General features: G+C 40.8%; 2 protein-coding genes and 3 long non-coding RNA genes across 7 annotated transcripts; 1 reads left to right on the top strand and 4 right to left on the bottom strand.

The window, feature by feature from the left end:
• Nucleotides 1-3,387: 3,387 nt before the first annotated feature.
• Nucleotides 3,388-3,600, bottom strand: LOC122018472. The gene has a single exon (XM_042575796.1). It carries the CDS (start codon nucleotides 3,598-3,600, stop codon nucleotides 3,388-3,390), a length of 213 nt encoding a protein of 70 aa, XP_042431730.1.
• A 100-nt stretch (nucleotides 3,601-3,700) lies between these two features.
• LOC122018471 (PHD finger-like domain-containing protein 5A) lies at nucleotides 3,701-7,257 on the top strand. 2 transcript variants are annotated; one of them, XM_042575795.1, is made up of 3 exons: nucleotides 3,701-4,029; nucleotides 4,185-4,635; nucleotides 6,757-7,257. In XM_042575795.1, the coding sequence occupies exon 3, from the start codon at nucleotides 6,781-6,783 to the stop codon at nucleotides 7,111-7,113; it is 333 nt and encodes a 110-aa protein (XP_042431729.1). In that variant the 5' UTR covers nucleotides 3,701-4,029; nucleotides 4,185-4,635; nucleotides 6,757-6,780; the 3' UTR covers nucleotides 7,114-7,257. The 2 variants fall into 2 exon arrangements, with proteins under 2 accessions (XP_042431729.1, XP_042431728.1); XM_042575794.1 differs by lacking the exon at nucleotides 4,185-4,635.
• A 31,234-nt stretch (nucleotides 7,258-38,491) lies between these two features.
• LOC122018865 lies at nucleotides 38,492-40,555 on the bottom strand. The gene is made up of 3 exons (XR_006121934.1): nucleotides 40,518-40,555; nucleotides 40,327-40,448; nucleotides 38,492-38,549 (listed from the first exon to the last, which is right to left on the bottom strand). It is a non-coding gene; the product is annotated as an uncharacterized LOC122018865 (long non-coding RNA).
• Nucleotides 40,556-40,576: 21 nt separating this feature from the next.
• LOC122021845 lies at nucleotides 40,577-41,129 on the bottom strand. Its single transcript, XR_006122657.1, has 4 exons — nucleotides 41,092-41,129; nucleotides 40,872-41,026; nucleotides 40,677-40,745; nucleotides 40,577-40,607 (listed from the first exon to the last, which is right to left on the bottom strand). It is a non-coding gene; the product is annotated as an uncharacterized LOC122021845 (long non-coding RNA).
• A 6,687-nt stretch (nucleotides 41,130-47,816) lies between these two features.
• LOC122021733 lies at nucleotides 47,817-48,369 on the bottom strand. 2 transcript variants are annotated; one of them, XR_006122623.1, is made up of 4 exons: nucleotides 48,332-48,369; nucleotides 48,112-48,266; nucleotides 47,917-47,985; nucleotides 47,817-47,847 (listed from the first exon to the last, which is right to left on the bottom strand). It is a non-coding gene; the product is annotated as an uncharacterized LOC122021733 (long non-coding RNA). The 2 variants fall into 2 exon arrangements; XR_006122622.1 differs by having other exon boundaries at nucleotides 47,818-47,847; nucleotides 47,917-48,004.
• Nucleotides 48,370-72,089: the final 23,720 nt, after the last annotated feature.

Here is a 72,089-nt window from a genome sequence, read left to right as displayed (position 1 = left end):
ATTTATAAGTATTATTTTTCTTACATCACTTCCCATCATTTTTATCAACTCATTTTGAATTCTGTAACCAAGATATGTAGTATAAATCTCATGGTCTTTAATTCACTAGAGGTGATCTTTTATTACTGGATCAAGCTCTACAATCAATTCAATCATTTGTAGGAACAAACCATTGTTTTCAACTTAAAACTTTTCACAACTTCCTGGAAATGATAAGTTATTTTTCGTCAATCATGAACAACTGTTATTATCCTCTATAACACTTATTTCCAATGTTCTCTTTCTTTATTAAGTTGTACTTGTACGCTTACATCAATCACTTTATTTGTTCTAAATCTCCTTTCCAATTCAAGCCATTTCATCATACATTCCATATGCTCCTTACTCACATTATGATTTGTAAGACAACAACTCAAATTATGTCAATTATTGTATCCTTCAGTTAGCTAACTGACCATATCCAGCCTTGATTACTTGCTTCTTGAATAACTTATAGAAAAAATAAAAAATCTTGTGAGAAGAAATAGAATATAATGGTCATATTTTATCACTTTCCTCTCCATTTAGTAGAATTCTCTTATAATATGACACATTAAAATGTCTCTTAGCACTATCTTTAGGAAACACATCACGAACATATCTTTTTAATTTGGATCTCTTTCTACTAAAAAGTCTATAACTTTCTAATTAATATTGTCTCACTTTCCCGGATCATGAGAGCAAATCTCCTTATTCAAATTCTTATGTTGAGCATACTCATTATCTTTCTCATTATCATTGAATTCATCTACATTAACAAATTTAAAGACTTCATCCGTATTAATCTCATTTTCATCCAATTCATTATCTTGTTCTCCACTGATTGAATTATCAACAAAGTACTTATTATATCTCTAATTTGACTTTGAATTATTTCTTCCATCTTTAGTTTCCTTTTTCTGCATGGTTAACCTAAGAATTCAACAAACAATTCAAATAAATATTATATACATTTTTGCTTATGTTACAATTTTGTGAGACATTTATTCAAACATTTAGTAGGCATATGAATCCATACCTCAACTTAATGCAAATTTCTTATAATAAACTAATGTAATTCATAGTATTATCACAAAGTAACGAAAATAATAAAGACTCAAACTAAAAGCTCACCCTATCCTTTTGGTTGGGTTATGGTTTACCAAATTAATGATCACAAATATTTTTCATCTCAAAGATCATATACAAATCTTGTTTCATCTCTTAAATGAGTTGAGGAATCTACTTTTACTTTTAAAAGAAAAATGCTCTAAATTAATAATTAAAAAAAAAGTAAGAGGAAGAATAAATCAAACCTTCCGGTTAATAAAAAATATTCAACGAATAATTTTTTTTGTGGTTTTTTAAGAACTGAAAAGGGAAAGAAGAACAAAAAAGATTTTTCGATCAGTTTGCTAGAAGGATCAGAGTACTAGAAATTATATTGGACCAATCTGCACTTCTATATAATAGGATTTTTTTTCAAAATTATAATCTCTTCAAAAAAAAAAAAAAAAAGGGTCTGAGTGATATAGCTCTTAATAGAAACGACCCTCCAAGGGTATTGACTATACTTCTAGGAATGCTATTGATAGAACTCTATGTACCAGAGGCTTCAGATGGCTTTCATGTTCATCCGATAAGCATGACACTTTTAAGGTTAAAGAAATACAATTTAGTTGCAATATAAACTCCTCATTATAAACCCCACCCCCACTATATGAGTAGGATTTTAATTTTTTCTATAAATCAGCCTCAAAATTTTGGAACCGATTTATATTTTTTTTTTTTTTTTTTTTAACTACAAAGATCCGCTGCCCTATTTAATATATTTTTTTTAATTTTTTTTGTATATTTATATTTTTGTCAAATATTTATTTATTTTTATCGAATTATTATTTTTACATAAATAAATGTATAAAATTTAAAATACTAGTATAGTTATAAATATTAAATTAAAATATTAATTAATATTATATATAATAAATAAAATTATAAATAAAGATAAGTAAAAAATAAAAATAAAAATAAATAAATTAACAATGGAGTCATAAAAAATATTGTTGGAGAGTTTTATTACAATGGATAAATATTTTTTAAAAGAGTGACATTTTAACTTTTGATATGATAATACGGTGTATTTGGTACGCGTGTTTTTCATTTTATTTTATGAAAAATAAACATTTTCTAGAAAATAGAAAATAATTTTTTGTCATTCTCTGTTTTTCTAAAAAATATTATCTATTTTTTTTAGAAAACATGTACGAAAAACACAAACCAAATATCATTTTTCAACGTTTTTTTCATTTTCATTTTATGAAAAACAAACATTTTCTAAAAAATAGAAAATAATTTTTTATCATTCTCTGTTTTTCGAAAAAACATTATCTATTTTTTTTTAGAAAACATGTACGAAAAACACAAACCAAATATCATTTTTCAAAAAACGTGTTTTTCAGAAAATAAAAAACGCGCGTACCAAACACACCCTAAATTTCCTTAAGAGATTTAGGACTACGGATATTCTAAATACCAAATGAATACAAATTTTACCCATTGTAGCAAAAGACGAATATGTTCATCTCAGCGCCCCCGTCAGCCCGTCCTAAGATCAACACGGAGAAAATAAATCACGGACGACTATTAATCTTTGGAATAATAATAATTAGCACATAAGGAAGGTATCGTTATTAAGAATGTCCTTCAATCGTTCCTATAACGCTTGCAGTTTAAATGACACATCCATTATTTGGAATCTTATATGCAACTCATTTCCTTTTTTATTATGATAAAACTTTGAATATTACCGACGATGAAGAGACATTTCGCACCATCGAGATCAAAAGCGTTGATGGAACTGGGCGCCAAACTTCAACGACGTGTTGCTATTACTGCAGTCCAGTGACACACCGTCGTCGTGACACAACTTTAACGTAAAAGGTGGTCGGCGCTGGGTGGACCACGCACGATGGAGGTCACCCAATCACTTTTTTTTTTTTTTTTGTGTGTGTTGTTGCTCCAGTCATGAACAATGTTTGATGCCAGTCAGTCCTTATGCTAAACGGATCCAATTCATTCGAGCGATTGATCTGGCAGGCGAATTTAATAAAGAGGAATTTTGAGCTAGATCTTATTCTGTCTCTGAATCTCTGGTGTTCTGTATAAACCAGCTTAATCATGAAAGATAGGTGAAGATTATGATAGAAGAACTAAAATTGACAAAAAAAAAACGCTTTTTTTTTTTTCTAGTAAGATGAGCATTTCTTGTAGAAATTTCCAACTGAGAAGAAGAGTAGCAGGGCACTAGTAACAATCCAGCTGCTGACACACATAGATAGAGGTAGAAGAAGAGTGTATGGACGGAGCGGCCTAACCGGTGTAGACGTGGACTCCGATGGCGATGAGGAAGAGGGTAATGAGGGCGAAGTAGATGATGGCGTGCACGAGAATAGAGGCGCTGCTCGTGTGGAAGTTGCTGAACTCCACCACCCGCCCGCTCGTCCCTGGGATCTGAAACAGCAACCCCGGCGAGAGAAGTACGAACAATAACACCGCCACCAATACAGGTCCCCAGTCCGCCATCGCCACTCCGAAACACAAGCGAGATAGGGAAAGGTGCTTGCTTTGCAGTGGGGGTAGAGTGGGGTGGTCGGCTCTGGAACGCTCGCGTAGTCCCTTTCACTTTCTCGAAGGTTTCGATTCGAAATAGAAACCCTAGTTATGCCGACCCAAGCGGGAGGATGTGTTGCTCCGCGGAGAAGGTTTGGTGAGAGCGCTGGTCCATCCTTTAACGACTACGTGGATCGTGTTAATGAATCCACGTAGTTGGATTAGGTATAATTATGTCATGTGTTCCCGTCTCTTCCACGTTCGATTCATTTTTATCTCCAGCTGTCTAGTCTCTTCTCCGCAGCACTCTCTGAAGGTCTCTTCTAAGGCGGCGATTCACGGTTTGACAGGCAAGATCACTGCAAGATTCCCGGAAAGTCTTTTCTTCAGCGTCAAGCATCGGTTTGTCCTTGTTTCCTTTATGATTTTTTTTTTTTTAATGCTTCTGTTTGTGCAACGAAAACCCTTGATGTATGGAGCTTCTAGGATTAATATCTAGATCAAATGCTTGTTTGCTGTGTTGGTCTTTTCGTTGATAAAGAAAGTAATCGTAACAGGAAACATTGAGGAAATGTGGCAGGGAATGGCTAACGACTGTTGGAATAGTCGGAGAAGGATTTATCCTAGGACTGAATTCAATCAAGAGAAGACAAACAAAAAAAAGGGGAAAAAAATTGTTGCGCTTGCTTAGAAGGAGAGGTTTTTTAAAGTTCTGTTAATGTACTATCATGAAAAGTTTGGGACAGAGGAATAGGTGGGGATGTTGTATAAATCCTGATTTTGTTGAATGGCTATGCCTTAGGGGTGAGATGTCTTGTCACAGCAACCAAGTGGTGAAATAGATTTATCCAATTTATCTTGTCGGTTACTAAGTCCCATAAGAGTTTGGAGCTTCACCAAGTTGTACCCCCTGCTTCTACTACTTGGTACTGAGAACTTCTGAAGGTTTTCAAGTTAAGCAGGTGACATATTGGTACACAATGGAGCAAGGAAGCAAGCGGCCTCTTAGTAAGCCCTTTCTTCTGTGGTGACTAAATTATTCTCAGGCTAAGGGCCCTCTTAGATTAATCCCTTTTTCAGTGATAATACTCTTCGAGTTGATGGATTGTGCAAACACTGTTTCTTTAAATTGTTTGTGCATTTTTTTTTAAATGGATGATGATAGTAATTGTGAATTCTCAGATACTAATAAAAATGTGAACTTCTGGCAAGTCAACACAATTTAAAGGAGACATACAAGTTCCTCACAAGATAGTTCTATTTTGGGGCAGGAATTTAGGAGTTTTTCTCTATCCTTTTTATGATCGCAGTCCTGAACAATTACATATTCCTATTTGTCTGTGGCTTTGTGCTAGTCTTCATAAACCTTTCCACCAGGTAAATCCATAAATTACTATTTTGGTATTAAGATGGTGTCTAGTCTGTAACACCCAAATGTTAAAAATTAGTGAGGTAAAGCTCATGGTGACTAAACACCACTGGCAATTGGCAAGGAACTTGGATCTTCCTCTAAAAGTCGAATCATATCTTTCTCACCGCTACCTAGTAGGGATAATTTTCACTCTCTTGTCCCTTCTTCCCCATCCTCTGTCAAGTTTGTTCTTCAAGTTTCCTCTACTGCATGCTGTTTTCTTCTTCACCTGCAATAAACAACAGTAATAGTAGCAATTTGATCCTTCCACTATCTCCCATTCTTCCTTTATCTATCTTCATCTCCTTCAGTCCTAACTTTATGGTAGTACTTTTATTCTAATATCTTATCTTCTGTATCTCATTACAGCATTGACATCAGCCACTTTATTAATCTTGTTTGCTTGATTATTTGAATATAGTTGCAAGTTTTTAGATCAGCAGTGTTAGAAGATAGGTTAGATAAAGCTGACTTGATTAATTTCCCATCTGTTGATTGTTCCTTTGCAAAGGAACAATGCTAATTATTGCTAGAGTTAGGAACCGTATTATGTTTGGTTTTGTGCCATGGGTAAATAGTATGTATATCTGCTTTAGATTGTGAAGTATCACCTTTGAGTTGTATATAAAGACTAAGTCTTCATGTAGGCTTTAGATTTGATAATGGTGCTACATATACTTTGATGTTACCTCTGATACTGGTTTCATGTCTATCATATAAGCTATTTGTTATTGCTTAGCAGAGTTTGGTAGAACACTTGCATATTGGTCGTCAAGCGACCAATCCAAGTATCATTATAAATGTAAATTAACATAAATTACAAAATATTTGTAAGTGTCTAATAATAGATACTATACTGCTATCACTTTGGGCATTTTATCACTTGTAGATGTAAGAAGATGTGCTCTATAATAATTAATATGAATGCGGTAGAGATATGTTTAAGGGTTAGTTTTACTATTTCATAGAATCTTTTGATCCCGCCTTCTGATTTTATCAATGTTTCTTCGTTCCTCAATAGGGAGGAAAGTGATTCGTTCCAATAAATTAGGATAGACTGTTACAGCTATTATCTATATTTACTAGAATAATCTACCTAAATAAGGAAAGATTTACTCATTCAAAAAACGAGAGAAAACAACTAGAAATCAAAGTGTTTGTTAATGGATTCATCGAAACTTTGTCTGAATTCCAATGAAGCATTTGAGTATCAAATATATGACTAGGTGTTAGCATGAAAGGTGACAGGATTCCCATATTCTGCACTTGGCTTATGGCCTCCTTATTATTGAGCACTAATGTCGCTTCATCTTCCTATGACCTCTCAATCTTATCCCTGAGTTCCAACGAAAAAGTTTATATTCATCTTAATTAGAGCATATTATAGAAGAAAGGAAAAATATACATGCTTGCATCTATCATTTTTTAAAATCCAAAAAATATGTATGCATGTTATCAAGGAAATGAATATTTGTGCTTTGGTACACATTGACATTTTTAAAGTTAGGATAAACATGAATCCATCAATTTGATTAGAAGAGATGAAAGTTGATTAGTAATCCGCATAGCCAGATCAACAAACTAGTTTCATCAAGTTCTATCCCAAATCAAGAAAATTTACAACTTTCTGCCCTAAACATTAGCGTTTAGTGCAATTGAATCTTAGTTAGTACCTATAAATCGCTCTGATATAAATTATATCTTATGTTTTTGTTCAGGAAATTTTAGTGGGTTAGATCACCATGGCAAAGCACCATCCTGATCTTATCATGTGCCGGAAGAAGCCAGGGATCGCTATTGGTCGCTTGTGCGAGAAGTGTGATGGGAAGTGTGTCATCTGCGACTCGTATGTTCGCCCTTGCACCCTTGTCCGTGTCTGCGACGAATGTAACTATGGTTCCTTCCAAGGAAGGTGTGTAATTTGCGGCGGAGTTGGCATATCTGATGCCTACTATTGCAAGGAATGCACACAGCAGGAAAAGGATCGTGATGGCTGCTCCAAAATCGTCAACTTGGGAAGTGCCAAGACTGATCTGTTCTATGAACGCAAGAAATATGGATTTAAGAAAAGATAAATTGTATAGGTTGTCTTGATTTGAAATATGGTGATCATGTATTTTGATTGCTAATTAGCCAAAGTTGCTTGCAGACAGACTTCTCAATTTTGATAACATGTAGCAATCTTCTGAAAACTTTAGTTAGGGTTGGATATTTGATTAAAATTAAATCGGAATCGAGCCAATTAAACTTTTGTTTTTAAGTCTTTTAATTTTCTAATAAAAATTGAATAAACAGAATTAATAAAATATTAATTGTTATTTAGGTTATTTTCGGAGTTATGATATTGTATTTGATCCTTAATCAATTAGGTTAATTGGATTTATCAGTTTTTATAATAAATTTTTTAACAGTTTATTTTTTTTTATTTTAATTTATTTAATTTAATCAGTTTTTAAAATTAAACTGAATTAATCAATATAATTGTTTTTTAATAAAAATAAAATTTTAAAATAATCGATTTTTTTAAGTTTGGTCTTTTTTCTATTTATCTGAATAATCATTACAAGTTTAAACAATCTCGATTATTTGTTCATAATATGATGAAGAAAAATGGCTGCATTCTTCATTTTGTACGAAGGTAAGTGAGAGCTCACCCTCTAAAATTACTTCACTCTTGCGAAAATTACCTTACCAACCACCATATGTTTCCTTTGTATATAAATATTCTTTGGTTGAAAATTGAAATTAATCGTGTATAATTAGTAGATATCATAATATTTGCACTAATCCTTCAATTATTTCAGATGAATTCCTGAGAAAGGTATATATCATATTGTAAAAGGTTATTTGATTTGGGAAGTATTTTTTTTTGTTATTGGAATTATAAAGAAGTGCCCCTTTTTATCAAAAGGAGTCTCATCGCCCCTAGGATAATGCTGTAAGGATAAGGTATTTTCTCTATTTTCTAAATATTTAAGAATTACGTTTTAATTTTAATGAATTAATAAATGAATTTTTTTTAATAGACGGTTAACCTAAGAATGATGGGCTGATAAGTCATCCGTTGCAAGTGCTTCCTGATTTACTTTAGTAGTATTTTCTCTATTTCCTAAACATTTAAGGATCAAGTTCTAGTTTTGGTGAATTAATGAATGTGTTTTTTTAATGGACAATTGACTTAAGAACGATGGGTTAATAAGTCGTCCGTTGTGAGCGTTTCCTGGTTTACCTTAGTAGCAATAGAAAACTTTCGTGAGACATGATCGTTCTCCCTAAGATTGGTTGGCATAATTAGATACCTAGTACAAACTAAAATAAAAAAAAGATGTCCCATTCCACTAGACCCTTTAAAATGACAGAGCTACCCTTCAATATATTATTTGACATTATTATCTCTTGCAACTTGGTCCCATCAACTAGTTGTATTTGTTGGACATAAACAATCTAATGCTGGAGATTTATGGATATTAGTTGAATTTAAGTTACACTGAATTAAATTCAACTTACAGTCGAAATGACCTGAGCGGATAATCTCAGATTGCCAGCAGGGGCTGGTTTCTGTAAAGTGCAAAGCGGAAGACCAGGTCTGCAAAGCGGAAGACCAGCAGAGCGAAAGACCAGGTCAGCAGAGCAGAAGACCAGGTCAGCAGAGCAGAAGACTAGGGCAGGTCTGCAGAGCGGCAGACCAGAGCGGTAGACCAGAGCTGCAGTGCGGAAGACCAGAGCAGCAGGGCAGGTCTGCAAAGCGGTAGACCAGAGCAGCATATCAGAGAGGCAGCGTAGGTCTGCAGAGCGGAACTTGATCTGGTAAAAGACAGATCGGGTGAGGAGACTGGCCAACCGGGAAAACTAACCGAAGCCTGCGAGAGTCGCAGTTTTCTTGAAACAGATTCGCCCACCTCCGGCTGTGCTTTGAGGCTTACAAGGGTCGTCTGTTTCCCAGGATACAACGGTAGACCGTGAATCTGACCAAGCACTGGTGGTCACGGCGAACTGAGTGGCACCCGATTGCTATCACGAGCACTCCTCCGAGCAGGAGCTGCACGACAGAGGAGGAGGAAGAAAATGGAGAGCCTTTGCTATGCTGTGTGCGTAACCCTTTTGCCTGTAGTCACAACCTCCTTTTATAGGAGCTCAAATGAACGACAAACATTCGCTACATAAGCAGCAAAAAGGTTTACGTGGAAAAATGTTAGCTGTTCCACTTGGGAGAATTTTGCCCTGATCGGTCCAGCATTCGTGTGCGTAGGTCACGCTCGAGTCAACTTGGTTCAGTGCAAATTCGGGCCCTGGATTTGCACCCCCCATGTCTCATTCCACTAGACCCTTTAAAATGACAGAGCTACCCTTCAATATATTATTTGACATTATTATCTCTTGCAACTTGGTCCCATCAACTAGTTGTATTTGTTGGACATAAACAATCTAATGCTGGAGATTTATGGGTATTAGTTGAATTTAAGCTACACTGAATTAAATTCAACTTACAGTCGAAATGACCTGAGCGGATAATCTCAGACTGCCAGCAGGGGCTGGTTTCTGTAAAGTGCAAAGCGGAAGACCAGGTCTGCAAAGCGGAAGACCAGGTCTGCAAAGCGGAAGACCAGCAGAGCGGAAGACCAGGTCAGCAGAGCGGTAGACCAGAGCTGCAGTGCGGAAGACCAGAGCAGCAGGGCAGGTCTGCAAAGCGGTAGACCAGAGCAGCAGGGAGAGAGAGAGGTTCGGCCACCACAAGAGGAAGAGAGGGAGAGGATGGCCGGCCACACCAAGGAACAAAAGAGGGAGAGAAATAATAGATGTTGTATCTTGTGAAGGCACCCTCACCCCTTCTTTTATATTCCTTGGCCTAGGAAAATTAGGAAATTTAATTACAATAAAATTTCCTTAATTCCCTTGACATGATTTAATTGAGAAAAATAAAATAATATTTCCCCAATTAATCTCTAATGGCCGGCCACATCAAGAGGAAGCAAATTGGACAAGTTTCAATCAACAATTAAAACTTTCCTTATTTGTTTCCGGAAATTTTAAAATAAAATTTCTCTTCAAAAAATCTCTTCATGGTTAATAAAAAGAAATTTCCATAATTTTAATTTTACAACATGTGAATAATTTTTAAAGAGAAAATAAAATATCTCACCAATCTACAAATAAGGAAAGAGATCTAATCTCTTTCTTTAATCTTTTGTAAATTTTACAAGAGAGATAATTTAATTTAAATTCTCTTTAATAAATTATTTCTTCCACATAATAAAAATTAAAATTAAAATTCTTTTTAATTTATTTTGGCCGGCCCTACTAGCTTGGGTTCAAGCTAGGGCCGGCCACCCAATCTTATACCTAGGCCGGCCCTAGCTTGTTCCCAAGCTAGCTTGGCCGGCCCCTATTGAGTGGGTATATAAGGTGGGTATAGGTGGGTATAGAACTCTCTAAATAAAAGGCTACGATAGGGACCGAGAGGAGGAATTGGTTTTGGTCTCCCGATAAAATTAAGCATCCCGTGTTCGCCCCGAACACACAACTTAATTTTGTCAATAATAATTCATTCCACTATAGAACTATTATTGAACTACCGCACCAATCCCAAATTACATTTTGGGCTCCTTCTTATTATGAGTGTGTTAGTCTCCCTGTGTTTAAGATATCGAATGTCCACTAATTAAGTGAGTTACTGACAACTCATTTAATTAATATCTTAGTCCAAGAGTAGTACCACTCAACCTTATCGTCATGTCGGACTAAGTCCACCTGCAGGGTTTAACATGACAATCCTTATGAGCTCCTCTTGGGGACATTCTCAACCTAATATCTCTAGACACAGTTTCCTTCTATAATCAACAACACACACTATAAGTGATATCATTTCCCAACTTATCGGGCTTATTGATTCATCGAACTAAATCTCACCCATTGATAAATTAAAGAAATAAATATCAAATATATATGCTTGTTATTATATTAGGATTAAGAGCACACACTTCCATAATAACCGAGGTCTTTGTTTCTTTATAAAATCAGTATAAAAGAAACGACCTCAAATGGTCCTACTCAATACACTCTAAGCGTACTAGTGTAATTATACAGTCAAGATAAACTGATACCTAATTACACTACGACCTTCTAATGGTTTGTTCCTTTCCATTTTGGTCGTGAGCTACTGTTTATAATTTATAAGGTACTGATAACATTATCTTCTGCATATGACACCACATGCTATGTTATCTACAATATAAATTAATTGAACAACTACAAACAAATGTAGATAATTTGACCAAATGTGATTCTTTATTCAAGACAAATGTTTACAAAGCTTAGGCTTTCAGTATACACTCCAACAATCTCCCACTTATACTATAAGTAATATCTTTTCCCATACATCCGATTTTCATTCCTCACTAACCGCACCCTTTGATAAGAAGGGCCTTAGTGAAAGGATCTGCCAGGTTATCTGCTGATGCAATCTTGGCGATGACAACTTCTCCTCGCTTCACGATATCTCGTATCAGGTGGTACTTGCGCTCTATATGTTTACTTGCCTTATGAGCTCGTGGTTCCTTCGAGTTTGCAACTGCACCGCTATTATCACAATAAATTGTGATAATTTTGGGCAAACCAGGAATCACATCTAAGTCCATTAGAAAGTTCCTGAGCCATACTGCTTCTTTAGCTACCTCAGAGGCTGCTACATACTCTGCTTCCATGGTTGAGTCCGAAACGCATTTCTGCTTTAACACTTCTCCATGGAATGGCTCCACCTCCTAAAGTAAACACATAGCCTGATGTAGACTTACTATTGTCCCTATCTGATTGGAAATCTGAATCCGTGTAACCCACAGGGAGCAAATCGTCTGCTTGGTAAACTAGCATATAATTTCTAGTCCTTCTCAGGTACTTTAATATATGCTTTACCGTTATTCTGATATCTGCTGACCATGCCCACGGCAAAACAAATATCAGGTCTCGTACATAGCATTGCATACATAAGGCTTCCTACAGCCGAAGCATAAGGAACTGCTTTCATGTCTTCTATCTCCTTTGATGTCTTCGGAGACATCTCTTTAGATAGAGCTATTCCATGCCTAAAAGGTAAGAAACCTTTCTTGGAATCCTGCATACTAAAACGAGTAAGGATTGTATCTATATATGAAGCTTGGGACAGACACAACATTCTTTTCTTGCGATCCCTTATTACTTTGATCCCAAGAATGTGTGCACACTCTCCTAAGTCCTTCATATCAAATTGTTTGGACAACCATACCCTTACGTCTGATAATACCTTGACATTGTTGCCAATTAACAAAATATCATCTATGTATAGTACAAGAAATACCACCACGTTTCCGTTACACTTCTTGTATACACAAGACTCATCCGGACACTGAATAAATCCATACGACTGGATTACTTCATTAAACCGGATGTTCCAAGACCTTGAAACTTGCTTCAGTCCATAAATGGACCGATTGAGCTTGCACACTAGATGCTCTTTGCCTTTTTCAATGAACCCTTCTGGTTGCTTCATATGAATGTTCTCTTCAAGACTTCCATTAAGGAAAGCTGTCTTGACATCCATTTGCCAAATCTCATAATCCATATGAGCAGCAATGGATAAGAGTATCCGGATAGACTTAAGCATGGCTACTGGTGAAAAGGTCTCCTCATAATCGATTCCCTCTTTCTGAGTGTACCCTTTCGCAACAAGCCTAGCTTTGAAGGTCTCTACCTTCCCGTCTGTCCCTCTTTTCCTTTTGTAGATCCACTTGCATCCAACGGCTTTTACACCATCAGGTGGTTCTACAAGCTCCCAGACTTTATTAGAGTACATAGACTCTATTTCAGAATTCATTGCCTTTTGCCAAGATGCTGCATCTATATCTTGGAGTGCTTCGTCAGATGTTCGTGGATCGGGTTCATGTTTACCCGGATCAAGTCCAAGACTCTCCTAAAACATGAATCTTTCAGTGCCTTACAACCCTCCCACTACGACGAGGCATCGTGGTTGTGTATCATGTGTGACACGTGTTGCAGTCTCTTGTGGTACTTCATCTTGTCCTGAAGTAGTCATGTCCTCTCTAAGTTCTTCTAAAACAACTTTACATCGGGCTTGTGATCCATTATATAGTCTTCTTCTAAAAGCGGGCATTGGTGCTAACAATGACCTTCCGGTCTTTAGGACTATAAAATAAACCACCTTCGTTCATTTGGGATATCCTACAAACACGCGAACTTCATACGGATTCTAACTTATCAACATCTGGTTTCACACATGTGTGGACTACCCCAAACCGAATATGTTTTCCGCCCATTCCACAATTCTATGGGAGTAGAAGAAACCGATTTAGAAGGTACTAAGTTCGGAACGATACTTTCTAGAGCATATCCCAAAACGAATTTGGTAATTGAATAACTCATCATTGATCTAACCATCTCCATAAGAGTCCTATTCCTTCGCTCGCTACACCATTCTGTTGGGGTGTTCCAGGTGCAGACAATTGGGATTGAATCCCGGCCTCTGATAAGTAATTCCTAAACTCTCCTAAGAGGTATTCGCCATCACGATCTGACCGTAGTGTCTTGATACTTTTACCTAGTCGTTTCTCCACATCAGCCTTGTATTCTTTGAACTTATCAAAGCACTCGGACTTGCGGCGCATTAGGTAAATGTATCCATATCTTGAATAATCGTCTATGAAAGAGACAAAATATTCAAAACCTCCTCTTGCCTGGACAGACATAGGACCACACAAATCAGAGTGAACCAATTCTAACACTTCTTTGGCTCTATACCCCTTGGCCTTGAACGGCCTCTTGGTCATTTTACCTTCCAAGCAAGATTCACAAGTTGGAAAATTTTCCAACTCAAATGAACTCAAAAGTCCATCGGCTATAAGCCTCTGAATCCTACTTAAGTTAATATGACCAAGCCTTAGATGCCAAAGATATGCTTGGTTCATCTCCGAAGGTTCTTTTCTCTTATTAGAGTTAGAAGATGAGTTATAAATTTCCATGTTTTGCTTTGTGGAAGAAATTGGATTTAAAGTATACAAATTGCCAACTAATGCACCAGAACAGATAATCACTTTATTTCTTTTAATAACTACATCGTTACTGAAAGAAACTGAATATCCATCTAAAAACAGTTTAGAAATTAAAATTAAATTCTTTCTAAAACTGGGTACATAAAGACAATTTCTTAAAATCAAATTTCTATTTCTACTAAAAGATAAGTAGACGTCTCCCACTGCAACAGCTGCCACCTTAGTAGCATTGCCCATGTAGACGGTAATTTCTCCTTCAGATAGTCGTCGGGTTTCCTGGAACCCCTGCAAGGAATTGCAGACATGATCAGTGGCTCCCGTATCTACACACCAGGTGCTGGTAGATAACACCGCTAAACATGTTTCAACAACTAGAGTATGAGATATACCTTTGTTTTGGTTCCTACGAGGACAGTCCGCCTTCCAATGTCCTGCCTGCTTACAAATGAAGCACTTGCCCTTCGGCTTCTTCATTCCAGCTTTAAATCCCATACTCTGAGATTTATTCACTTTCTTTGCTGAACTAGCTTGTTTCTTCTTCTTCTTTCCTTTCGGTTTAGAAGTAGAACCATTTTCAGCATAGTGAATTTGAGCATTGTGACGAAATAATCCTTCTGCTGCTTGAAGTTCTGTCAGTAGTTCCGCTAATGAATAAACCCTCTTATTCATATTATAGTTCAGGCGAAACTGCTCAAAACTTCTAGGTAGCGTTTGGAGGATCATATCGATCTGGGTTTCCCCATCAATTTCTCCTCCAAGGATCTGTATCTCGTTCAGATAAGCCATCATCTTTAGGATATGATCCCTCACAGGAGTACCCTCTTGCATGGTGGTTGTCATTATCTTTCTCATGGCTTCTTGCCTAGAAGCCCTATCCTGATGACCAAAGAGTTCCTTGAGATTGTTCATAATATCATAAGCTGTTGGTAAATCTTGATGCTGATGTTGCAATACATTTGACATTGAAGCCAAAATGTAACACCGCGCCATCTCATCTGCTTTTACCCATTTCCTATGATATTCAATCTCCTCTTGGGTAGATTCATCAAGAGTGCATCAGGCATTGCTCGGTCAGTACAATTTATAGCTTTCAGCAGTAAGAACAATGTCCAGGTTTCTTTTCCAATCTATGTAGTTTGGTCCAGTAAGTCTATTCTGTTGAAGTATGATGGACAGTGGGTTGAAAGACATCCTAAGAATCACAAATAACTTTTGGTCAGAACTCTAAATTTAGAATAATATTGATTCCTCAAACAATACTATTTTAAATTAACCAACACCTCAAAACACCGTGAATTTTGTATGCCACGTTAGTGTGGACGTATACAAATTCAACATTTGTAAAAGGAGGGTTTTATCCCATTAATTTTATTATCTTGTCAACCTAACTTTTTGACAAATAAAATTAATAGTTGGTGTCTTTTGGTCACACAAATAATAGCAGTGACTCCGATGGGGAGGATACTATTAGATGTGTCTAAGTGTATACCATTACTTGACACTAAGTTCATTAATAAGATTATGCCCCTTCCGTTGGGGAAGATCACACGCTCTTAATTAACTTCCTATAGTCATCCAAAAATGGAAGTCTGTTCTAGTGATCCACAAACAAGCTCATCCGTTATGGAGGAAGGCACTCAGAGCCAACGCGCAAGCTTGTTTGCATCACTTACAAACCAGTAATGGAGACCATGAGATTTATTTAAAAATCCCTCTCCCACTTAGTTATTTATAAATGAGGAATTTTAACTATGCTAGCCTACTAAAACTTGTAAACTAACATGCACACACAACATAATATAAAAGCAATAAATAGAAAATTTAATTTTCAACTATTATGACTTTTATCACTTATTGTCCTCCATGTGTTGTCATCCCAAGCTGCTGCCATATTTGCCCACCGCCACCGGATCTAGCTGTCGCATCCATCTTGCTCCTAGTTCCGCTGCGCCTCTGGTCCTTAGAAGGTTCCACGCTTTTCAAGATTCGATCCGCGACATAAATAGAATTTTACATTTTGATCCTATATTCCATAAAAGGAATGTACATGTATCTAGATCAAAAATAAAATCCTAATAAAACTAAATACAACTCCTGCTGTATTTTAATACAATCATGCACACACAGATAAATGCCCTTGACATGTCCAAGGGTCCAATCACACACATAATAACTAAAAGCCATAATAGTTGGATCCTGCATCCACAAAGTTAGCACATCCTACTATTAACCTGCCTAAATTATGTATGACATGTGCATAATTAAACTAATACCAAATACACAGAGGCAAAACCCTAGCTCTGATACCAATTGTTGGTTGCTACTCGGAAAACCTATAGGTTCCACTGTACAAAAATTTTGTACAAAGGTCTGAACCTTTTCCTAGCTACCATGTGCTCTTTTAAATTAAATTTTGGATCGCTCGTGGAACTTAACACGTTTGATTCAAAACTTAATCTATTTGTTCTTTTAGGTTTTGACTTGGATCTCCTGCGGAACTTTACACGTTCGACCCAAGTCTCCTTAAGTTATTAATTCCATTAAATATTAATTTCCATAATTGGTTCCCAGTACTGACGTGGCGAGGCACATGGCCTTCTTGGATATGGGAGCAACCACCACCGACTAGACAAAACCTTTTATAGAAAGCTAATATTTAATTTCCTAAAATAACTTTAGGTTAACCAAAGAGAACAATCAAATCACAAGGAAAAGAAAAACAAAAGAACACAGCATCGAAAAAATATATTCGAAATTCTAGAACGTAAGCCTCTTGTATTTGGTATTATTTCCATAAATAACTAGCATGATGCGGAAATAAAAATTACTAGTTATACCTTGTAGAAAAACCTCTTGATCTTCTACCGTATTCCTCTTCTAACCTCGGACGTTGTGTGGGCAACGATCTACCGAGATGAGAAACCACCAACCACCTTCTTCTCCTCCAAGCAAGGTTCGGCCACAAAGGAAAACTTCACCAAGGAGAAAAACCAAAATACTAACCAAGCTCCAAGAGATGCTAGCTTCCTCTCCTTCTTCTTCTTCTTCTCCAAGTAGTATCCGGCCACCACAAGAGCTCCAAGGGAAGAGAAGGGTTCGGCCACCACAAGAGGAAGAGAGGGAAAGGATGGCCGACCACACTAAGGAACAAAAGAGGGAGAGAAATAATAGATGTTGTGTCTCATGAAGGTACCCTCACCCCTTCTTTTATATTCCTTGGCCTAGGCAAATTAGGAAATTTAATTACAATAAAATTTCCTTAATTCCCTTGACATGATTTAATTGAGAAAAATAAAATAATATTTCCCCAATTAATCTCTAATGGCCGGCCACATCAAGAGGAAGCAAATTGGACAAGTTTCAATCAACAATTAAAACTTTCCTTATTTGTTTCCGGAAATTTTAAAATAAAATTTCTCTTCAAAAAATCTCTTCATGGTTAATAAAAAGAAATTTCCATAATTTTAATTTTACAATATGTGAATAATTTTTAAAGAGAAAATAAAATATCTCACCAATCTACAAATAAGGAAAGAGATCTAATCTCTTTCTTTAATCTTTTGTAAATTTTACAAGAGAGATAATTTAATTTAAATTCTCTTTAATAAATTATTTCTTCCACATAATAAAAATTAAAATTCTTTTTAATTTATTTTGGCCGGCCCTACTAGCTTGGGTTCAAGCTAGGGCCGGCCACCCAATCTTATACCTAAGCCGGCCCTAGCTTGTTCCCAAGCTAGCTTGGCCGGCCCCTATTGGGTGGGTATATAAGGTGGGTATAGGTGGGTATAGAATTCTATAAATAAAAGGCTACGATAGGGACCGAGAGGAGGAATTGGTTTTGGTCTCCCGATAAAATTGAGCATCCCGTGTTCGCCCCGAACACACAACTTAATTTTGTCAATAATAATTCATTCCACTAGAGAACTATTATTGAACTACCGCACCAATCCCAAATTACATTTTGGGCTCCTTCTTATTATGAGTGTGTTAGTCTCCCTGTGTTTAAGATATCGAATGTCCACTAATTAAGTGAGTTACTGACAACTCATTTAATTAATATCTTAGTCCAAGAGTAGTACCACTCAACCTTATCGTCATGTCGGACTAAGTCCACCTGCAGGGTTTAACATGACAATCCTTAAGAGCTCCTCTTGGGGACATTCTCAACCTAGTATCTCTAGGACACAGTTTCCTTCTATAATCAACAACACACACTATAAGTGATATCATTTCTCAACTTATCGGGCTTATTGATTCATCGAACTAAATCTCACCCATTGATAAATTAAAGAAATAAATATCAAATATATGTGCTTGTTATTATATTAGGATTAAGAGCACACGCTTCCATAATAACCGAGGTCTTTGTTTCTTTATAAAATCAGTATAAAAGAAACGACCTCAAATGGTCCTACTCAATACACTCTAAGTGTACTAGTGTAATTATACAGTCAAGATAAACTGATACCTAATTACACTACGACCTCTAATGGTTTGTTCCTTTCCATTTTGGTCGTGAGCTACTGTTTATAATTTATAAGGTACTGATAACATTATCTTCTGCATATGACACCACATGCTATGTTATCTACAATATAAATTAATTGAACAACTACAAACAAATGTAGATAATTTGACCAAATGTGATTCTTTATTCAAGACAAATGTTTACAAAAGCTTAGACTTTCAGTATACACTCCAATAATCAGAGAGGCAGCGTAGGTCTGCAGAGCGGAACTTGATATGGTAAAAGACAGATCGGGCGAGGAGACTAGCCAACCGGGAAAACTGACCGAAGCCTGCGAGAGTCGCAGTTTCCTTGAAACAGATTCGCCCACCTCCGGCTGTACTTTGAGGCTTACAAGGGTCGTCTGTTTCCCAGGATACAATGGTAGACCGTGAATCCGACCAAGCACTGGTGGTCATGGCGAACTGAGTGACACCCGATTGCTATCACGAGCACTCCTCCAAGCAGGAGCTGCACGACAGAGGAGGAGGAAGAAAATGGAGAGCCTTTGCTATGCTGTGTGCGTAACCCTTTTGCCTGTAGTCACAACCTCCTTTTATAGGAGCTCAAATGAACGACAAACATCCGCTACATAAGCAGCAAAAAGGTTTTCGTGAAAAAATGTTAGCTGTTCCACTTGAGAGAATTTTGCCCTGATCGGTCCAGCATTCGTGTGCCCAGGTCACGCTCGAGTCAACTTGGTTCAGTGCAAATTCGGGCCCTGGATTTGCACCCCCCCCCCCCCCACACGTGAGAGAGTGCCTCTCCTCATGCATTTGTTCACAACCTCAATGTATGTGAATCAATATAAACCAACAAAAGTGCCTTGAAACTCCCAATGTGGGACTAAAGTCTCATTCACAATGGAGCCTCTTTCCTATTCCATTTCTTCTCCATTCACTTATTCAACAATCCTCTACATAAATGGAGATAGGGTAAGTGATAGCATTCAGCAGTTGAGTCAAGTATAGGATAGGTAGGTTTTACCCTTTGAACCTTTCCTTGTGAAGATTTGGTTGCTTACTGGCTGATAGTAGACACGGTGTCCTTGAACTATACTGTCGTCTGTGTAAGCAGTGACAAATCTCATCCAAGACTCTCCCTGATACAACTTAGTTCTCATGAGTGTGTTCGTTCTTGGCCATGAACACGCTTGGTTCTATGAGAAGCTCTAAGAATTGTGCCTCCAATTCTCTTCGAAGCGACCCTACTTCTTTCTCACATAGGTGATCAGAGTTGTCATCTTCTCTTCTTGATCATTAAAAGCCCATCAGCTTACCCTGGTCTAGTTACTATTTCATTGGGCTATCCCCCTACAGTGTATCTAGTCAGTGCAGATTAGTTGTCCCTTTGAACCTAGTTCTTGGGATCTCCAGTCAGCATAGGTTGGGTATCCGCTGCACTGATCACTGACAACGACATCAAGCCCATTCCTCTTGATGGACTTGCAACTAACTCTCGATTTAATCCCTTGGTTAGCGGATCTGCTAAGTTATCTTTTGACTTCACATAGTCAACAGTGATAACTCCCGTTGAGAGTAGTTGTCTAATGGTATTATGTCTACGACGTATATGTCTAGACTTACCATTATACAGATGACTTTGTGCCCGACCGATTGCTGATTGACCATCGCAATGTATGCAAATCGCCGACATTGGTTTCGGCCATCGTGGAATATCTTCTAAGAATTGTCGTAGCCATTCAGCCTCTTCACCACATTTGTCAAGAGCTACAAACTCAGATTTCATCGTGGATCTGGTTATTACGGTTTGCTTAGAAGATTTCCAGGAAATGACTGCACCTGCCAGAGTGAAGACATATCTACTCATAGACTTAGAGTCTCTTATATCAGATATCCAACTCGCATCGCTGTATCCTTCGATCACAACAGGATATCTTGTATAGTGCAGTCTATATTCACGAGTATACCTCAAGTACCTCAGTACTCTTGTTATCCCTTTCTTGTGTTCAACACCGGGATTACTCGTGTATCTACTCAGTTTGCTTACTGCGTAGGCCATGTCTGGTCGTGTACAACTCATCAAGTACATCAGACTTCCAATTACTCGAGAGTACTCTATCTAAGAGATACTTTCACCTCGATTTTTCGATAGATGTTGACTCGTATCTATCAGTGTGCGTGCCAACGCAGTATCACCCTTGGTGAATTTCTCAAGAATTTTGTCCATGTAATGAGACTAATTAAGAACAAGTCCTTCTGTTGTTCTAAGAATTTTGATTCCTAGAATCACATCAGCTAGGCCCATGTCTTTCATATCAAATCTTGAGCTCAACATACCTTTTGTGGACTTTATTATCTTATCATTACTTCCAATGATAAATATGTCGTCTACATAGAGGCATAATATGACATAGTTGATAGATCGATTGAGAGCGATAGAGGGGGGGGGGTGAATATCGCGTCTTTTTAAAACTTTTCTTTAGTCTTTTAAAAACAGAGTCGTGCACAGCGGAAAGTAAAAGAATAGACAAGTCTGTTTTACTTCGTTCGGAGTCTAGCTCGACTCCTACTCGAAGGCCCGCGATCCTTGATCGCACCGATGGGCAATCCACTATAACCCTTCTTTCTGAGATCCTCAGAAAGAAGCAGATCGTACAAATGAGCAGAGTAAGATAGTAACAGCCTACTATCTTACTTAAATTAAGTACAATGCAAGTTAAACAAATATACCGATTACTTAGATAGAAGATGTAGCTCGATCGACACTTCTTGGATGGTACAACAACTTGCTTGATGGATGTGTAGAAGAGTAGTAACACGAACATCTTTTTCACAGAGATGATATCAGAACCCGTTGCCCAACCACGGACCTGGAGCTTCACTTTTATAAGAATCGTCAACGTTCGGTTGATCGATCCTTGGGTTCGGTCGACCGAACCCGCTCCCTTCCTTCCTGGCTGGAGTCTGACGCTGGCTCGATCTTCTGCATTAATTGGTCATTAAGGGTTCGATCGACCGAACCTATTTTTCGGTCGACCGAACAATTTCCTTCCCTGTTCGTCGAAATCTGCTGAGATCTTCATTTAATGGTCCATTAATACTGATTGGATTGGTCGACCGATCCCTGGTTCGGTCGACCGATCAAGCTTCGATCGGACTGTGCTTCGCTTTGGTCTGGTCTGAGTCAAGCTGGTTCGGTCGACCGATTAGGCCAAATCTGCAAAACTGAGTTAAACAATATTCCTGCAAAACAAAGGTTAGCACAGTAATATAATGCATGAGTAATATAGATAGTAGAACTATCTTGATCTCAATTTGAAAACTTTCTCGGTTTCTTCAGTTGGATCAGCGACCTAAGGTTGTTCCCATTAGGAACCCGACCTCACTGTCGCTCCTCCAATTGCATACCTCAACTTACCTGCCAAACATTGGTCCTCCAGACTTGTTTGGACTTTTGCCAGCTCAGTGTCTGATCTCCCGATCCACTAAGACTTTTCCTACAATACTACATTAGCCAACAACAATAATAGTAATACAGAATACAATGGTAAACCTAAACCTAGATTTACCGAGTTCCGCTGGTCCGCGGTCGACCGGAAACCATCCGATCATCCTTGCTTAGAGTTTTCTCCTCTAAGACTTCTCATTACCTAAGGTTACCACCCCCTAGAATTTACTTAGTCTGGCTTCACTTTCCAGAACCTAAGGTTATCACCCCCTAGGATTTTCTCCACTTGGCTTCACTCACCAAGACTCAATATTCGGCTACCGAGGGATTAAGTCCTCCAGACCTATCCACCTAGCTTCCACGATATACCGAGATTTTCCTTACCTAGTATACAACTAGGACTCAGTATTCGGCTACCCAGGGATCAGGTCCTCCAGACCTATCCACCTGGCTTCCACGATCTACCGAGATTTCTCCCCTTGCCTAGCCTACAACTAGGACTTCCCTTGATCAAGCTCCATACTTAAACGTACTTAAACATATTTGTCTGACATTAAAACCTTGGAGGTCGATTGCACCAACAATAGTCACTCTCTGTGGCTCTCATGTAGACACATTTATCACATTCATCGATCTTGAATCCACATTCTTTCATGGCATTATCGAATTTCTCATGTCATTACTTTGGTTCTTGTTTCAAGTCATATAATGACTTCACCAATCTACAGACCTTGTTTTTCTATCCTGGTACAGAAAACCCCTCAGATTGGTCTATGTAGATTTCCTCTTCTAAATCCCCGTTTAAAAAGGCTATTTTTACATCCATTTGATGTATGTCGAGATTCCATAGAGCGGCAATAGCCAACAATACTCTAATGGAAGTTATTCTCGACACCGGAGAGTATGTATCGAAGTAATCAAGACCTTCTTGTTGTCGATATCCTTTGATTACCAATCTGGCATTGTATTTATCGATTGTGCCATCTGATTTCATTTTCTTCTTGAAGATCCACTCGCAACCTAGTGGTTTACTTCCCGGAGGAAGATCCACAAGTTCCCAAGTGTGATTTTGCAAGATAGATTCTATCTCAGATGCAATTTCCTCTTTCCAATAAGGTCCATCAGAAGAGCTTACAACTTCTGAGTAACTTCGGGGCTCACTCTCCAACATGAAAGTGATAAAATTTGATCCATAGGATTTTTCTACTTGAGCTCTTTTGCTCCGTCTAGGCTCAATCTCCACGGGTTCCTTGTCATCATCATCTTCTTCTTCGCCTTGTGTTTTGTTTACCCGTTTTGAGGAGCTAGCATCCTCTCGGGTCTTATACGGAAACACATGCTCGAAGAACGAGACATTTCTCGATTCGATTATCGAGTTCTTATGTATCTCTGGTATGTGTGACTCATACACACAAAATCTATACGCATTGCTGTTTTGTGCATATCCAATAAATATGCAATCAACAGTCTTTGATCCTATCTTAATTCTTTTCGGATCAGGCACCAACACTTTGGCAAGACACCCCCATATTCGTAAATATTTGTAGGACGGTTGTTTTCCATTCCACAACTCATAAGGGCTCTTATCTATTTTCTTCCGGGGCACCTTATTTAAAAGGTAATTAGATGTTAACACAACTTCCCCCCACATGGACTCTGATAATCCAGAGCTCAATAAAAGAGCATTCATCATCTCCTTTAGAGTTTGATTCTTTTGCTCAGCAACTCTGTTTTGTTGAGGAGTATAAGGAGCTGTTGTTTCGTGTCTGATCCCATGTTCAGCACATAACTCAGCGAACGGTGACACATATTCACCACCTCGGTCACTTCGAACCACCTTAATTTTCCTATTAAGTTGGTTTTCAACCTCATTCTTATAGAGAATAAATTTCTCTATAGCTTCATCCTTACTTTTGAGAAGATACACATAACAATATTTTGTGTTATCATCTACAAAAGTGATGAAGTATTTATTACTACCACGTGTTGGTGTACCTTTTAGGTCGCATACATCAGTGTGGATTAGGTCAAGTGGTTCATTACTTCTTTCAATATGTTGAAAGGATGACCTTGTCATTTTCGCTTCAACACAAATCTCACACTTGTATTTTGGGGCAAGGTGGAATGTAGGTATGCTTTACATATTAATTAATCTACGCAATACATCGTAGTTAACATGTCCTAGTTTACCATGTCACAAACACGAAGACTAAAGCATATAAGTGGAAGAGCTTTCAGTTTTATTTATCTTAGGCCTAATCGTCATTACATTGAGCTTAAACAACCCATCAGATACATAGCCCCTTCCTACAAGCACTCCATTCTTGGACAATACAACTCTGCCCGACTCAAAGATAATGCGAAAGCCATGCTTGCTTAACAGTGATCCGGACACTAGATTCTTTCGAATCTCCGGAACATATAGCACATTGTTCAGAGTGAGATCCTTGCCCGAGGTCATCTTCAGCACCACTTTTCCTTGGCCCATGATGTTCGAGGTTGCTGAGTTCCCCTTGAACAGTTTGTCTCCAGTGACTTCCTCGAAGTTGTAGAGCAACTCCTTGTTGCAGCACACATGTCTGGTGGCTCCAGTATCGATCCACCATTGTCGTGGGTTTGAACCGATCAGGTTCAACTCAGAGACCACAGCGCAGAGGTCGTCCATTTCTGGTCCCTCGTTCAGGTTGACCTCTTGCTTTTTCTTCAGCTTTTTGCACTTCGAAGATTTGTGACCCACTTTGTCACAGTTGAAGCACTTCCCAGAGAACTTCTTCTTGTTGATGCCTCCTCTGGGTCCCATATTGGAAGACTTGGGGTTCTTCCGTTTTGAGCTTTGACCGTGCTCGACCACGTTGGCTTTCACAGTAGCCTAAGAGAACAGTTTCCTCTCTGAACTCTTGTTGTCATCTTCGATGCGAAGTCAGACAATGAATTCCTCCACATTCATCTCCTTCAGCTAATGCTTCAGGTAGCTTGAAGTCCTTCCAGCCGGGAGGCAGCTTCTCAATGATAGCAGCCACCTGAAAGGTTTTACTCAGAACCATCCCTTCTGAGTGGATCTCGTGCAAGATCACCTGAAGCCCCTGGACTTGGCTGATCACTGTCTTGGAGTCAACCTTCTTATAGTCCAAGAATCGACCCACGATGAACTTCTTTGCTCCTGCATCCTCTGTCTTGTATTTCTTGTCCAGGGACTCCCACAGCTCCTTAGCCATTCTCTTCATTCTATACACATCGTACAGCGAGTCAGCAAGGCAGTTGAGGATGTAGTTTCGGCAAAGGAACTCAGAATGAGTCCATGCCTCCACTGTACTGATGGTCTGCGCATCAGCATCCTCAGTTCGCTTGGGAGGGTCCTCGGTCAAGAACCGAGCCAGGTAGAAGAGCATCTTCTGTTGCCACCTCTTAAAGTTCAGTCCACTGAACTTCTCTGGCTTTTCCCCGTGGTTGATTGGCACAGTTCCAATCGGGACGGAGGGGGCCTGCATGTGTTGAGTCTGTTGCACCTCAACATTCCGTTCCGTGACCATCTCAACAGAGTCGAGTCTGTTTCAAGATTGTTGGACACAAACAATCTAATGCCGGAGATTTATGGGTATTATTAGTTGAATTTAAGCTACACTGAATTAAATTCAACTTATAGTCGAAATGACCTGAGCGGATAATCTCAGGTTGATTTCTGTAAAGTGCAGAGCGAAAGACCAGGTCTGCAGAGCGGAAGACCAGGTCTGTAGAGCGGAAGACCAGGTCAGCAGAACGGAAGATTATGTCAGCACAACGGAAGACCAGGTCAGCAAAGCAGAAGACCAGGGCAGGTCTGCAGAGTGGCAAACCAGAGCGGCAGGGCAGGTCTGCAGAGCGGTAGACCAGTGCAGCAGACCAAAGCTGCAGTACGGAAGACTAGAGCAGCAGGGTAGGTCTATAGAGCAGCAGACCAGAGCAGCAGATCAGAGAGACAACGCAGGTCTATAGAGCGGAACTTGATCTGGTAAAAGACAGATCGGGCGAGGAGACTGGCCGACCGCGAAAACTGCCCGAGGCCTGTGAGAGTCGCAGTTTCCTTGAAACAGATTCAACCATCTCCGGTTGTGCTTCGAGGCTTACAAGAGTCGTCTGTTTCCCAGGATACAACGGTAGACCGTGAATCCGACCAAGCGCTGGTGGTCACGGCGAACTGAATGACACTTGATTTCTATCACGAGCACTCCGCCGAGCAGGAGCTGCACGACAGAGGAGGAGGAAGAAAATGGAGAGCCTTTGCTATGCTATGTGTGTAACCCTTTTGCCTGTAGTCACATCCTCCTTTTATAGGAGCTCAAATGAACGACAAAATTAATGATCGATTAATGATCATTACTCACCAAGCTATGAAACGTCCTGCATTAATCTTCCTTTAATGCATCCACTACACAAGCAGCAAAAAGGTTTATGTGGAAAAATGTTGGCTGTTCCACTTGGGTGAATTTTGCCCCCACCGGTCTGGCATTCGTGTGCGTAGCTCGCGCTCGCACACGAGTCAACTTGGTTCAGTGCAAATCCGGGCCCTAGGTTTGCACCCCCCCTGCGCACCCACGCGTGAGAGAGAACCTCTCCCCATGCATTTGTTCACAACCTCAATGTATGTGAATCAATATAAACCAACAAAAGTGCCTTGAAACTTCCAATGTGGGACTAAAGTCCCATTCACAATGGAGCCTCTTTCCTATTCTATTTCTTCTCTATTCACTTATTCAACAGTATTAACATGACAAGTCCATGTTGTAATAACTATGATATCATAGCTGCTAGAATAGTTATAGTAGCTACGGTTTCATAGTTCTTACTATAGGATCGAGAAGCACTAAAGAGAGGATGAATAGCGCTTGTGGCTTTCACGTTTGTTTTAAAACAATCGGAGAGAGTAAAGGCAGCGGAATAACAAAAGAGACAAAAGAACAATGCTAACTCGACCAAGATTTACTTGATTCAGAGTCTGTAGCGACTCCTACTCCAAAGTCCGTACATGAAAATACTTTTATTGGGTAAATACTAATCAATTGGAAAGTTACAATAGATGATTACGATTTGAACACAAGTAGCTTGAATAAAAACAATACTGACGACTTGGATAATTAAATCTTCAGCGTAGTCATCGTCGGAGAAGCTTTCGGGCATCGAGGAGGCATTTTCTAAGCCGCACGAAGAAGAGAAAGTTGTTCGGAATGTTGTTGTGAAGCCACTGGTCGAAGGTTTCTTTTATAGCTTGTTCCAAGCACTTGGATCCCCTCCCGGGCACATGGACCGTATTGACGTGACATGCTTTCATCGAAACTTGATCCAGTAAAGGTTATCCACGTCTGGGCGCCTGGACCGTGAAGTAGACCCGTCCAATCAGCAGGCTCCATCTTGGAGAATAGATCAAACTTTGGCGGTCCGGGCGCTTGGAGCACTTCTAGGCACCCGGACCACCAGGGTGCCTGCCCATGCATCCTGCTCCAGGCGAGGCCTTCCCAGGCGCCCGAATTGTCTTTTTCCATCACTTCATTTTCTGCAAAAAAAAAAAAAAATTAGTCCAGGCAATAAATAATATATATAAAATATGAATTTAACAACATCTGACTATCTGGTCCTGATTTTAAGTTTCGCCAAAACTTTAAGTCAGGCCAACACCTACTATTTTCTCTTCGGGGAGTGCGTCCTTACTAACTCCTCTTAAGAGAAATTACCTTTTACCAGTTCGGTCATTCAGACCGTCTGAACTTCTGCTCAGCATCCGAGGCTTCAAGACTTTTCCGCTAGATGTCTGATCCCCGACCCGTCCAGTCTTCCACCTAGTGTCTGCGACCTCAGGAATTCCATCTAGAATCCGCAATCCTAGGATTTCGCCTGACGTCCTCGACCTGGTAAGACTTCGTCCAGTCCCCCGGACCAGGACTTCATTGCATAACCGCAGCTAGGATTTTTTTTTTCCTAAGATCACTTAGGACTTTCCTGCACACTTAGTTCAACTTGTTAGATAATAAGACAACTTAACTTTGAACCTTTTGCCATAATTAAAACTTAGGTTTGATCATCTGGTGCTTTCTGCACCAACACTTACAATACATACTTAACATATTAAAAAGCATTCATATTGTAGCAGCTATAGTTTCATAGTTATAGTTGGTACAACAAGGATTTAACATGTTCATCTAACATTTAGATTGTATTAGCTACGAAACCATAGTTATCTACAACTCAAATTTGTTCACCTAATATTCATATTGTAATAACTATGATTTCATAGTTACTATAACTTATATGTGTTCACCTAATATTCATATTGTAGCAGCTATAGTTTTATAGTTACTACAACTCAGACTTGTTCGATTTAATAACATTCACATTATATCAATCACAAATTCTAACTATTACAATTCAAACTTATCTTGTTCAATAATATTTATATGGTAACAATTACGAAATAATTATTATAATAATAATATAAACTTATTTATTTTATACAACTAGTTGGTGAGACCAGCAGATAATATTAAATAGTATACTAAAGGATATCCCTGTAATTTTAAGGGGACTGATGGATAGGAGTGGGCTTTTGATTAAAAATAAAAAGGGGCATCTTTGATCATTCCGAAAAAATACGGTCCCTTTTGATTTTGCCCCATTTAAATTGAACATAAATGATTTAATCAACTCATTGGAATTGAATTGATCTGGTAAAAAAATATTAATCTGGTATTTTATATATTTTTTATTTGAATTTAATAATAAACACTTTCATAATAGTTTTATAATTTTTATTTTTATTTTTATTTATGATAAACATCATGTTTCTTATTTTTATTATTTCTTGTTTAAATATAATTTGATTAACTTGTTCTCTTGTAATTTTCACTTTATTTAACCAGCCTTTTATAATCTCTAATAAGAATAAATGTCCAACATGTATAATTATATGACGAAGAGAAAATTATATTTATGTGGACTGAAAGTATTAAATCAAATTTACATTAGGTCCCAAAAGATAATGGGGAGTCAATAGTATGTAGAGTCAATAGTTAAGCTGATATGATAAGTTAAAGTTAAGATAAGATGGTAATTAAAATTAAGATATGTATAGTTAAACAAACCATCTCTAATGTGTTTATGTGGCTCATCTCCTCATTTTTCATGGATAAGGCTCCTTGTATAAACTCGGATGGTCTTAGAGTTAGCTAGACATATGAAGTTCAGCTCCCCACTTCTCATGGATAATGCTCTCAGTATAAATCCAGGTGAACCTAGAGCCGGTTGGATATTCGGGGTTCAATTCTCCACTTCTCACGGGCAAAGCTCCCAGCATAAATTCGGACAGCGCCAGAACTGACAAGATATACGGGGCTCAACTCCCTACTTCTCATGGGTAAGACTCCTAGCATAAACCTGGACAACTCTAGAGTCGGCCAGACATATGGAGCTCAACTTCTCACTTCTTATGACTAAGACTCCTGGCATAAATCCGGACGACCCTAGAACTGGCTGGATATACGGGTCCCAGCTCCCTACTTTTCATAGACAAAGCTCCCAATATAAACCTGGACGATGCTAGAGCCAACCAGATATACAGGGCTCAGCTTCCCATTTCTCATGGGCAAGACTTCCATCATAAACCCAAGCGACTCTAGAACTAGCTGGATATACAGGGCTCAACTCTCCTCTCTCATGGGCAAGGCTCCCAGCATAAATCCGAACGACCGTAGAGTTGACGGGACATATGAGGCTTAGCTCTCCACTTTTCAAGGGCAAGAATCCCAGTATAAACTTGGACGACCCTAGAATCGGCTTGATATACAGAGCTCAGCTTCCCACTTCTCATGGGCAAGGCTTCCAACATAAACCCGGAAGGCACTAGAGCCGGCCGGATATACGAGGCTCAGCTCCCCTCTCTCTTGTGTAAGTTTCTAAGCATACATTCGTCCAACCCCAAATTCGGTTGAACCTCAAGACTCATTTCCTCATCTTTCTTGGGTACGACTCCTAGCCTATATCCGCCCGACTTCAGAGCCGGTCGGACCTCTAGACTTAGTTCTGTTGGTGCAGTTGGCACCAATGATCAAACCTAAGTTTTGATGAATGACAAATGAATTAAAGTTAGATGTTATATTTGTCTGATCTGTCTACCAAGTGTGTAGGATATGAACTTGATGAGTCTAGAAGACTGAAACACCAGACTGAAGTCCAGCTAAACTGATAGCTAGCACGAAGTACAGTTTGGTTGAGATATGACAAAAGGAAGTCCAGTTGGGTTGACAATTGGCTGAAGTCCAGATTGGTTGAAATCTGGCAGGAAGACCTGGTGGGTCAAGACGCAAATCAAGTGACTGTAAATAGTAAGTAAGGTAAGCACTGGAGGAGAGTGATCCAGTGAGGACTAATCTTATTTAGGATATTAGGCATATGTCCACTTTAAATCCATTTCGAAAACCTAAATTGAGACTGTGACTAGATCCTGGTCTTGGGGAGACAGGATCTAATTATTACTGCTACCTTATTATTGAGCTAAATTTGTTTTATAGATTAGATATTTTGTGTTGGACTAACACATTTTACAGATCAAAAGGAGTACAAAATGCCTCGGGTGAATAATATTAGAGCAATTTAGGTGCCCTAGGTTTTGATGTTTGGGCAAAGGTTTAAGTTAGGATTATTGTTGTATTTGATATGCATTGTGAGTGTGCAGGATACAGGTACAACAAGAAAAGTCCAAGTGTGATCTTGGCAAAGGAGGAAAATCCAAGGGTGAGTCTTAGCGGTGTAAGTCCAAGTATGTAGTCTTGACAACGTAAGTCCAAGTGTGACTTGACAAAGGATAAAGTCCTAGAGCTTGACTCTTAGCAGTGAAGATCCAACAATGATGACAAGGATGATGGAGGCTCTAGAAGGCAAGGCGTGAAGGATGAGGAGACATTCGAGGGACACAAGGTTGATGGAAGAGGCTAGAAGGCTAGGTCTAGATTGTGTGGGCAAGGGTGAGTGTATGAGAGATTATACTTAGAGTAAAATCCTATGTTTTAGGATTTACTGTAGTAATTACTGTAGTAGTCGGCTGGTTACTGTAGAAGTTGACTGATACACTGTAGCAATCGACTGGTACATTGTAGCAATCAACTGGTAGTCGACCGTTGGGTAACAGTCAGCTTCACCTAAAGGACCAATCGACTAGTGGCGGGAAAATAACTTGGCATTTTCCTCTCAAGCTCTATTTAATAGAGCTCGGGGTGCTTGGGCATAGTGACAAAATAGAGGTGGTTAACTCCTATTAGTAGTCTCCCAAAGCCTTCAAGCTCTTCTTGTGATCTAAGAGTGTTTGGATCAAGGTTATGGTGATGTTTCTCTACCGAGAAGGAGGTTTGAGCTAGCCGGAGTTTTCGAGGAATCATCCACCGACAGATCAGGATCATCCACCTTACGCATAGCCGTGGAGTAGGAGCTTTATCTCCGAACCACGTTAAATCAATGTATATTGGTTTGTTTTCTTATTTATTATCTTTTAGAGTTAGATTTCCTTTTGTTTGTTAGTACTTTTGTTTTCGCTGCGTACTAACTATTGTAAGAAGTGATGATTTGGGTAACGAGCTATTCACCCCCTTCTAGTGGACGTCAAGGTCCCAACAAACAGTACCCGAGATGTCTTCCATGCGAAGGAAGGTGCCTTGAGCTGGGCAATGGAAGGCGCCTTTGAGAGCTTGGAAGGTGCCTTCGGTCGGATAACACGGAAGACCTTAGCAACGATAAGGCATTGGATTTTCAGGATAAAGCTTTATGCATTGAAGACGCCTTCAGTGCTATGGAAAGCGCCTTCAATGCTCAATAAAAGAGTGTTTCAACCGACCTTAAAACACAACTCTTCTACAAGCTTCTATGCGTTCATTTGACGTTCCAACTGCTCTGACTTCGTGTTGCTGCTCTGCTATGACACTATCACACCCGACTACAACAGACAAACCATCGCCAACACAAGAGCGATCCCACTTCTACTTCAGTAGTTGCTGGTAACATTTAAATTAAGTTAATTATTTATATTATTAAAGGAAGTATAGGTTGTTACACTATCCTTTGTTTGTTTGTATTCGATTTCCTCTTCTGAGGAATTTAGAAGAGGCTTTTAATGGATTGCCCATTGATAGGTTCGAAAGACCTGGGTCTTGGAGTAGGAGTCGAAGGCTCCGAACCAAGTAAAATCGCTTGAGTTCTTATGCTTTCTCGTTTCTATTTTTTGTTCCAGTGCGCGCTATTTGTTTTAAAAAATTAGATTAAAAAGAAGAGTTTTTAAAATCACGTGATTTACCTCCCCCCACGTGCGATACGATCCAACAAATTCCTCATTTCTCATGAGCACGGCTCCCAGTTATATCTGCTCGGTCCCAAAGTCGGTCGGATCTCCTTTAGAAGACAACATTGTCAAGGAATCGTGATAACTTGTCAGTGAATAACAACTGCTCACGAGAGAATATTCTCTTATTCTGGTATATACACGTAATTGAACCTTCCTCTAAGTAACCTTCCTCTACTTAGAGGAAGACTGCTCTACATGCTCCATCACCCATATATTCTAACACCAGACATTCTTTGACGTCTCATTATTGTAGATGTTATGAGAATCAGTATAAAAAGGAGATCCTCTCTGTTGGCCAGGTACACATACGCATCCATATTTCTGTTCTATTATTCTACTGTTGATCTTTTTTCTATATTTTCAGTCGGCTACTATTTTGACTTGAGGGTCACATGTTAGAGATTCCCTTCCTAATTTTTACTTTAATATTCCTATTGGCTCTATACGTGGTGTGCATAGATTCACAAATTCTAGCTCCAAATATGTAACTCCCGGCTTAAACTCTTTCTTTCCTCAAGCTTCCTACCACTTCATCGGATCTCTCCGTCTACGCAACTTTCGGACGACCAAATATCATTTTCCAAAATTTAAATTAAAGTTTCTTCATGAGTACCTTCTACCAACCATAACCAGTTTGTTAAGAAAAAAGTTTCTTAATGGAAAAAATAGATAGCAAAACTAAAATACTAGTAATAATATTACAACAATAGTTGTTTATTAGAGCGAAAATAAGAATTATGATGATATATTTGACCAAATGTGAAGAAGACACACCTAAACATAATGGAAAAATCCTCAATAAGCATCAGCTCTACGAAGCTCCGATTCTCAAAAAGATCTATTGTATGTCGTTTTACTATATTGTAAAAAAGTTGTTTTCATGATTCGAAATAGTAATCCAATGGAAAATCCTCCGTGGGAAAGAAAATTCCAAAGGGCATGTCTAACAGTGAGAACTCTTTATAATTTTTTTTATAACACAAAAAGCTATCTGATCCTGTCCGAAAGCTGAGTCGGACAGAAGCTGACTACGCTATCGCTGGTGTCGACAGAAAGTCGCTGAGATGCCTGGTTGATCAAGCACCTATTGGAAGGGTTCTCACGAGTGGATGACGGGGGTGATGACGGGGATGACGATGCGAGGGCTTTGCGCGCACTCAGACAAGCCGCCTCTACATTAGAGACCAAGAACCAGGGAAAAGGTCCCCGGGTCAAGCCCTCCGACGCTTAAGTCAGGTACTTTTTCCCCAGAAGCACAGTGAAAGGATGAAAAGTAAAAGATGAGTATGAAAAGACGAGTGAGCGTACCTGCGTAGAGACAAAGCCCCACTTTTTATATGGCTGGGGGTACTTCTGGAGTCTGACAGGTGTCAGGGAATGTCGGGTGTCAGGATTTGTCTGGCGGTGAATGACACATAACATCTTCCTATAGGTTTAAGGAGGAATCGGTAGGCAGTGAGCCCTAAACCGTTAGCATATTCCCTGACATGCAGTGATTATTCTCTGACGGGTTGTTACTGTTGGTGCAATATCCCTCAGGTCAAGGTTGACCTGGTTGACCAAGCTTAAGTCTTGGTTTGAGTTTCAATGTTTGACAATACAAGACTTCGATGATATGGGCAAGTGCAGGTGCAGTTGTCATTTGGGGAGATTATTTGGTGCAATTCCCCTCTGATCAGGATCTGATCAGGTTGATTGAAGAAGAGTCAAGTAGGTTAAGGTTGACTGGATACTTGACTGGGAAAGTCCTAACTGGGATGTTAGGCAGAAGGAAATCCTGGTGAGTGAAGCCAGGTGAAAGACCTAGTGAGTGAAGCTAGGCAGTGAGAAAATCCTAGTGAGTGAAGCTAGGTGAAAGTCCTGGTGAGTGAAGCCAGGCAGAAGAGAAGTCCTAGTGAGTGAAGCTAGGCAGAATGGAAGTCTTGGTGAGTGAAGCCAGGCAGAAGAGAAATCTTAGTGAGTGAAGCTAGGTGAAAGTTCTGGTGAGTAAAGCCAGGCAGAAGATAAGTCGTAGTGAGTGAAGCTAGGCAGAATGGAAGTCTTGGTGAGTGAAGCCAGGCATGGGGAAAATCCAGATGGGTCGAGGTTGACCAGACATCTGGTGAAAGTCCAAGTAGGTCAAAGGATTGACTGGATACTTGGTACGGAGAAATCCAGATGGGTCAAGGTTGACCAGACATCTGGTGAAAGTCCAAGTAGGTCAAGGGAGTGACCGGATACTTGGCATGATGAAGAAAAGTCCAAGTGGGTCAAAGGGATTGACCGGACACTTGGTGAGGGAGTCCTAGCAGGTCAAGGGTGACCGGATGCTAGGCATGATGAACCAACAGGTCATGGATTGACCGGATATTGGTTTGGGGGCTTTGGGACTTGGTTTTGGGCAAAAACCAACAGCTGGATCGATCAGCCGATCGATTGGCTGGAGCCTAATCAATCGGCCGATCGATTGGGGTGTCCCTGCGAGAAGCCTTCGTCCCAATCGATCAGTGGATCGATTGGGAGGAAGTCGCGAGCGCACAGAAGCTTGCTGGATCGATCAATGGATCGATTGGGAAGCTGCGACTTCACGCGATAAGCCCTGGATCGATCAGCCGATCGATCCAGGCTATTCCAGAGAGCACAGAGACGCTCTGGATCGATCCATTGATCGATCCAAAGCCTCCCCGATCGATTGGGAGCAATCCAATCGATCGGGATCCGACCGTTGGCGTCGTATTTAGCTGCAGGCGCTCGATTCCTTCGGTAGAGACCACGCAGTGCTTACACGATTCATCTCCGATCTTCACCAGCGACTCCACAGCTCTCTCTCAAGTTCAGATCGCCAGTTATTGAAGATTCTTCCAAGTCAAGAGGCGGATCAAAAGCAAGAAGAGAAGTTAGGGTTAGTGTTTATTGTAAGCTTTTGCTTATATTTCATATCCTTTCCTTTCTTGTTGTATTGAGAGTTTGTAAAGGCTTCTCCGCCTTCGGTAGTTACCATAGAGGAGTGTGTTTCATAGTGGAGGGTGCGTGAGTGTGTGGATCCTTGGATTAGTCACCTCTTGTGAGGTGGATACCAAGTAAAATCCATTTGTTAGCGTTGTATTTTGTTTCTTGTATATTTCCGCTGCACATCTTTGAAGAAACAAGCAACGCCAACCACGAAGCACGCGACGAGCTATTCACCTCCCCCCTCTAGCTACTTTTCGGTCCCAACAAGTGGTATCAGAGCGAGGTCGCTCTTCACCGGAATCATCGCCGGAAGGGGCAAACAAAACAAGCAAAGCTAGAGGGTGAAAAAGTTGAAGAAAATTCTACAAGTCGAAGACTTCACCAAAAGGCTCAACTTCAAGATGCAATTCCAAGATGGACTTGGATTTGACACAAGGGTGGCTCCACCATTCACAATGACACGCTTCGATTCTTGGAGATCAAGAATAAAAAATTTCTTGATGATGGAGATAGAGCAATGGTTTCCTCTTATGGAAGGCTTCGAGGCTCCAAGAAATTCAAAGGGAAAAATTCTCAAAAAGAGCAAATGGAGCCAAGAACAAATCCAAAGATGTGAGGCCAATGAAAAAGTGACCAAGCTTTTGGTCAATCTATTGCCTAGTCACATTTTGAAGCAAAATGGAGAGTTTGAAGATGCCAAGGAGCTATGGAGCAAATTGGCAAAGACTCATGAGATCTCCTCCACTGTACCAAGCCAAGAAAAATCTAAAGAGGGCGACTCATTGGAGCAAGACCGAGAGGAGGACTCCGAAGTTGAGAGATGTTCAACTTCCGAAGAAGAAGTCTAAGAAGAAGTTTCATCCTCAAAGGAGAGCAATCAAAAGAGCAAGGAAGGAGTATATTCCTTGTTTCATGTACAAGAGGATGAAGATGAAAGTGAAGCCTCCACCTCTAGGATTGAGGGGGAGCAATCTTCATTGATACCGGATCAAGAGCAAGAAGAATCCTCCACATCCGGGTCAAGAGAAGAAGAGGATGAAGAAGCTTCCACCTCCACGAATCAAGTCAAATCTATTGGAGGAGTATCATCTTCGGATCAAGAGGAAGCTTCTACCTCCGGATCAAAAGGAGAAGATGCCACCCCTACAAGCAAAGGTATAACAATTTCAATTAATAATAAAAATTATATCATATGCTTTGAATGTAGGGAACAAAGGCATTACAAAAGTAAATGCCTTAAATTGGCAAAGAAGAAGGGCCAAGTGACACAAAAGGGCAAAGAGAAGCCCAAGGAGACCATCCCCAATACAAAGAAGAGCAAGGAGCACATTGTATGTTTCTCTTGCAATCAAAAGGGGCATTACCGAAGTCAATTCCCTAAGGGGAAGAAGAAGGTGGTCAAGGCTCTTGGAGGAAGCTTAACTCAAGGGGGAGCCTTCAAGGTAAAAAAGAAGGTATCTTTTATTGAGCCTACTCCTTTAAATTATGGTAAAAAGCATGATAGTTCTAACTTATATCATTTTAATGCTATTTACCATGAAAATAGGAGGCATGATAAAATTAAAGAAAATCATGTAGGGTATCATGCTAAAACCACTACACCTAGGGCTAGGAATGTAGGTAAAAGTCTAGGCAAGAACTCTAAGGATTTTAGCTACAAGCCTAGAAACAAAAATGCTCATGGATTTAATGGAAAACCAAAAACTAAGGACTTAGTGATGGAAAATCAAGTCTTGAGGTCAAGATTTGACAAACTAGAAAAGACCCTAAAAAGGATGAAAAATATCCTTAAAGGGCAAAATGAGCAAAATCTAGGTTTAGGACAACAAGGGTCATCCAAGGGCCATAGAGGTTTGGGATACAAACCTAAAATCAAAAAGGATGTACCTACTTACCATAGGGTTCCATATGGCTATGGAACCCACCCTAAGTCTAGAAGTCAAGTCAAGGATACAAGGGAAGTCATCCCTAGAAGTATCTTTGCAACAACAAATGTGACTAAGACTTCTAAGAAGTCTAAGAAAGTCACTAACAAGGTCACAAGGGAGGCTATCCCTAGGATTGACCTAGAAAAAGTGACCAAGGATTCTAAGAAGCCAAACAAGGTCACTAGGAAGGTATCTAGGGAAGTTATCTCTAGTGAATACCTAGAGCATCCAAGGAGCACCAATAGGTGTTGGGTTCCTAGGAGCATTTTCTCTAACCCATAGATGGGTTAGAGAGTGTCAACTCTAAGAAGAAGGGTAGTTAACCCAACTTTGAAGAAATTGACACTCAAGGAGCATTTTCAAGGTTATTATTAACCTTTGAAAATGAAATGGATTTATGTTTACTCTTGGGAAGAGTAAAATGTGTCACAATTTTATAAATTGGACGATATTTTAAGTGACACAAATTGGGAAAATCATAAGAACTACCAAGTTGGGATTTTGGTATGTTCTTAGGAAATTTAAGGCCAATCTAAGCCTTAATTTAAAGTGCTACTCTTGTGGAAGAACGAAATATGCCAACATTTGAGGAATAAGCTTAATTTCAATTGGCATAAGTTAATCAATAGAACTAGAAATGCCAATTTAGGCTTTGACATTTTCTTGGAGCATTTAGAGGGCAATCTAGGGTTAAGTTTTAACTTAGCTAAGGTTTAAGGACACTTAGATAGATAATCTAGGTATTTTATTTATGCTAAACCTTGCCATGATTGTTTGCTCACTATATGCCATGACATCATATTTAGTTTTGTATTTTGCATTCATGACTTACTATGAAAAATATAAAAATACCATGTCATGTCATGCATACATCATGTCACGCCCCCAAAGGAGTTCCTGTCAGACCAAAAATCCGGCAGAACCTCCCCTGTACCGGTGACAATCTGAAGTATCACTACAAGCAAAATACATCAGTCACATGCGGCTGGAATATTTATATACACAACCACGCAGTTATAATAACAGCCCACACGGCTGGAATGAAACAATCACAACCACGCAGTTATATATAAAACAGCCCACACGGCTGTACTAAAAACCAACACAGCGGAAAAACGAAAACGGAAAGCCCAATACAACACAATCAACACACTGCTAGCCGGCTAGGCTTATACAACAAATACAACACCAAAACCATAAGATAGCCACACGGCTATACACAAATACAATGCCAAAAATAAGAAAAGAATATACAAAAGAAAACAATCACGATCTTCGGATGTGACGTAGGACCCGGCAGACAGGATACTCCGAGCGACACCAACCATCTACAGGCTACCTGAAAACATACATGTATATATGCGGTGGTGAGTATAGGTAACTCAGCGGGTAATAGAAAAGATAGTGCATGGACTATAAACAATATGGAGATCACAAGTATACAGTCTCAGTAGGGAATATGAACATGATCATACTATCATAATCAATGCATCCGAACATACCGACATAATAACTGACATATAAACTGTACAAAGCACAACTAACATAATGACAGATACAAACCCAATCTGGAATCGACACATGGTACAATGATCAGTAAACTCACCGGATCTGCAACAGATATACCCGTGACACCTGTGCAATATAAGTACGACTGCATATACATGTAAAATAAATGACATGTATGCAGCATGACAACCAAATGCAACAATCATATCTCAATCAAGTGCAACAACGACAATCACATGCAACTAGTATCTACTAGGCATGTATGCAAATGCAGATGCACCGCGCATCAAATGCAAGAATAATAACTGCGTATGCATGCTCCATGGTCACCCCCGCCACCTCTCTAGACACCACGACCCCTGTATGGCCGAGAGGCTTGGGTCTGTGACGACTGTACTACCCTCCAGCCCACTATATAGTGGTCGAGGCGGACAGTCCGCTAGTAGCTATCTAACTACATAGCATCAGGGTCCCTGACTGCTCACAACGCCGGATCTCACTAAACCTCGTGACCGGGTGGCACGACAGGACTAGCAGCAACTGCTCCAACTACCACTACCCATGAGTGGCCGAGTGTGCGGTGCTAAACCAAACCAACTGATGACTCTCTCACCACAAGGGAGACAATGGTCATCAGATGCAATGAATGATGAACATGATATATATATATATAATCATCATCCATGCAATAACTCCAAACCTCAAAAAATACCTCCAACAAGAGTATAATCGTCATGATACCACCACGTATCCCACCAAACACATATACACAACTATACGCGTATAATCAACCAAAAATCTCCAATAATCCACTAGACACATAGGCACCGAACGTAAGTACAATCAACATGTATCCTCCAATAATAACCACATCAGACACGTGTATAAACCATAAACATACAATCAACACAACTTCTCTAAAATACATAACCAAACACGTGTGTATATACAACATGCAAATGTAGGGTCAACACGATGACTCCTAAAAAACATACCAAGCTACATACAATCAACATTATATGCATAAATCAGCATGATAAACCCAACAACTCGACAATCCCCACTATACATACTCTACACGCGTAATCCCAGCAGAGTAGAAATCAAGAGTAGAGACTGCATATGATATAACTAGGACATCTCAAAGATCAAGCATAAGGATCAAGCAGGAAGGCAACCAACAAATACGATATAAGGAAAAGTAGCCTAATCCATCACATAAAACCATGCACTAAGCTCAATAAAATCTACATAGAGTCAAGGGAGAAATACCCGCCTTTATCTGTCGACCGTGTCAGATAAACCAATCCCCCGTCGAGACACTCGCCTCGAAATAAAATCCTGTGATCACATAATATACTTAGCTAATTACATAGGTAGCAAATAGCTAAATAAACTCCCAAATCTAATTAGGGAAGCCTTAATCGAAATGATTAACCTAATTCCTTAATCCAATTAGGTTTAACTAAATCCACCATCCTTCACTTCAATCCTACTCATGAGTTAATCAATTTAATCATGATCCTCTTCTAAAATCAATATACACTAATCAAATCCAATCATCCATCTATCACATAAATGTAACCAAAACTCCATAGTTAGCTCACCTTGATCCACAACAAAATCCACACCCTTTGATGAAGAAATCCAAAGTTTGCTGTGGAGAAAAATGGAGCTTCTCCACCCATTTACAGCTGGTCCAGCACAAATAGATGCCCAAAATCAACACCTAGCATAAATCCAATATCCAATACAACTTAATCCAATCTTAACATAATAAATCCATAACACAACTTACCCAAACTGAATCTGCAGCCACTCGATGAAAGAACCAGTAGCAGCTGCGCAGAAATGGATCTCCCCCTTTAACTCAAGCATCTTCATTCACCTTCCATACATCCATAACCAAGAATTAAACCCTAAATCACACTCCACATTCCTTTATCTAACCACTTACCCAAATTCGGATGCACCGTGGTTAATCCAAAGTCGAAAATATGCTTGCTGCCGCGACCAAACGTAACCTCTGCCACTAACAAGAATCCCTAATCAACACTACATAAAGATCAATACCCTAAAACAAAATCGGAACATCCACAGCTGAGCATTAGTTCTAATTACTGATGTATAATCATCCAAACAAGCAACTTACCCCTGAATCGATCTCTGATGTCTGGCCGAGAGCTTCACGTCGAAGCAAGAAGAGAGTCCCACACTACCCCTAGCGGTAGAAAGATGGCCGGAAGGAAGAATCTGATGGCTACAAATAGCCCCCAGTGGTCCAATCCTCGTCGGAGCTATAACAATCTGACACACTATGAATCTCAACATCCCAACAGAGGTAAGATCGACCAATGCATAGTATTACTCACCACAAATCCAGATTCGCAGCTTCTTCCCCGACCACATCATGCCGATCCAAGACAAAGGGAATCGGTAGGAATGCTAGGGCACCGCTCCAAGAAAGGCTCCGGCGTCCCGTGGGTCGACGATTCGCAGCGGCACGAGCGAGAGAGGGAAGCAGGAAGCTCGGTCGGCGATGCGTCGATGCGATCGCGATGCCAACGACGATGGCGCAACAGCATGGGAAGAATCGGAGAGGAGAGGAAAAGGAATTGCAACACCATCGACCTAAAGGGTCGGCTAAGGCCCCCTGGAGAAGACCGTTACCGGCGGTCGGCGTTGATGCCCGGCAACTGGCGATGAAACTGGATCGTGAGGGAGAGGAGTCGGGGGAAAAGGATGTCGCGCGAGAATGGCTTCGGGAGAAGAAGATGGGAAATTTAGGGATTAAGGTTTTTAATTAAATACTTAGGTCAACTTAATTAAATCCTAAGTTAACCTCTTAATTAACTCCCAACTTAAATGGGTATTCCAAACAAGCCTCTACTGTACCCCAAATCCATCCCCTCAAAACAGGTCATACAGACTCCGTTTAAATCCCGAAAAATATCTAAAAATTTTGAAAAAATTCAATAAATTTTTCCGTCCAATAATATTTATTATTTAATTTTCTGATATCTTACATTCTCCCCCACCAATAAAAATTTGGTCCCCAAATTTACTGGTCAATTCAAGGATCCATACCCAAGGGTAACCACCAAGCAATATACTCATATACCACTCCATCTAAGTATCATGAACAAATCACCAACCGTGATGATCCAACTACCCCAAAATCCATAATCCACTATCAATAAATCCTCCAATACATGTATAGAGCGCTCAAACTATCCATCAGTTTGAGATAAAAATCTATACTAAAGTGAAACTCCTAATCTAAAGTCTGCTGTAACCCTAATCAAAACCATGACACAAAATCACTGATCTCCATCCAAAACAATACTCAGAGATACCTCATCCAGTCCGGTAATCCCTCTAGAGTATAATCCTACTACTCAATCCAAAAGAATCTATCCTACAAATCGATAGCTAGAAAGCTAAGTCATCATCCAACAATGATTACCCAAACTATTATATCCTCTCCATGTCCTGGATAATCCCATAACAAAATCCATCATAATATGCTCCCAACTCCACTATAGTATCCAAATCAATGGAGACAATCCCATAACATAATAATCCTGAAAATAATCCTGATGGTCTCCGATGTTCAGCCTCGCTGATACACTAAACATCAAGCTACAAAATCCACGATGTCATTCTTCATACCGTTCCACCAATAAGAGTGCTCCAATGTCTCAATGCATCATATGTCACCCGAATGTATCGCAAATCCAGATCAATGTGTTCCCTATAGTAACTCCTCTCGGATAAGAAGTGACTCGAAAATACGCATAATCTCCCATGGAAATAAAGAATCCAATTCTCATTACACGAGAATTCTAACTACTGGCACGAGACTACTCCGCTCATGCTATGTCGAAACTGCACTAAATCCGAGGTACAATACATCTGTGTAGAGTACAAATCCGTCCACACTAGAAAACATAACTAAGACGGTGCAGTTATCTAAACTAATCTCGCAAACATCTATCCAGGAAAATTCCATACTCTTCCTAGACAATCCGGTCAACTGCATAAATGCTGGAGAAAACCCTCAATCAATCTCTAGTAATATCCAGCCAGACGAACAGCGAACCTCCGGTATAGACTACGCCTACTCCCAACCGATAACAACCTCTATCTCCTGTGGATCCACCGATATCCTCTACTAAACACAACGTGTCCCAAAACCTCGCAGAAGACAATCAAAATACGCACTACTCAACGTCACCTGTAGATGTTCCCATCGAAGCATCTCTAGAACTATGCGAAGATAGTGAACGTGATCCACCTCGGATCAGGAATAAATCACAATATCATCATCAATGGAGACAATGAAAACTGATCTAAACACCCTAAGAATACCAAGTACACTGAGTCCATGAAAACATTTAGCACGGTATGCCTAAATGGTAACACCAAGGACTCATAATGTACGTACAACAGGTTTACTCACTCATAAGGTCCCCGACAACAAGAATGTAGCCTAATCACCAACTACAAATCACTAAATCCATAAATCCATATATATCACAAACACACTACACTCCATGTCGCTATCAACGCCAAATAATATATCATCAAAAGACAACATATCACCACACCTGATCTCACAATATCCATCAATCAAAATCGTCCTCAACATCAATCAATCATACCAGATAGTCTCCTACACAAAGATAGAGAAAAAGGAAAACATCCAACCGTCAACACCTACTGCCAACAACTAAATGTATCCCAAAAGTCTATCAAATCTCATCATCTCATCCTTTCAGATAATCAAATATCCATAGTAAAAGAATATCAATCCAAAGTCAAAGGGTCACACAATCTCCTGACTAAGAGTCTACCTATCAAGAGAGTATCTCCACTACCCTCATAATCATCCTATATATGTCCATCGATAAATGCTGATAAAAAGGTCGAACCCTCCAATCTGAAATATAACCTACAAGACCTAGTATAATGATCACGTGGGCAAGGTCTTGAGCTACCTGATAGAGACAATGTTAGCTGAATCGTCTAATCATTGTCTTGTATCCCATCATACTGTGATTGCTCCACCCTGAGGTTCAGAAACCTCCAGTATCGAGCAATGAACATAATGATAGAGGATTGCTACAACTAAATAGCTGATCAAAATATCCGTCAATCGACGCTCTACCCCTCAAAGATCATCATCTGAAATCATACCTAGTTATAATCGGAACTTCTAGGTATTACTCAACTAATACCACTACCTCCGTATCATTACAGGTCGTAGATCACTAGGTACATCAAACATATCTAACTACATCCGATAGCTCTATGAGTCAGGATCTCCCATGGAGCAACGTTAGACGAGTCTACTAGTCATTCCTTAAAATCCATCGTGCTGACGAAAGAAGTAGAGAACTACTCTCTCTCCAAACACCTCAAGGAAATCACTAAGTGATGACCTAATCTCCAAAAAGCATTCCCTGCTTCTTCCTTCACGTGGTACCGGGTCACGTAAAGGTTAAGTAGCTAACTTCAACTCTCTCATGTCAGTACAAATCATATATCCAAATGTGCTCTCCAACTCATACACCCTAGTAATGGATCCATCTCATAAGTGTTAAGCATGTAGCCTTACACCTTTCCCACTTCAACAGAGGTATCCTATCCGCATGTACCTTCTAAGTCAACCTATCAGGTACAAACAGTCCATGGTCAAAGTCCCCATGGAATAGGGTACGACAACCCTCTACAGGCTGACCAAGCCCAGAATGGTATACGGCTAACCCAGTCCTCCCCATGACGGTACAAGTCATGTACTCAAGTATGTCTCCCAAAATATCTAACCAAGCACAAGTATCCCAAAGATAAGAATCTCAAATAATAGAGTAAGTTGATCTCCTACTGATCGGATCAACATAAACAAATCGATCAACTATTTTATGATCCAACAAGAGTATATCAATCCTCCGCTAATCAAACTAAGGTAAATGATACACAACTACCCAAGTCAACAAGGGTAATAAGTCAAATCCCACTGCACAAGTCAAACAGGTAACCCCAATCCTAAACCGGAGTAAATCGGTACTCTACTAACTGAGTCAACATGAGTATACAGATATCGTCCACTACCCAGCTAATGATAATAAAGACTGGTATGTGACTCTGACTCTCAACCAACTAGTAGTAACAGACACTAAAAACTACTGGTAGTATGATATGAGAAACCCCTTGAGACTGTATAACCTTGATCTCCATTAGGGTCAACCGTGATCAGTGATTGACCCAACACATGCAATGCATGCTACAAACAAATACACATGTACTAACCAAAGAGTACTAACACATGTCATAACTAACTATCATGGGCAACAATACATACACCAACAGAAATGTATGCTAACAATATGCAAACATACCTCCTATAGCTCCGAAGATGTCCTGCTGCTGCCTGGTCCCAAAACCAGAAAAGTCACATCAAGAGAAACCAAAACACGAAATCCGAAAACACGAATAACAGGCATCGTACCTGCTCTGATACCACTAAATTGGTATCAGATAAAATCTCGAAAATCTAAAACAAAAACAAAGCAGGCATCGTACTCGCTCTGATACCAAAAATTGTCACGCCCCAAAAGAGTCTCTGCCAGACAAAAATCCGGCAGCATCTCCCCTGTACGGGTGACAATATGAAGCATCACTACAAACAAAATATACATTAGCCACATGCGGCTGGAATATTTATATACACAACCACGCAATTATAATAACAGCCCACACGGCTGGAATGAAACAATCACAACCACGCAGTTATATATAAAACAGCCCACACGGCTGTACTAAAAACCAACACAGCGGAAAAACGAAAACGGAAAGCCCAATACAACACAATCAACACACTGCTAGCCGGCTAGGCTTATACAACAAATACAACACCAAAACCATAAGATAGCCACACGGCTATACACAAATACAATGCCAAAATAAGAAAAGAATATACAAAAGAAAACAATCACGATCTTCGGATGTGACGTAGGACCCGGCAGACAGGATACTCCGAGCGACACCAACCATCTACAAGCTACCTGAAAACATACATGTATATATGCGGTGGTGAGTATAGGTAACTCAATGGGTAATAGAAAAGATAGTGCATGGACTATAAACAATATGGAGATCACAAGTATACAGTCTCAGTAGGGAATATGAACATGATCATACTATCATAATCAATGCATCTGAACATACCTGACATAATAACCTGACATATAAACTGTACAAAGCACAACTAACATAATGACAGATACATACCCAATCTGGAATCGACCCATGGTACAATGATCAGTAAACTCACCGGATCTGCAACAGATATACCCGTGACACCTGTGCAATATAAGTACGACTGCATATACATGTAAAATAAATGACATGTATGCAACATGGCAACCAAGTGCAACAATCATATCTCAAACAAGTGCAACAACGACAATCACATGCAACTAGTAACTACTAGGCATGTATGCAAATGCAGATGCACCGCGCATCAAATGCAAGAATAATAACTGCGTATGCATGCTCCATGGTCACCCCCGCCACCTCTCCAGACACCACGACCCCTGTATGGCCGAGAGGCTTGGGTCTGTGACGACTGTACTACCCTCCAGCCCACTATATAGTGGTCGAGGCGGACAGTCCGCTAATAGCTATCTAGCTAAATAGCATCAGGGTCCCTGACTGCTCACAACGCCGGATCTCACTAAACCTCGTGACCGGGTGGCACGACAGGACTAGCAGCAACTGCTCCAACTACCACTACCCATGAGTGGCCGAGTGTGCGGTGCTAAACCAAACCAACTGATGACTCTCTCACCACAAGGGAGACAATGGTCATCAGATGCAATGAATGATGAACATGATATATATATATATAATCATCATCCATGCAATAACTCCAAACCTCAAAAAATACCTCCAACAAGAGTATAATCGTCATGATACCACCACGTATCCCACCAAACACATATACACAACTATACGCGTATAATCAACCAAAAATCTCCAATAATCCACTAGACACATAGGCACCGAACGTAAGTACAATCAACATGTATCCTCCAATAATAACCACATCAGACACGTGTATAAACCATAAACATACAATCAACACAACTCCTCTAAAAATACATAACCAAACACGTGTGTATATACAACATGCAAATGTAGGGTCAACACGATGACTCCTAAAAAACATACCAAGCAACATACAATCAACATTATATGCATAAATCAGCATGATAAACCCAACAACTCGACAATCCCCACTATACATACTCTACACGCGTAATCCCAGCAGAGTAGAAATCAAGAGTAGAGACTGCATATGATATAACTAGGACATCTCAAAGATCAAGCATAAGGATCAAGCAGGAAGGCAACCAACAAATACGATATAAGGAAAAGTAGCCTAATCCATCACATAAAACCATGCACTAAGCTCAATAAAATCTACATAGAGTCAAGGGAGAAATACCCGCCTTTATCTGTCGACCGTGTCAGATAAACCAATCCCCCGTCGAGACGCTCGCCTCGAAATAAAATCCTGTGATCACATAATATACTTAGCTAATTACATAGGTAGCAAATAGCTAAATAAACTCCCAAATCTAATTAGGGAAGCCTTAATCGAAATGATTAACCTAATTCCTTAATCCAATTAGGTTTAACTAAATCCACCATCCTTCACTTCAATCCTACTCATGAGTTAATCAATTTAATCATGATCCTCTTCTAAAATCAATATACACTAATCAAATCCAATCATCCATCTATCACATAAATGTAACCAAAACTCCATAGTTAGCTCACCTTGATCCACAACAAAATCCACACCCTTTGATGAAGAAATCCAAAGTTTGCTGTGGAGAAAAATGGAGCTTCTCCACCCATTTACAGCTGGTCCAGCACAAATAGATGCCCAAAATCAACACCTAGCATAAATCCAATATCCAATACAACTTAATCCAATCTTAACATAATAAATCCATAACACAACTTACCCAAACTGAATCTGCAGCCACTCGATGAAAGAACCAGTAGCAGCTGCGCAGAAATGGATCTCCCCCTTTAACTCAAGCATCTTCATTCACCTTCCATACATCCATAACCAAGAATTAAACCCTAAATCACACTCCACATTCCTTTATCTAACCACTTACCCAAATTCGGATGCACCGTGGTTAATCCAAAGTCGAAAATATGCTTGCTGCCGCGACCAAACGTAACCTCTGCCACCAACAAGAATCCCTAATCAACACTACATAAAGATCAATACCCTAAAACAAAATCGGAACATCCACAGCTGAGCATTAGTTCTAATTACTGATGTATAATCATCCAAACAAGCAACTTACCCCTGAATCGATCTCTGATGTCTGGCCGAGAGCTTCACGTCGAAGCAAGAAGAGAGTCCCACACTACCCCTAGCGGTAGAAAGATGGCCGGAAGGAAGAATCTGATGGCTACAAATAGCCCCCAGTGGTCCAATCCTCGTCGGAGCTATAACAATCTGACACACTATGAATCTCAACATCCCAACAGAGGTAAGATCGACCAATGCATAGTATTACTCACCACAAATCCAGATTCGCAGCTTCTTCCCCGACCACATCATGCCGATCCAAGACAAAGGGAATCGGTAGGAATGCTAGGGCACCGCTCCAAGAAAGGCTCCGGCGTCCCGTGGGTCGACGATTCGCAGCGGCACGAGCGAGAGAGGGAAGCAGGAAGCTCGGTCGGCGATGCGTCGATGCGATCGCGATGCCAACGACGATGGCGCAACAGCATGGGAAGAATCGGAGAGGAGAGGAAAAGGAATTGCAACACCATCGACCTAAAGGGTCGGCTAAGGCCCCCTGGAGAAGACCGTTACCGGCGGTCGGCGTTGATGCCCGGCAACTGGCGATGAAACTGGATCGTGAGGGAGAGGAGTCGGGGGAAAAGGATGTCGCGCGAGAATGGCTTCGGGAGAAGAAGATGGGAAATTTAGGGATTAAGGTTTTTAATTAAATACTTAGGTCAACTTAATTAAATCCTAAGTTAACCTCTTAATTAACTCCCAACTTAAATGGGTATTCCAAACAAGCCTCTACTGTACCCCAAATCCATCCCCTCAAAACAGGTCATACAGACTCCGTCTAAATCCCGAAAAATATCTAAAAATTTTGAAAAAATCCAATAAATTTTTCCGTCCAATAATATTTATTATTTAATTTTCTGATATCTTACACATCATGTAGTTATAGGAATCTTTCTTTTGAAAGCTATTTCATTTTGATGTATGCTATAACATTATCATGCATTATGTTCATTTCCTTAAAATTAAGGGCAAATGACATTAATCAACAAGTCAACAAGTGACATCCTAGGTGGATGTTCAATATCCACAAAATGCCTAGATAGATATGCATGATCCCTAGATTAGGGCAAAACTAAATTTTACATCTCACAAAGACCTATAAGATGACTTATATGTGTTTTAGTACATATTAGATACAAGTGAGATGTAATGATGATGAACAAAACTCAAGATGTTGATTTAGTGCATTCTTTTGAGTTTTAAATTCATCAAAACACATAGTTATGTGTTTTCCCATCATTGGGAAAGCTAATGTACAAGTCATGTGCATTAAGCCCAAGGAATATGGTGGGATATTGGTTTTGAAAATGTTTTTAAAATGATTTTGGAAAACCTTGGTGAAGGCTATCTTTTGATAGTAATCACCATTGAATAGTTAGACACAAACTTGAAGAAAACACTAAAGTTTTTGTAAGTTCTCAAGTTTATGTCAATCTTTGAAAATATGATGTATTTTCATAGAAAACTATTTTTCCATGATAAATTATACCCTAAATAATATCTACACAAATTTTTACGATTTTTTAAAATTTGTAGAATTTTCTAGGGGTTTCTGAAATTGGCTGAAATTGAATTTCAACAATTTCAGGCCTTCAATCGATCAGTGGATCGATTGGAGTGCCTCAATCGATCAGCCGATCGATTGAGAAGGCATTTCTCGCGAGTAGAAGCTCGTTGGATCGATCATCCGATCGTTCCAAGAAGACTGAATCGATCAGCGGATCGATTCAGCAGGGTTCAATCGATTGGAACCTAACTCCAATCGATCGAAGATGCTGATTTTGGCTGGGAAAGCTTATTTTCAGCATTTTGAACCTATTTTAGTCTAGGTAACAATTCCTAACCCTTCAAAATACATGTGTATACATAAAAAGAGTGTTTTTATATTGAAAACAAGGATGGATTGGTTAAGGAAGACTAAATTGAAGTTTAGGTTGAGGTTGATTTCAATATTGAATTTTTGAACCTCAAAACTTCTAAATTTGGGGTTCCTAAAGGTTTAGGGATTCCAATTCATTGTTGGTGCAATGATAGAAGTTACCACTATGTCTTTAGGGGGAGGGACTCTTTAAAGACATGAACACTATTTTTTCATGAACCTTGGAAGGTGGTTAACCTTCTTTTCAGAAAATGCTCAAGATTGAGCGTTTGAACTTTAATGGGGAGTGGATATCCTCATTGTTCAAGTGGTTTAAGTTAAAAATGCTCTAGGATGGGCATTTGACTACATTAATAGGAGAATGTAGGGTTAAGGATAATGAGGGGTATGAGACTTTCATTATCGTGTTGATCACAATGAGTGAAGTTGTGAATAACGATGAGCAACTCTTCAAGGGGAGAGTCTCAAAAGGGAGAGTTTTCAACAAGTGAATTTGTTGATGTGTGCCCAAGGATGGGGCATGTTGTTGATGTGTGCAAATAGGGGGAGAATGAAGGGTTTAAGTTAGGACTTCATTACCTAGAGGGAGTTTGCCCTCTTAGGAGGAGAATGAATGATTTAACTTATGCCTTCATTACCTAGTGGCGTGAAGGAGGTTTAGGCTATGACATTAGTCTAACTTACTTGTGGTATTGTCAAATATCAAAAAGGGGGAGATTGTTGGTGCAATATCCCTCAGGTCAAGGTTGACCAAGCTAGAGTTTTGGTTTGGGTTTCAATGTTTGACAATACAAGACTTCGATGATATGGACAAGTGCAGGTGCAGTTGTCATTTGGGGAGATTGTTTGGTGCAATTCCCCTCTGATCAAGATCTGATCAGGTTGATTGAAGAAGAGTCAAGTAGGTCAAGGTTGACTGGATACTTGACTGGGAAAGTCCTAACTGGGATGTTAGGCAGAAGGAAATCCTGGTGAGTGAAGCCAGGTGAAAGACCTAGTGAGTGAAGCTAGGCAGTGAGAAAATCCTAGTGAGTGAAGCTAGGTGAAAGTCCTGGTGAGTGAAGCCAGGCAGAAGAGAAGTTCTAGTGAGTGAAGCTAGACAGAATGGAAGTCCTGGTGAGTGAAGCCAGGCAGAAGAGAAATCTTAGTGAGTGAAGTTAGGTGAAAGCCCTGGTGAGTGAAGCCAGGCAGAAGAGAAGTCCTAGTGAGTGAAGCTAGGCAGAATGGAAGTCCTGGTGAGTGAAGCCAGGCATGGGGGAAATCTAGATGGGTCGAGGTTAACCAGACATCTGGTGAAAGTCCAAGTAGGTCAAAGGATTGACTGAATACTTGGCACAGAGAAATCCAGATGGGTCAAGGTTGACCAGACATCTGGTGAAAGTCCAAGTAGGTCAAGGGAGTGACCGGATACTTGGCATGATGAAGAAAAGTCCAAGGGGTCAAAGGGATTGACCGGACACTTGGTGAGGGAGTCCTAGCAGGTCAAGGGTGACCGGATGCTAGGCATGATGAACCAACAGGTCATGGATTGACCGGATGTTGGTTTGGGGGCTTTGGGACTTGGTTTTGGGCAAAAACCAGTAGCTGGATCGATCAGCCGATCGATTGGCTGGAGCCCAATCGATCGGCCGATCGATTGGGGTGTCCCTGTGAGAAGCCTTCGTCCCAATTGATCAGTGGATCGATTGGGAGGAAGTCACGAGCGAACAAAAGCTTGCTCGATCGATCAGTGGATCGATCCAGAGGTCCCAATCGATCAGTGGATCGATTGGGAAGCTGCGACTTCACGCGATAAGCCCTGGATCAATCAGCCGATCGATCCAGGCTATTCCAGAGAGCACAGAGGCGCTTTGGATCGATCCATTGATCGATCCAAAGCCTCCCCGATCGATTGGGAGCAATCCAATCGATCGGGATCCGACCGTTGGCGTCGTATTTAGCTGCAGGCGCTCGATTCCTTCGGTAGAGACCACGTAGTGCTTACACGATTCATCTCCGATCTTCACCAGCGACTCCATAGCTCTCTCTCAAGTTCAGATCGCCAGTTCTTGAAGATTCTTGGAGTTCTTCCAAGTCAAGAGGCGGATCAAAAGCAAGAAGAGAAGTTAGGGTTAGGGTTTATTGTAAGTTTTTGCTTGTATTTCATATCCTTTCCTTTCTTGTTGTATTGAGAGTTTGTAAAGGCTTCTCCACCTTCGATAGTTACTGTAGAGGAGTGTGTTTCATAGTGGAGGGTGCGTGAGTGTATGGATCCTTGGATTAGTCACCTCTTGTGAGGTGGATACCAAGTAAAATCCATTTGTTAGCGTTGTATTTTGTTTCTTGTACATTTCCGCTGCACATCTTTGAAGAAACAAGCAACGCCAACCACGAAACACGCGACGAGCTATTCACCCCCCTCTAGCTACTTTTCGGTCCCAACAGTTCCGATTCCCTGGATGGATTGTCGTATAGTGTATGCTGCCCCGGTCTGTTAACCCTCGACTGGATCCTTGTACCTACAAATCTTGACCTGTATGCACAGACCTGCCTTTCCTGGCGCATTCCCTGGCTTGTTTGTTGTCCCATAAATCCAGATCTGTACGTCCCGCCCTGCATTTGTCATTTGGTCTATCCCAGTAGATCCAGACCTGCGCCTACCGCCCTGCCATTCGAGTGTTGGAGTGTATACTGAAAGCCTAAGCTTTGTAAACATTCATTATGAATAAAGAATCACATTTGGTCTAATTATCTACATTTGTTTGTAGTTGTTCATTTAATTTATATTGTAGATAACATAGTATGTGGTGTCACATACAGAAGATGATGTTATCAGTACCTTATAAATTATAAACAGTAGCTCACGACCAGAATGGAAAGGAACAAACCATTAGAAGGTCGTAGTGTAATTAGGTATTAGTTTATCTTGACTATATAATTACACTAGTACACTCAGAGTGTATTGAGTAGGACCATTTGAGGTCGTTCCTTTTATACTGACTTTATAAAGGAACAAAGACCTCAGTTATTATGGAAGTGTGTGCTCTTAATCCTAATATAATAACAAGCACATATGTTTGATATTTATTTCTTTAATTTATCAATGGGTGAGATTTAGTTCGATGAATCAATAAACCCGATAAATTGGGAAATGGTATCACTCATAGTGTGTGTTGTTGATTATAGAAGGAAACCGTGTCCTAGTGATACTAGGTTGATAATGTCCTCAAGAGGAGCTCATAAAGATTGTCATGTTAAACCCGGCAGTGGACTTAGTCCGACATGATAATAAGGTTGAGTGGTACTACTCTTGGACTTAGATATTAATTAAATGAGTTGTCGATAACTCACTTAATTAGTGGACATTCGATATCTTAAACACAGGGAGACTAACACACTCATAATAAGAAGGAGCCCAAAATGTAATTTGGGATTGGTGCGGTAGTTCAATGATAGTTCTCTAGTGGAATGAATTATCATTGATAAAATTAAGTTGTGTGTCCGGGGCGAACATGGGATGCTTAATTTTATCGGGAGACCAAACCAATTCCTCCTCTCGGTCCCTATCGTAGCCTCTTATTTATAGAGTACTATACCCATATACCCACCTTCTATACCCACCTAAAGGGGGCCGGCCAAGCTAGCTTGGGAACCAAGCTAGGGCCGGCCTAGGTTAAGGTGGCCGGCCCTAGCTTGAACCCAAGCTAGTAGGGCCGGCCATAATTAATTAAAAGAAAATTTAATTTTAATGTTTATTATTATGTGGAAGATTTAATTTAAAAGAGAATTAAAATTAAAATATCTCTCTTGTAAAAGATTTACAAAAGATTAAAGAAAGAGATTAGATCTCTTTCCTTATTTGTAGATTGGAGAGATGTTTTATTTTCTCTTTAAAATTATTCACATGTTAATAAAATTAAAATTATAGATATTTCCTTTTATTAACCATGAAGAGATTTTAAAGAGAAATTTTATTTTTTAAAATTTCCGGAAACAAATAAGGAAAGTTTTAATTGTTGATTGAAACTTGTCCAATTTGCTTCCTATTGATTTGGCCGACCATCATTGTTTAATTGGGGAAATATTATCTTATTTTTCTCAATTAAATCATGTCAAGGAAATTAAGGAAAATTTATTGTAATTAAATTTCCTAATTTACCTAGGCCAAGGAATATAAAAGAAGGGGTGAGGGTGCCTTCACAAGATACAACATCTATTATTCCTCTCCCTCTTTTGTTCCTTGGTGTGGCCGGCCATCATCTCCTTCTCTTCCTCTTGTGGTGGCCGAACCTCTCCCTCTCCCTTGGAGTTCTTGTGGTGGCCGGATACTACTCGGAGAAGAAGAAGAAGAAGGAGAGAAAGCTAGCATCTCTTGGAGCTTGGTTAGTATTTTGGTTTTTCTCCTTGGTGAAGCTTTTCTTTTGTGGCCGAACCTTGCTTGGAGGAGAAGAAGGTGGTTGGTGGTTTCTCATCTTGGAAGATCGTTGCCCACACAACGTCCGAGGTTAGAAGAGGAATACGGTAGAAGATCAAGAGTTTTTTTCTACAAGGTATAACTAGTAATTTCTATTTCCGCATCATGCTAGTTATTTATGGAAATAATACCAAATACAAGAGGCTTACGTTCTAGTATTTCGAATATGTTTTTTCGAAGTTGTGTTCTTTGTTTCTTTCTTTTCCTTGTGATTTGATTGTTCTCTTTGGTTAACCTAAAGTTATTTTAGGAAATTAAATATTAGCTTTCTATTAAAGGTTTTGTCTAGTCGGTGGTGGTTGCTCCCATATCCAAGAAGGTCATGTGCCTCGCCACGTCAGTACTGGGAACCTTTTATGGAAATTAATATTTAATGGAATTAATAACTTAAGGAGACTTGGGTCGAACGTGTTAAGTTCCGCAGGAGATCCAAGTCAAAACCTAAAAGAACAAATAGATTAAGTTTTGGATCAAACGTGTTAAGTTCTGCAGGCGATCCAAAATTTAATTTAAAAGAACACATGGTAGCTAGGAAAAGGTTCAGACCTTTGTACAAAATTTTTGTACAGTGGAACCTATAGGTTTTCCGAGTAGCAACCAACAATTGGTATCAGAGCTAGGGTTTTGCCTCTGTGTATTTGGTATTTAGTTTAATTATGCACATGTCATACATAATTTAGGCAGGATAATAGTAGGATGTGCTAACTTTATGGATGCAGGATCCAACTATTATGGCTTTTAGTTAATTATGTGTGTGATTGGACCCTTGGACATGTCAAGGGCAATTTATATGTGTGTGCATGATTGTATTAAAATACAGCAGGAGCTGTATTTAGTTTTATTAGGATTTTATTTTGATCTAGATAAATGTACATTCCTTTTATGGAATATAGGATCAAAATGTAAAATTCTATTTATGTCGCGGATCGGATCTTGCAAAGCGTGGAACCTTCTAAGGACCAGAGGCGCAGCGAAACTCGGAGTAAGATGGATGCGACAGTTAGACCCGGTGGCGGTGGCCAAATATGGCAGCAGCTTCGGATGACAACACACGGAGGATAATTAAAGATAAAAGCCATAATAGTTGAAAATTAGATTTTCTATTTATTGCTTTTATATTATGTGTGTGCATGTTAGTTTACAAGTTTAGTAGGCTAGCATAGTTAAAATTCCTCATTTATAAATAACTAAGTGGGAGAGGGATTTTAAATAAATCCCATGGTCTCCATTACTGGTTTGTAAGTGATGCAAACAAGCTTGCGCGTTGGCTCTGAGTGCCTTCCTCCATAACGGATGAGCTTGTTTGTGGATCACTAGAATAGACTTCCATTTTTGGATGACTATAGGAAGTTAATTAAGAGCGTGTGATCTTCCCCAACGGAAGGGGCATAATCTTATTAATGGACTTAGTGTCAAGTAATGGTATACACTTAGACACATCTAACAGTATCCTCCCAACGGAGTCACTATTATTATTTGTGTGACCAAATAATACCAACTATTAATTTTATTTGTCAAAAAGTTAGGTTGACAAGATAATAAAATTAATGGGTTAAAACCCTCCTTTTACAAATGTTGAATTTGTATACGTCCACACTAACGTGGCATACAAAATTCACGGTGTTATGAGGTGTTGGTTAATTTAAAATAGTATTGTTTGAGGAATCAATATTATTCTAAATTTAGAGTTCTGACCAAAAGTTATTTGTGATTCTTAGGATGACTTTCAACCCACTGTCCATCATACTTCAACAAAATAGACTTACTGGACCAAATTACATAGATTGGAAAAGAAACCTGGATATTGTTCTGACTGCTGAAAGCTATAAATTTGTACTGACTGAACCTTGTCCTGATGCACCCACTGGTGAATCTACCCAAGAGGAGATTGAATATCATAAGAGATGGGTAAAGGCAGATGAGATGGCGCGGTGTTACATTTTGGCTTCAATGTCAAATGTATTGCAACATCAGCATAAAGATTTACCAACAGCTTATGATATTATGAACAATCTCAAGGAACTCTTTGGTCATCAGGATAGGGCTTCTAGACAAGAAGCCATGAGAAAGATAATGACAGCCACCATGCAAGAGGGTACTCCTGTGAGGGATCATATCCTAAAGATGATGGCTTATCTGAACGAGATACAGATCCTTGGAGGAGAAATTGATGGGGAAACCCAGATCGATATGATCCTCCAAACGCTACCTAGAAGTTTTGAGCAGTTCCGCCCGAACTATAATATGAATAAGAGGATTTATTCATTAGCGGAACTACTGACAGAACTTCAAGCAGCAGAAGGATTATTTCGTCACAATGCTCAAATTCACTATGCTGAAAATGGTTCTACTTCTAAACCGAGAGGAAAGAAGAAGAAGAAACAAGCTGGTTCAGCAAAGAAAGTGAATAAATCTCAGAGTACGGGATTTAAAGCTGGAATGAAGAAGCCGAAGGGCAAGTGCTTCATCTGCAAGCAGGCAGGACATTGGAAGGCGGACTGTCCTCGTAAGAACCAAAACAAAGGTATATCTCATGCTCTAGTTGTTGAAACATGTTTAGCGGTGTTATCTACCAACACCTGGTGTGTAGATACGGGAGCCACTGATCATGTCTGCAATTCCCTGCAGGGGTTCCAGGAAACCCGACGACTATCTGAAGGGGAGATTACCGTCTACATGGGCAATGCTACTAAGGTGGCAGCTGTTGCAGTGGGAGACGTCTACTTATCTTTTAGTAGAAATAAAAATTTGGTTTTAAGAAATTGTCTTTATGTACCCAGTTTTAGAAAGAATTTAATTTCAGTTTCTAAACTGTTTTTAGATGGATATTCAGTTTCTTTCAGTAACGATGTAGTTATTAAAAGAAATAAAGTGATTATCTGTTCTGGTACATTAGTTGGCAATTTGTATACTTTAAATCCAATTTCTTCCACAAAGCAAAACATGGAAATTTATAACTCATCTTCTAATTCTAATAAGAGAAAAGAACCTTCAGAAATGAACCAAGCATATCTTTGGCATCTAAGGCTTGGACATATTAACTTAAGTAGGATTCAGAGGCTTATAGCCGATGGACTTTGAGTTCATTTGAGTTGGAAAATTTTCCAACTTGTGAATCTTGCTTGGAAGGTAAAATGACCAAGAGGCCGCTCAAGGCCAAGGGTATAGAGCCAAAGAAGTGTTAGAGTTGGTTCACTCGGATTTGTGTGGTCTCTGTCCATGCAAGAGGAGGTTTTGAATATTTCGTCTCTTTCATAGACGATTATTCAAGATATGGATACATTTACCTAATACGCCACAAGTCCGAGTGCTTTGATAAGTTCAAAGAATACAAGGCGATGTGGAGAAACGACTAGGTAAAGTATCAAGACACTACGATCGGATCGTGGTGGCGAATACCTCTTAGGAGAGTTTAGGAATTACTTATCGAGGTCGGATTCAATCCCAATTGTCTGCACTGGAACACCCCAACAGAATGGTATGGCGAACGAAGGAATAGGACTCTTATGGAGATGGTTAGATCAATGATGAGTTATTCGAATTACCAAATTCGTTTGGGGATATGCTCGAAAGCAGTGTATGTTCCGAACTTAGTACCTTCTAAATCAGTTTCTTCTACTCCCATAGAATTGTGGAATGGGTGAAAACCCGTCTAAGACATATTCGGATTTGGGGTAGTCCAGCACATGTTGAAACCAGATGCTGATAAGTTAGAATCTCGTACAGAAGTTCGCGTGTTTGTAGGATATCCCAAAGGAACAAAAGGTGGTTTATTTTATAGTCCTAAGACCGTAAGGTCATTGTTAGCACCAATGCCCGCTTTTAGAAGAAGACTATATAATGGATCACAAGCCCAGAAGTAAGGTCTTTTAGAAGAACTTAGAGAGGACATGTCTACTTCAATACCAACAAGTACAAGATAAAGTACCACATGAGACTGCAACACATGTCACACATGATACACAACCACGATAGTGCCTCGTCGTAGTGGGAGGGTTGTGAGGCACTGAAAGATTCATGTTTTGGGAGAGTCTTGGACTTGATCCCGAGAACATGAACCTGATCCCTGACAATTGAAGCACTCCAAGATATAGATGACATCTTGGCAAAATGCGATGAATTCAAATAGAGTCTATGTACTCTAATAAGGTCCGGAGCTTGAGAACCACCGATGGTGTAAAAGCCATTGGATGCAAGTGGATCTACAAAGGAAAAGAGGGATGGAAGGTAGAAACCTTCAAAGCTAGGCTTGTTGAAAAAGGGTACTCGGAAAGAGGAATCGATTATGAGGAAACCTTTTCAGTAGCCATGCTTAAGTCTATCCGATACTCTTATCCATTCGCTCATATGGATTATGAGATTTGGCAAATGGATGTCAAGACGACTTTCCTTAATGGAAGTCTTGAAGAGAACATCCATATGAAGCAACCGGAGGATTTATTGAAAAGGCAAAGAGCATCTAGTATGCAAGCTCAATCGGTCCATTTATGGACTGAAGCAAGCTTCAAGGTCTTGGAACATCCGGTTTAATGAAGTAATCTAGCCATATGGATTTATTCAAAGTCCGGATGAGTCTTGTGTATATAAGAAGTGTAACGGAAACGTGGTGGTATTTCTTGTACTATACGTAGATGATATTTTGTTAATTGGCAACAATGTCAAGGTATTATCAGACGTAAGGGTATAGTTGTCCAAACAATTTGATATGAAGGACTTAGGAGAATGTGCACACATTATTGGGATCAAAGTTATAAGGGATCGCAAGAAAAGAATGTTGTGTCTATCCCAAGCTTCATATATAGATACAATCCTTGCTCGTTTTAGCATGCAAGACTCCAAGAAAGGTTTCTTACCTTTTAGACATGGAGTAGCTCTATCTAAAGAGATGTCTCCAAAGACATCAAAAGAGATAGAGGACATGAAAGCAGTTCCTTATGCTTCGGCTGTAGGAAGCCTAATGTATGCAATGCTATGTACGAGACCTGATATCTGTTTTGCCGTAGGCATGGTCAGCAGATATCAGAGTAACCCTGGACAAGGACATTGGTAAAGCATATATTAAAGTACCCGAGAAGGACTAGGGATTATATGCTAGTTTACCAAGCGGATGATTTGCTCCCTGTGGGTTACATTTTGATTTTCAATCGATAGGGACAATAGTAAGTCTACATCGGGCCTATGTGTTTACTTTAGGAGGTGGAGCTATTTCATGGAGGAGTGTTAAGCAAATGCGTTCGGACTCAACCATGGAAGTCGAGTATGTAGCAGCCCTGAGGCGGCTAAAGAAGCGGTATGGCTCAGAACTTTCTAATGGACTTAGATGTGATTCTGGTTTGCCCAAGATCATCACAATTTATTGTGATAATAGCGATGTGCAAACTCGAAGGAACCACGAGCTCATAAGGCGAGTAAACATATAGAGCGCAAGTACCACCTGACACGAGATATCGTGAAGCGAGGAGAAGTTGTCATCGCCAAGATTGCATCGGATAACTGATCCTTTCACTAAGGCCCTTCAAAGCTTTCGATCGGCATGTGGAGGGAATGAGAATCGGATGTATGGTAGAAGATATGGCGCTTAGTCATTAGTATAAGTGGGAGATTGTTGGAGTGTATCTTGAAAGCCTAAGCTTTGTAAACATTCATTATGAATAAAGAATCACATTTGGTCTAATTATCTACATTTGTTTGTAGTTGTTCATTTAATTTATATTGTAGATAACATAGTATGTGGTGTCACATACGGAAGATGATGTTATCAAGTACCTTATAAATTATAAACGATAGCTCACGACCGTAATGGAAAGGAACAAACCATTAGAAGGTCGAGTGTAATTAGGTATTAGTTTATCTTGACTATATAATTACACTAGTACACTCGAGTATATTGAGTAGGACCATTTGAGGTCGTTCCTTTTATCGACTTTATAAAGGAACAAAGACCTCGCTATTATGGAAGTGTGTGCTCTTAATCCTAATATAATAACAAGCACATATGTTTGATATTTATTTCTTTAATTTATCAATGGGTGAGATTTAGTTCGATGAATCAATAAACCCGATAAATTGGGAAATGGTATCACTCATAGTGTGTGTTGTTGATTATAGAAGGAAACCGTGTCCTAGTGATACTAGGTTGATAATGTCCTCAAGAGGAGCTCATAAAGATTGTCATGTTAAACTCTGCAGTGGACTTAGTCCGACATGATAATAAGGTTGAGTGGTACTACTCTTGGACTTAGATATTAATTAAATGAGTTGTCGTTAACTCACTTAATTAGTGGACATTCGATATCTTAAACACGGGAGACTAACACACTCATAATAAGAAGGAGCCCAAAATGTAATTTGGGATTGGTGCGGTAATTCAATGATAGTTCTCTAGTGGAATGAATTATCATTGATAAAATTAAGTTGTGTGTTCGGGCGAACATGGGATGCTTAATTTTATCGGGAGAAAACCAATTCCTCCTCTCGGTCCCTATCGCAGCCTCTTATTTATAGAGTACTATACCCACATATACCCACCTTCTATACCCACCTAAAGGGGGGCGGCCAAGCTAGCTTGGGAACCAAGCTAGGGCCGGCCTAAGCTTGTAAGGTGGCCGGCCCTAGCTTGAACCCAAGCTAGTAGGGCCGCCATAATTAATTAAAAGAAAATTTAATTTTAATGTTTATTATTATGTGGAAGATTTAATTTAAAGAGAATTAAAATTAAAATATCTCTCTTGTAAAAGATTTACAAAGATTAAAGAAAGAGATTAGATCTCTTTCCTTATTTGTAGATTGAGAGATGTTTTATTTTCTCTTTAAAATTATTCACATGTTAATAAAATTAAAATTATAGATATTTCTTTTATTAACCATGAAGAGATTTTAAAGAGAAATTTTATTTTTTAAAATTTCCGGAAACAAATAAGGAAAGTTTTAATTGTTGATTGAAACTTGTCCAATTTGTTTCCTATTGATTTGGCCGGCCATCATTGTTTAATTGGGGAAATATTATTTTATTTTTCTCAATTAAATCATGTCAAGGAAATTAAGGAAAATTTATTGTAATTAAATTTCCTAATTTACCTAGGCCAAGGAATATAAAAGAAGGGGTGAGGGTGCCTTCACAAGACACAACATCTATTATTCCTCTCCCTCTTTTGTTCCTTGGTGTGGCCGGCCATCATCTCCTTCTCTTCCTCTTGTGGTGGCCGAACCTCTCCCTCTCCCTTGGAGTTCTTGTGGTGGCCGGATACTACTCGGAGAAGAAGAAGAAGGAGAGAAAGCTAGCATCTCTTGGAGCTTGGTTAGTATTTTGGTTTTTCTCCTTGGTGAAGCTTTTCTTTTGTAGCCGAACCTTGCTTGGAGGAGAAGAAGGTGGTTGGTGGTTTCTCATCTTGGAAGATCGTTGCCCACACAACGTCCGAGGTTAGAAGAGGAATACGGTAGAAGATCAAGAGGTTTTTTCTACAAGGTATAACTAGTAATTTCTATTTCGCATCATGCTAGTTATTTATGGAAATAATACCAAATACAAGAGGCTTACGTTCTAGTATTTCGAATATGTTTTTCAAGTTGTGTTCTTTTGTTTCTTTCTTTTCCTTGTGATTTGATTGTTCTCTTTGGTTAACCTAAAGTTATTTTAGGAAATTAAATATTAGCTTTCTATTAAAGGTTTTGTCTAGTCGGTGGTGGTTGCTCCCATATCCAAGAAGGGCATGTGCCTCGCCACGTCAGTACTGGGAACCTTTTATGGAAATTAATATTTAATGGAATTAATAACTTAAGGAGACTTGGGTCGAACGTGTTAAGTTCCGCAGGAGATCCAAGTCAAAACCTAAAAGAACAAATAGATTAAGTTTTGGATCAAACGTGTTAAGTTCCGCAGGCGATCCAAAATTTAATTTAAAAGAACACATGGTAGCTAGGAAAAGGTTCAGACCTTTGTACAAAATTTTTGTACAGTGGAACCTATAGGTTTTCCGAGTAGCAACCAACATCGAGGCCTTCGCTTATCGTTCCTCAAGTCTCGTCCTGTATGCACGACCCTGTTCTGTATCTTATCCTGACCTGTAAACCTTCATCCACATATCCTGACCTGTACTTCTTTGGTCCGTGTATCCTGTTCTGCATATCTTATCCTATAGATCCCAACTTGTAGGCCTTAGTCCTCATATCTCGACTTGTGTGTCTTTTGTTAGCGTATCCTGCTCTGCGAGTCTTGGTTTGTATATCCCGACCTGTACGTCTTGTCCGTGTATCCCGTTCCACAAGTCTGTAAGTCCTGACCTATAATCCTTAGTTTGCACATCACGACCTGTACGCCTTGTCCGTGTATCCTGTTACATAAGTCCGTAAGCCCTGACCTGTAATCCTTGGTTTGCACATCACGACCTGTACGCTTTATCTATGTATCCTGTTCCGCAAGTCCGTAAATCCTGACCTATACTCCTTGGTTTGTTTATCCCGACCTGTACGCCTTGCTCGTGTATCATGTTCCGCAAGTCCGTAAGTCCTGACCTGTAATCCTTGGTTTGCACATCACGACCTGTAGCCTTGTCCGTGTATCCTGTTTCGCCAGTCTGTAAGTCCTAACCTGTAATCCTTGGTTTGACTATCCCGACTTGTACGCCTTGCCCATGTATCTTGTTCCGCAGGTCCGTAATTCCTGACCTATAATCATTGGTATGCACATCACGACCTGTACGCCTTGTCCGTGTATCCTATTCTACCAGTCTGTAAGTCCTGACTCGTAATCCTTGGTTTGTCTATCCCAACCTGTACGCCTTGTCCGGGTACCCCAACCCGTATGTCCTACTTTCCGAGTTCCTACCTGACATATAGATTTAACTCCGGAATGCCACTTGTGCCTGACCAAGACCATCCTGTAACCTAGCCCTTTGAACCCCACGTAGGCCAGACTTTTGACCTCCACGTAGGATGGACTTTTGACCACCACGTAGGCTTGATTTCTGATCGCCACGTGAGCTTGACTTGTGACTGCTTCGTGGGCTTGACTTCTGACCACCCCGTGGGCTTGACTTCCGACCATGTCGGCTATCCGACCCCACTATCATGCACCGTATCACAAGCCTCCCCCTCATGTCTAGTCGAAAGAGGGTCCAGTCCGACTGACTAGACCCAAGTCTCGTTCTCACCTGACTTTGCCCTTGTGTCTCTTTAACTGCTGGCCCTTTCCTCAATATCCCACTCAGAATTTATCACCCTTCCTAAGTGAGTCTTTATTGCCCACGCGTTTACTCTGCTATCCTCGATCCTGCTATTTTCCCATAAATGGCACACTATTTTCCAAATATCTTCACATGTTCCGAAGTTAGCTCTTCACATTCCCCTCCTTTAAAAGAGGGGCCGCGTATACTGTTGCCCTCACTTTCCTCAGGCTACCTTCTTCTGTATTCATGGAATCAGATGAGGTATCTTCTCTGCATCATCAACTCACTCATTTGACCCAGTTGCTAACTCACAGAGATGAGGATCTTCTTGAAATGACGCCGAGTAGGGATCTTCAGTCCTCTCTCCGTCGGGAAATGGAAGAACTCTGGCTGGTGGCTAAATCCAAAACTCGAGCCGAGGTAGCTCTCAAGCATAAGGCTCATTCAGACCCGAGGAGTCAGACTCATTTTATTGCCTATCTAAAACTGAAGCATGAGGATACTGTAACCCTCCAGTAAGAGGAAAATCGGATCAAAGATGAAACCATCACCCATCTGCAAAGAAGCATCCAACGCATCAAGGAAGAACTGGCTCAAGCGCAAGCTCATCTAATAAAGGGGAACCAGGCGTCTTGTTCTTGTAATAGTGTGAACCCTTGACAAATGTTGTCCAACTCTTATTAAATAAACCTTGTTTTCTGCATTATCTGCCTACTAGGGTGTGGGTCTGCATTTTCTTGTCCCTTCTATTATCATGTTCTACAGACACATGTCTCCAAGGGAATTTGCTAAAAAGGATTTGCTAGAAAGGATAATTTAGAAGAAATAATTTACTTACCCAACCTTTTTCTTACCAGAAGAGTTGGAAAGTCATGGCCCATATAGGAGCGCTTTCTTGAGGCTTAAAATTGAACTGCTAACTCAGACTTGAAGTGAGAATATGGCCCACCGACTTGTTGAGAATGAAAGTATATCCCCTTGTGGTTTGTATTGAAGCGAGAATTAGGGGCGCCGACCTGGAAGGTCGTTGGGCGTGAGAGCATGCTCACTTATAACTCACACTGGGGCGAGAGTCTGGGACCCGACCTAGAAGGTCGTTGGGTGTGAGAGCATGCTCACTTATAACTCGCACTAGGGCGAGAGTCTGGGACACCGACCTGGAAAGGTCGTTAGGCGTGAGCACATGCTCACTTATAACTCGCACTGGGGCGAGAGTCTGTGACACCGACCTGGAAAGGTCGTTAGGCGTGAGAGCATGCTCACTTATAACTCGCACTGGGGAGAGAGTCTAGGACACCGTCGTTGGGCGTGAGAGCATGCTCACTTATAACTCGCACTGGGACGAGAGTCGAGGACACCGACTTGGAAAGGTCATTGGGCGTGAGAGCATGCTCACTTATAACTCGCACTGGGGCGAGAGTCTGGGACACCGACTTGGAAAGCTCGTTGGGCGTGAGAGCATGCTCACTTATAACTCACACTGGGGCGAGAGTCTAGGACACCGACTTGGAAAGGTCGTTGGGCATGAGAGCATACTCATTTATAACTCGCACTGGGATGAGAGTTTGGGACACCGACCTGGAAGGTCGGTAAAAAGTTCTTTGGGGGCTGATCCAGGAAGGTCGGTAAAAAGTTCTTTGGGGGTTGATCCAGGAATCGACTTTGATATTTGAGGACTGGCCTGGGGATTATCCCCAAAATTCTCGCTCTGGTGTCGCATTTTAGGTGTCCAGCCAATTGTGCGCTACTCGGGACATTTCCTGCAAATAGCTCACACAAACTTTAATCAGATAAGTTATTTGTTTAGTAAAATCTTAATGAGCGCCAAATTCAAATTCCTGCTTCTCTTTATTTTCCCTCCTCTTTCCCAAGGTGGTCTTATTACCTTGACGTATGATTTTTCTTTGCTTTTCCCGAGGTAACCGCATGACCATCTTTTCTTCTGACATATAGCCTTCCTGTGCTGGAATGCTACCGTACAAAAATCTCCTTCCATGATTTCCTTGTCACATCCATCATTAATACCTTTCATAGGGAAATGACGCGTGCCCCACTAACCTTTCCCTCCACTATGACTGATCAGTGCCTTTTGGCACGCGACCCTAGATCCGATGACTCAAGTTATCATACCTCCCTCTCACCCTTTGATGATTCCTAGGGGTTGGCTTTATAAATCCTAAAGGTTGTCCGCCGTCTTCTTCTCATCGATCGTGCTGCTTTCGACTCTTCCACTTCTTTTTACACTTCCTGCTAAGTCTTCCTTTCGTGTTTGTTTCTTCCGAACGCTTCTTCTCCTCTTCATCTCCCTCAGTTCTCTCATGGCTGAAGGCAATGAGGTACTCTAGTATTCGTATTATATTTCAGACTTGGATAACAGCGACCTGTCCCAGATTCGTGCCAGCCTGCACCTTACCGATGACTATCAACTGCGACCTCCCCGACCGGATGAACACCCTTCTTCCCCTCCCCAAGGCTTTGTAACTTTCTTTAAGGACCAACTTTTGGGAGATCTCCGCTTTCCTCTTCATCCAATTTTCTCTTCCTTGAGTCAATATTTTAGTATTCCACTTGCACAGTTTGCTCCCAATGCTGTTCATGCTATCTCTAGCATGGTCATCCTCTGTAGGGTATACCAAATTCCTTTAACCACACAACTTTTCTATCATTTCTATTCTCTCAAGCGATTCGAGCCCGGTGTGTTCATGGTGCAATCCCGGGTCGGATGTAAATTCTTTCCTGATATGTCCTCCTCCAATAAGGGTTGGAAGTCCCACTTCTTCTTCATCAGACTGCCTGAGTTGGTATCCTGGCCGACCAACTGGCGTTCCAGCCTTCCCTCACCTTTTGAATTACCAGAGCACAGACATCTACGTATATGCCATACATCTTCAGAGAAAATAAAGGGAGTCTGCCTTCTCCTGTTTATAATATTGCGAGAAGGCTTTTTGCACTGTTTTGGACTCAGCCCAATCCCTGCAGCTATAGGAGCGCCGTTTGGTAAGATGTTACTTTTCCTCCCTCTAGTCTTCGCTAACTGAGGTATTTTCTTCTTGCTTTGCAGAGGCTGCTATGTTCCGGGCTTATTCGCGTGAATCATGCAAGCTGCCCAGCAATGTTTTGAAGGCCATGGGTGAGGAAATCACAAGAGGCCTCGTCGTTCCCTCGACTACTTCCTCACATGACACAGTGGAGGATCCTTCAGAGTCCTCCACTCAACTCCTTCTGGCCGCTGCCCCTCCTGAGACTGGCCCTATAGCTCTGGAACCAATCGAGGAAGAGCGGGCTACTTCTTCATCCTCCGATAAACGCTTGCGCCTCTAGCATAAGCGCAAAAGGGTCACGCCTTCCATTCAATCTTCTCCTACGCTTCCTCCACTCGAGCAAGCGTCCTCTAAGGTCCCCAAAGTCTGGGCGCATCCAGCTAGAGCCCTCGTCCAGGAATCTCCTCTAGCGGCAGAAGTCCTCGCACCCACACCTGCCCGGGTCTTAGCTCATGAGCAAGTCGACCCCTCTGCCGGAGACCAGTCCGGGAGTTCTACGACCCCTTCCACAGCTCCTGTTACTTCCTCCCCTTCATCTGCTCGTACCAGGGCATGGTCCAGCAGGAGCAAATATGATTTCACGGCCTCCTAGAGCCTTCCCTCTGTGCTCAGGCAGGATTCGGCAGGGGGTTTAGCAAATGTGGGTGGCACTTCTCCTCTTCGCGACCAAGTTCAACTTCATGGAGCCTTAACCACCCTCTGAAGGTCGCTAATGAGCAGTTCTGGGGAGACACCCAGTGGGAAGGGCTGGATTTGACTTCGCAACATATTATATCAGTGAGTCTTCCTTTTCCTGGCCTGCCTATTTGACATTATTTCTGACTTCCCTCTTTTTGTTGGGCAGGCTTGCTCCGCGAACCTTAGCTTGACCCAGTTTGCCGCCGAGCTGCTGAAAGAGAACGAGTTGCTGAAGGCTTGGGTCCGAGAATCGGAGTTGCCCCTGACTCCTTGCGATCCGTTCAACCCTCTAACTGCAGACGATCCTCTGGATTCTTATCTTCACACGGTAAGGGAGTCCGCACAATCTGCGAGGAATCTGGCTCAGGCGTCTTCTGAAAAGATAACGGAGTTGCAGGTGGCCCTGAAGACTAGCGATTCCAAACTGAACTCAAAGGGGCAGTGTCGCCGATAGTTGGCGACTGAACTGGCGAGGAAAGAGTTAGAACTGACCACTCTCTCTGCGGATCTAAAGGCACTCCAGGAGTCTAATAAAGCCTTGCAGAAAGACCTGGGAGTTGCCCGAGCAGACCTAGTTGCAAGTGCTAATCGGGAAAAAGCTCTCCAGGCTCAACAGGATCTGGATCAGGCTACTATCAAGTCTCTCCAGGCGGATCTTCTCAAAGTCCAGGCGGAGGCTTCTACCCTTAAGCAGGAGAATGCACTGGATCTGGCAGCTGTAGATAAAGTAAAGGTAGAGCTGGTGGAATACAGGTCAGGCGAAAACGATCGCCTCAGAGCCTATAGAATCTCATACGTTAAGTCTCCACTCTTCCAGAAGAAGATAGGCAATTTAATTGATCTGATGCTCTGCTATGGGGGTGTGGGTGTTGTGTGCCAACTGTTTGAACAAGACCTTCTTTGTTCTGCCCCCTCGGATGACTTCCTGGACAGGGATCGCCTGATGCAAGAACTTTCTGTTAAAGCCTTCCCGTCCTTTATTGCTAATGACGACTTCCTGACTCTTCCTGTACCTCCCCTGAGTGATGTACCTCCTACAGATCCCCAGTTATGATGTAAAACCCTTTAATGTGTAGACATTCCAGATCTGCTTTTGTTCGAAGTTGTTTAAACTTAGGAAATCCATCGGTTTGTTTTTATCTGAAATTGCTTAAACTTAGGAAATTCCTCGGCGATCATCTCTATCTTAAGAATTCTCTATTTTACTTGTTCCCGGACCCTAGATTTGTTTTGCCCATGATGGCATTCCGACTGGTACCCCTGACCTGAGCTTCTGGTTGCTTAATGTCCCGAGCTGACTCCCTAATGGGGTTCGCCCCCCAAACTTTGGCAAACCAGGGCAAAGGAAAGAGAGAGAAAACGTGCGAAGATCTCAAACGCTTCGTACTACAGTAACACGCTTTCCCGATGCAACCCCATGATGATCCTTGTACATTGAGCCACCTACAGTGGCTCCATTTTCTATGATGATCCGATGACCTCCTTTGCTTGGATATCTTAAACCGCTTTTATTGTGAGACGTTGGATGATGGTTTGACCTTAATTACCCTTATGAATGTCGGCTATAAATAGGCCTCCTCCTCTACTCCATGGAACTTTTTCGCCTGCTTCTTCCTTCTGCTCTCGCTTTCTGTTCGCTCCGTGCTGTTCTTGGCCTCTTGCTTCCTCTCGCCTCCTGATCCACCTTCTTGTCCTCTGTTTCGCATATGACTCCTTCCTATGGCTTTTCTTATCGTTTACCCCCCCCCCCGGTGTTTCTACTTTCGCCGGCGTGGATCTAGATGATCTTCGTTTCACTTGCGAAATCTTAGATGACGTTCACATCATAATTCCTAACATTCTCTACCAGGCTTCCTCTCCTCCAGCAGGATACATCACCTTTTACAAGGAGCAGTTTGTCGCTGGGCTACACTTCCCATTCACACTTTATTCTCGGACGTAAGTCGATATTTTCAAATCTCACTGGGCCAATTAACCCCCAATTCCATAAGAATCCTATGTGGGTTTGTGGTCCTTTGTGAAGTTTACGAACTCTCCTGGTTTGCTCGCCTATTCCATTATTTCTTCACTCCTCGCCAACACGGTGAGGGTTTGTTTCGCTTCCAGGCCCATACCCGGACCACCTTCTTTTGTCCTATTCCCTCATCCGAACCTACTTGGAAGGATAAATACTTTTTCCTTAAGTTTCCTTCCACTGCGGAGTGGCCTACTCGCTGGCAGCGAATCCTCGCTATGACACCCTACGTGGGGGACTTCAGCACTGATCCCCTCTTCACAAAGGCTCTGGCTCAGCTGAGATGCTGGAGGCTGGACTTAACGAGACTAATCCGAGGAGGTGATGCCCTTCTTCAGGCTGAGCCGCATCTCTTCTTCTGAGTTGTCGCGCTCCTTGGGTGAGTCTTGTCTGCCCTTGAATTACTTCGCTCTATTTTTTGATGTGGTTACTATAACTTTGCTTTCCCCTTGCAGCAACCCAACTCCGCACCTCAGATGTCCGGCCTCTCCCCTTTAGCGACCAGGAAATAATGCGGAGAGGCAGAATCATATTGGATAGGAGACCCCTCCCACATTCTGCCCCTTCCCGGTTGGGAGCGCCCACCACTGCTATTCCTCGGTCAACTCCTTAACCAACTTCCCCGTCCGTCCCCCAAACAGTTCCTGAACCTTCTGTCCAACCGCCCCCCCCCCCGACCTCTTTCAGGGTCAATGGACATTCCCCCTGCCATCCCTTCTTTCCGAGCGGCTTCCCGGGCAGCCCGGCAGGCGCATCTCGTTGTCGATCCTACCAGTAGAACTGCACATCTCCTTCGGCTCGGCGATCCCGACCTTCCCCTGAAGATTCAGACTCGGACGACCATCCCTTGGTTCATAGATTTCGCCGAAGGTATATTGGACCCGACCCAAGTGTTGACGGTCCATCCGCCAAACCAGTCATCAGGTCTTCCATTCCCCCTCCAGCCTTGCACGTCCAGGATACCCCTGTACCTGCCAACAGTCCTCCTGCGACCACCGCGGATTCCCCTTCCACACGTTCACAGGGGCAAGCTTCAACTTCTGAGAGGGGGAACCTCCCAACCTTTCCTCCGATGCCCCCAGTGTCTTCTACTCCCAATGTGCCTCTCAGAGATTCCTCCCGACCTGCTTCTTCCTCTTTGCCTGTCAATGCCCCTCCAAGAGTACCAGGCGATACGGTGGGTCCATCAGCTAATCCCCTGCTTGATGAATCACAACCGGGGCCATCTCACTCGACCCCTCTTAATCCTTCTGAACCGGCAGCAGCAGCTTCAGAGCCACAAGACCCCTCTTATCACCAGTACTGTTCCACCAAACCTTCAGAGCAAGGGCTAAGGCACCAACAGGATGCTCCCACTAGCCACCTTATACTAAGGGGTCAACTAGCTACCTGTTGGGAGGAAAGAATTCAGCAGATGGAGAGTCTGTCTGTACCTACTCGGATGGATAGGTTCTCTGAGTTATATGTCCAGGTGAGCTTCACCCATTCGTGCAACAAAACTCCTTCCGCTCGTCTTAAACACTTTACTTTTTTAGCTCAGGCTCATACTGAATCTATGGTGATGATTCAAACGCTTCATCTCTATTGCCACCATAATAAGGTGTTATCAGATAAGGTAGCTGAGCTGGAATTGCATCTAAATGATCCTACAGCGGCCGACCGCGCACAAAGGGCTGAAATAGGGGTCTTGAAGAGGGCCAACGCTCAACATCACCAGTCTCTGCGGGCAGCTGCCTAAGAGCTCCAAGGCCTTCGTGAGGAGAAAATTCAGGCCGAGAGTCTCCATAAACAGATTGTAGACCAGCTGACCCAGGAGGTAAGATCTAAAGAAGCTCTCCTACAAGAGCAGAACGGGACTTTGGAATCCCAACCCGCAGAACTGCTCGCCATGAAAGCTGAATTGTCGCAAGCCCATTCTGGCCTAGCTGGAGTTACCTTAGCTCTACAAATATAAAGGGCGGGAGAGAATGAACGCTGCAGGCTGAGTCGGGAAGCCTATCTTCGTTCTCGGGAGTTTGGTGTCCAGGTCAGAGACCGCTTTATGATCTCCATAGCTTATGGAACAGCAGGGGATCTTCGACAATTATATGAGCAAGGGTATCTTACCACTACTTCTCCTGAAGATTTCTTAGATCATCATCGTATCTTGAACGAAATACCTGACGAAGTCTTTTCTGCTTTTCAGTAACTTGTATTTGTACATTGTGTAAATCTAACTACTCCATGCTTGATGTTCTATCTTACTTTGTTAATGTTCTCACTTTGTTAATGTTCTATCTCACTTCTTGTCATCCGCCGCAATGAGTTTGATGATTTTCAAAGTAAGGAGGTAACAATCCTGGCCAGGCGGACATTCTTACTGACCGGTCGAGTGAGTATTGCTGACCTGATCTATCCTACCTCCCTCAGACTTACACTCATCAGGGCCAGGTTTTACAAAAGATAAGGTTATGTGCGGTAAGGCCGAAGATAGTTAGCGCTCCAGGGCCGGTCTAGATTCCTACCCCGGTCGTCCTGCAAGTTGTAGGCACCTGACGCCAACTTTCTAATAACTTTATAAGGTCCATCCCATTGGGGTGCTAACTTGGCCACGCCCGCCATAGGTTTCACTCGCTTCCAGACTAGGTCCCCTTCTTCGAAGAAACGAGGAACCACCCTTCTATCATAACTTTGCTTCATCATTTGTCGATAGGCTTCTAGCCTGGTGGCCGTTCGTTTACGAATTTCACTAATGAGATCCAGCT

This window comes from Zingiber officinale, chromosome 9A (assembly GCF_018446385.1).
Source record: "Zingiber officinale cultivar Zhangliang chromosome 9A, Zo_v1.1, whole genome shotgun sequence".
In the NCBI taxonomy this organism is placed as follows: Eukaryota; Viridiplantae; Streptophyta; class Magnoliopsida; order Zingiberales; family Zingiberaceae; genus Zingiber; species Zingiber officinale.
Note: the sequence above shows the minus strand (reverse complement) of the source record. Positions and strands in the feature narration are given on the sequence as shown.

Excerpts from the sequence above, each read along its gene's own strand:
- LOC122018472 (XM_042575796.1), bottom strand. The coding sequence starts at position 3,600 with ATGGCGGACTGGGGACCTGTATTGGTGGCGGTGTTATTGTTCGTACTT.
- LOC122018471 (XM_042575794.1), top strand. The coding sequence starts at position 6,781 with ATGGCAAAGCACCATCCTGATCTTATCATGTGCCGGAAGAAGCCAGGG.